The sequence below is a fragment of the Onychomys torridus genome, chromosome 5 (genome assembly GCF_903995425.1).
Source record: "Onychomys torridus chromosome 5, mOncTor1.1, whole genome shotgun sequence".
Lineage (NCBI taxonomy): Eukaryota > Metazoa > Chordata > Mammalia > Rodentia > Cricetidae > Onychomys > Onychomys torridus.
This window is the reverse complement of record NC_050447.1, coordinates 101,391,443-101,463,531: the sequence shown is the minus strand read 5'-3', so window position 1 is coordinate 101,463,531 and position 72,089 is coordinate 101,391,443. Positions and strand designations below refer to the sequence as shown.

Here is a 72,089-nt window from a genome sequence, read left to right as displayed (position 1 = left end):
GTCCATGTTTATGGAAGTACAATGAATGAGTTTATTCAACTAGAATGCAAGTTTAGAAAAGGAATGGTTTTCTGTTCCTGAGAGCTATGTGTTGGTCAGTCAGTATCAAAGAGGGGACAGTACACATGGCTTCTGCATAGAAATTGGTACCCAAAGAATGTGTCTCTTTTTTTGCAATAAATATGCATTTATGCTGTCTTTTAGTTTACTAGTTTTTTTCCTCATCCTGTCTCAAACCATCAGTGAGACTCCTGCAAAAATTTGTGATACATTTGTAAGTACCTCACTCCCTTCTGTCTTCTTTCTTCTAAGCCTTAGTCTTAATGACTTTGCTTCAATTTAGCATGGGGAAACTTCAAATCCAAGTTTCACATAATATAACTCCATGGGTAAAATAAACTGCCAGGAAATAAAATGTAGAATGAAAAATGGGATGGCTCCAGGAAAGCTCTGGTTTGCAAGACTATAAGGATTTCTAAGGGTTTTCTGTTTTTTGTTTTGTTTTGTTTTGTTTTTTTTTTTAAATAAATCGTTGTTCATTTTAGAATATTTTTGCACTTGGAACATAATACCTTAAGAGTTGTATCCAAGAGAGAACTCTGATCCCATGATCTTGCTCTACAAAGCTAGTCTCTGCTGCCATCTTTACTTAGCACACTGGAGACATCTAATAGAGAAGAAGTACAGGGAAGGAATAGAATGAATCTAAACTGTGTTAATTCAAGTGGAGAAAAAGCAAATAACAACAAAATATTAGCTTCTCATAAACTCTAAATCCTGAGGATCAGATTTGAAGTTTTCTGGAACACAAGTTTATTCACTGGGAAGGCTAGATTAGAAACAACTCTGTCTTCCTGAGGGCTGTTTAAGGTCAGTCAGGGTCTCGGAGCAGAGAAGACATGGCTTCAGGACAGAATTGGGTACTCAGAGAATGTCGATTTTTCTAATAAATATGCAATCATATTGTCTCTTTACTCACTATTTATTATTTTTTTGGCACTCCCCTTATTTGGACTCAGCTAAGTTCATCAGAGTCCGTGTAAGTGCCTCACTTATTTCCATCTTTTCTCTCACAAAAGACTTCATGCTAATAACATTACCTGGACTTACAAGAGAAAGTGTTAAAGACCAAGTATTAAGTAACACCTCCACAGGGGTATTACACAAGAAAGCCTCTGGCAGTAAACAGCAAAATGAGAATGGGAAAGCTGCTGTGAACCTGATTTGAAAGACAAAAGAAAAACAGAAATAGGGAAAAAAAAAAAAAAGATTTCCTTGGGGTTTTTGTTTTGTTTTGTTTTGTTTTGTTTTTGAGATAGGCTTTCCCTGTGTAGCTTTGTGCCTTTCCTGGAACACACTTGGTAGCCCAGGCTGGCCTCGAACTCACAGAGATCTGCCTGCCTCTGCCTCCCGAGTGCTGCCACCACCGCCAGGCATACACACACACACACACACACACACACACACACACACACACACACACAACTATATGTATATTTTTTACTTTTTAATTAAAAAATATTATTGTAAAATAAAAGTGTAATCATTGTGGATAGAAAAGAACTCTGATATCCAGATCTAGGTTTTAGGGAACAAGAAATATTTTCACTGCAGATACCTAAGAAGGTTGAACTGTATTTTAGTCAGTTAGGAGTAGGAAACAGAACCAATCCAAATGGAAACCATGTCAAGAGGGAGGAAAAACACTCCTTGATTTTCAGGAACCCCCAGTGTTAGGAATCCTGTTAGAGTTCTCCAGTGCTAGAGGGGGCTGGTTAACAGGAAACATAGGCTCTCTCCTCCAGATGACAACATGCTATCTGTTCAAGATGTGTAGACATAAAGGAGAAAATAATATAAGACTTCAATAGAACAATAGGCATTAAGAGAATGTCTCTGCAGTTGCAAAAGACGTGTTTTTATTGGGTTGTTACTCATCAGTTTCTCATTCCTCATTCTTTACTGACCAAATTCTTAACATTGCTGGTAATTCATTAAACTTTTGCACAGTAGCTGATGATCAGATTTAAATAACAAGTTACTAGTAGTATATTTAAAATATAATATTTAAGATTATACATTGATCCATATGTAAATTTTTTTATTTCATTATGATTTCCTAAAAGTGATCAGTGTTTTTATACTTACTTTTGTCAAACTTGACACAATTCCAGTCAGGATTTATGACTAATATTGAATTGTACTGGTGTATATACTCACTTGTAATAGAAAGAAAACATACCATTTTAAAAGGCCCAGTTAAAAGACACACATCAATTTGGAAATACAGGAAGCAAGAAATTAACAAATTTAGATACAATATACCATGACCCTAGGCCTAGATTCTAGAGAAGATAATCATTAAGACACTTTATATTTACCAGTTCTGTTATTTTATAAGTTTTCCCTTTGATAAAGAAATATTTAGGGAAAATTTAAAAAAAAAATAAGAGAAGAATAAGTAGAGGAAAGGGTTGAGAGGTTTGACACTCAGATGTAAAACAAAATGAGATTACAGACACAATTAAGAAGGAAAGGATCAAAATATTCACTTTGTTAAGTTTTTAATCTTAGATTTTATGCAGATTTAATTTTTAAAAAGCACACATCTATTGAGTGCATTAATATTTTTATTGTAGATTCATTGTCTAATTTTCCAGACACCAATTAATTGAATATTAATTTTTATACATACAGATGTTTGAGTTTCTTGGAGGTAAGGAGTTACTGGTTAAGACTCTCACCTGCTGCCACAGTTATTCCATCAAAACTCCAGAAAATTTTGGATGAAACCCAACAGATCTCTGTAAGTCTCTAGTTTGGTTTTTCAGTTAAATAGCTGAAAGAGCTGGCTTTACCTTGTGATGATGCAGATTTTTGTAAATACTGAAAGAGGAGTAGAAACCATACCTACATGAAAATGGAGTAGTAGGTTAACTTTGCTTTGTCATGCTGCAAGTACTGTAGTAGATGTGGTAACCACACCTGCAGGAAATAGAGTGAGAATGAACACAGAAAAGTCATGCTAGATACTTCATAATAAATAAGCAAATGTTAAGTGATTTTACAGCAGGTCCATACATGCTCCATCGGAGGGTTTTAGTTTAATGATATCTCACCTCTAGACTTTACTCAGTTAACAGTAGTGTTGCTTGTCTGTTACCAGTGAATGGCTCCCCATTAACAAATCTCACATTACTGACCACCATGCTCAGTCTTCTTGATTTTCAAGGCTTGCTTGATTCTACTTCTGCTTCTTATTTTCCTACTCATTCCTCCAACTCCTCTGATTTCTTCTTTGTCTTAGCTGTAAGCACCTGAACAAGGGAGTGCTATAAACACGACTTGATGCTCTTGAGAATGAGCCATGCCCTCAGTTGTAATGAGAAGGTCTACATATCACTGCAGCTCTAATTTACAACTGTTAGGTTCTTTCCTTATGATTCTTTCCCATAACTTATCCCCAAATGAACTGATTTAGGCATCATGTGAAAATAATGAGGCAAAGTGAAGGAAGAAAGTGTATCTAGGTGTGTACTCTAAGACCAGGAATTTCATAAAGTGTGTTATTGGCAGTGCTGCAATTAACACACACACAACCTGGATGATGTAAATAAACTGAGGCTTTGAAAATTTTATGGAACTTGGACCATCAGCCTTCTCTGTCAGAATGAGTGTTGAGTTCCATCCATCTCAAGTCTTCACTCTTATTCATATGCAGCAATGGTCCCAGGAGACTGCCTTGCCAAAACCTTTGCATCTGGTCCTTTCCTTCATGTATTTTTCCTCTTTCTACCGGATTTCTCTATACTCTTTTCATTGTCTCTTTAGCAGCTAAAGATATTAGTACACAAAGCTCTTTAAACCAGAAGTGACTTTCATGTAAGATCCTGGAACACACCAGAAAGTCAAAATCCTATTGATATTTCTATTCATGCTGTTATTAAGAACAATGACCTCTTGTTGTTCTTTACTCACGTGTTCCAAAAATGTACCACTCTGCTAGAGGCAAGGAGAGGGACTGCTCTAGGTTGAGGAAACCACACTTATTAATGCCAGGTTATCTTCATGGAATATTTTTTATTAATGTCTTAAAATAACCTATGATTTTGACCAATCTAGTTTATTTGCGTGATAAATCTATGTTAAATGTCTTGCCATTTATAGTGGGGTAATCTATTTTTCCTGAGTTAGAACACCTACTAAGCCCCAGCAAATCCCTGGGTTCCCCTGGACAAGCAAAATAATGACGCATGAAAAAGGTTATAGGAGGATCAGATGACAAAATTTTATATAGAAAACATAACACAATCAATATAATGGGTAATTGGAAATAATATATGTATATACATACAAAATTATTTTATGATAACAAATTATAGGTTAATAATTTTTTACTTTATTAATCTATATGATTTTTACTCCCCCAAACCATTCTACCTTTCCATTAAAATAACAAATGGATATTTAATTTGGATACCTCATAGGAAACCAAAACTAATTAATCCTTCTTTAATTCACTTATTAATGTAATTGCTGAAACATGCTGCTTAGCTTGAAGACTTTCCAAAACTGATACTCAGTAGAGTGCGGACTTGGAATGACACTCTTGACAACCTCCTGACCATTCTTGGAAGTATGCCAGGAATGTATGATGACATCCTTTCGATAGCCAAAGACATTAGGACAAAAAATGCAGAGCTTTTTGAGGACACCAAGAGAATACTCAGCAAGGTGAGTGGTGTTCTTACCTTCACTTCCTGCACTCATGAATGATATGACTTCTACAATGGATATTAAATTTTGAAAACCTCAATTTTTAAGAACAGAATTTGACACTCAATTTTGTAGATATTCTCAGAACTAATGGATAAGCATTACAGTATGACTTTGTCACAGTAGCATGAATAGTTCCTGTAGGTCTGGGCAGAGTGAAATATTCCTCACTACTTCATTAGAGTCTCCTATCATTATACCTTGCTAATGAGCATTAATTACTAAGGTCAAGTCCAAGTCTGTGCTCAAGTAGCAAATCCTGTTCCTTCTGCTTCAGATTCATAAAAACACAGATTTCATCTGAAGTCAATTAAATGTAAGAAAATGTGTGCATGCAACTTGCTTTTATTCCATTGGACAAAATTGATTATTTCCCTTTTGTGTCACTTATCAATCGCAAATAACTTTTTGCTTAGGTATAGGACTTTTTGTCTGCTTCCCCTTCTCAGTTTTGGGATTTTGTGTGGTTTGAACCTGTGCAGGTCTTGTCCATGCTATCAAAGTCTGTATGAGTTTATGTGTGCATCAGTTGTGTTGTGTCTGGAAAATGCTGTTTCCTTGCAGTCACCTACAAGCTCAGCCTCTTATAATTTTCTCTATCCTCTTCCATGTACATATTGGATCATTGAGGGGAGGGGTTTGATAAAGACATCCTACTTAAGGCAGGGTGGTTCAGAGTCTCCTAATCTCTGCACACTGAATAGTTATGTACCTCTTTTTAATAACTTTATACTGTAAGAAGAAACTTCTCTAATAAGGCTTGAGAGATCCTCATCCATGGGTATCACAATATTTGTTGCTATGTTCATTTAGCAAAATAATAGTGATAGATTTTACCCTAGGTCTGTGACCTATCTTGTCTTAGGTTCTAAGCCTCACTAACAGTGTCAGGTATGGGTTTCATTTTATCCAATTAAAGAGTGGATGGTTACTCCAATAACATTTTCACCCCTCTTGTATCAGTATATCTTGCAAGAAGCTATCCTAAACTAGATACTAGTCTGCATGAAGCTTAATATTCTTATCATTTCACTAAATGTAATTTAACATCTAGGAAGGAATGGAAAAGCAAACACAGCTGTGTTAATTATAACTGACTGGTTATCATTTTGGCCATCAGGTTTTTGGAACAACAGAAAATGTGGATTATACCTTCTGGTCTGGTCTTGAAGACTTCCAGTCATCTGATGAAGACTTTTGCTTTTTTACTCTTTTTAAATTATCCTGTTGCTTGCATGTTGATATGAATACAATTGACCTTTCTCTCATGCTCTTGGGGTGTGTGGTGCTTGTTGATAGTGACATCTGCTCATCCTCAAGAATTGGAGATTATTCATGATGCTGCATCCTTTTAAATAGTCTTAATTTTGTATACTTTGAAAGTATACTTGAGTGTAATGTGTGTTTTTTAAAAGATAAATAAATTGTATATACATCAAAGTTTAAAAAGAAAATTTGTTGGTATCTTTTATTCATTTAATACTAAGTATATTAAATGCTTTAAGAGGTTTGACTGGAAATTGGAATAATTCACAATTTACTTTAGAATCATAGTAAATTAATATTAATGTTGATATAGTTATTAGAATCAGAGAATAAATTCACAGTTATAAGTATTTCCACATTATTAAGTAATGGGGATAATGGGATACCTCAAGAAAGTCATTCAGTTTGCCAAAACCCATCCTTTTGCCCCATACCATAGCTACCCAACAGGTTCTGCAAGGCCAGGACCCTCTGGTTCAGCTTTGTTATGTCTTCTCTCTTATCCCTAAGTCAAAGAGGACCAAATAGTACTACACTCAGTTGTCCAGTCTAGTATTAGGAGCCATGTTTATACCTTCCCACGCTCCAGGATTGGGCTAGGATTTACATCCCATGTTCAAGAGTAGTCCCTTTAGCCCATCAGACTTTCTTCTGTCATCCCGTGCCATTATCTTTTCTCTAGGTCCAGCCAGGCTGGTACACCTTTTATCTTGCCTAGCCTGTTGAATGCCTACATTTGTCCCCATGCTTCCTGCACTCACCTAAACACAACAATTTAATAGACCAGAATAATTCCTAACTAAATTCTAAAACTTATCCATACAGTCACATGTAAGTACAGCGCCTACCCCCTTGTCAAAGAAAATGTTCAATCTCAAATTTCCTTCTAAATTTTGAATTCTGTATTCACAGACTAGCTGGAGCTCCCAGGCCTTATTAAAGAGTAGAGTACATAGCAATTAACAAAGAAATTCATAAATAATAGAAGTCCAGAGAAGAAGTATTATAGAGTTGCTTAGCCACTAATGGAATATCTGTATTACAATAACCCCAAGTTTCAAAGACCACTTTGGAAGAGGATGGCAGAAAAAAATGTTAAAAGGCAAAGACTGGGGAGTGCCAGAGAAAAGCAAAAAAAAATCTTTCTGACATGATCAGACCCAAGCTGTGCTTTCTTATATAAGAACTGCTTACTGCAAGACAGTAAGCAGTCAAACATGGAGTGAGGAAGTGACACTTGCCCCACCCCACAATTTAGGAGATACTGATGGTTAATGCCTTCAGAAAGGTGAGGGTATAGGGCCACTTGTAGTTGGTCAACACTCCAGTGGATGATACTGAAACTATGTTACCACAAATTTGAGTGGTGAGTTATATGAAAAGTTGGCAAAGAGAAAGGGGAGAGAGGACAGCAATTAAAAATATCCCATTATATAGTAGATTAACTATAATGAAATTTAAAGGCTAATATTATAGCAGATCCACGAATTTTTTATGCACAGAATCTGTTTTACTGATGTCTACTCCTGTGGATATACTCACTGTTGCCTGGGACACTTTGAACTGAGTTACATATTTATTTCACATGTGCATAGAAAATACAAAAACAATTTTATTCATTAAACATTACAAAAGCCTCCCAGGTTTGTAGCTTTGAATATTAATAATTCTCACAACATCTTTTTGACTTTCAGCATCCTCTAGGTTATCCTGTTTTCCAACCTGCAGGTCCATTCCTCAGTGAATTCTCTGCCTTTTTCTATGTAGTAACTAAGAGTCAACTATGCAAAAAGTGCTTGGAAAATTCTGCAGTTATCAGGATAGGATCATGCCCTCATTTGTGATGAAAAGGTCTACTACTATCATTAATAATAGATATGATAATATAAGGAAGGGTGCAAGAAGATGAAAGTAGCATATATAGACAGATACTTCATTGTTAGAAACTTTACAGGAAAGCCTATTGACATTAGTGCATTTAAACCATCTAAATTACTATGCAAGTTTCAATTTTTGCAGTGACTGAGTGAGATAAGAAAACTAAAGCTCGGCGATTATATAAAATTCTAATCTACATGTGTGGTAGTATGGGCTGTATCCAACTCAGACTCTTACTCTTACTCATATGCTATATCACTCCTGGAAAATTATTTTGCCATCATCTACTCAAACCTTAATAACTATGAAGTACCTGGTAGACATTTTCAAATTGGGGCCCACAGGCTGCATGTATGCTAGAATAGCTATGAATGTATGAATAGCTCATACATTTGACCTGGATGCCATGTCTCAGGGCCAAATAGTTGGAACCCAATGGGTCAATAGAATACTTTCAAATCTTTCTTTTTCCTCACAGCAGCATTTTCATCAGAGATGGGTTTTATATATGATCTTAGTAGTGAACACAATGTGAGAGGTCACACTCTATTGAGTTTGCCATCAATTATCTTTCTTTTGTTAAAATGTATTTTTATTTTAAGTGATGCTTATGAATGCTCTATCTGCATGCATGTATGTGTGTGTACCATGTATTGCCTGGTGACTGCAGAAGCTAGAAGCTGGTATCAGATTCCCAAGAACTTGAGATACAGATGGTTATAAACTACGATTTGCATTCTAGGAACCAAACTGAGGTCTCCTGGAAGAATATCTATCCAGTGTTCTTAACCATTCTGACATCTCTACAATTACCCTATCTATTCTATTATTAAAGGCAATGCTCTACCACTGTTTGACTCTTGCACATTCATATAAATAGACTGTTCATCTAGAGGCAAAAGGTTGGGTTTTATGTAGACTGAGGGAAGGATCTATACCAAGGCCAGGATGTGTTAATTGTATCTTCATTATAATTTTTTTTTTCTTTTTGAGCTGAGGATCGAACCCTGAGCCTTGCGCTTGCTAGGCAAATGCTCTACCACTGAGCTAAATCCCCAACCCCATTATAATGTTTTTAAATACTCTAAAAATCACAAGTAAGTACAACAATGAGAAATTGAGATTTTTTTTTTTTACACAGAAGAATGTTTGGGCCTTTTACCACTGAAATGTTGGCATAAATTTTATTGGAATTCATTATTATGACAATCTTCTGAGTCACAACATATCTTGCTTTCTCATGGAAGAACAGAAATTAATAGGAGAACAAGTGGTAGACTTCCAGAGGAAAACAAAATATTATAAACTTGATTTAACATTGGTTAAAGTAGCTAGTTAAATAATGCATATTTAGTTTTACTTGGAAAAACTATAGGCTATGTCTGATTATTACATTTCTGCAATATATACCCTTTATGATATCATTCCACATAAGACTAATAACAAATGAATGACATGAAAGACCATGAGCCTCAACACTACACAAAGAACTACAGGCAACTAAGGAATGCTGAGAGTGGGAGAAATAATCTTCTCCAGGAAATTGCACACCAATTAGTTATCCAATACCAAATTGTCAACCCTACATACAAGTAACATTATACAGTCTGAGCATGTTATATTTAGGAGTACAGACATATATGCACATGGTAACAATTAATTAAAAAGGAGGGATGAGTTTGAAAGAGAGAGAGGAAGGATATGTGGAAGAGATTGGAGGGAGAAAAGGCAAGGGAGAAACAATGCCATAGTGTAATAATCTCAAATATAAAGATAAAAAAGAAGAAGAAAGACCAGTCTTCATCTTTCTTTGCTTTTTTGTTCTGGTTACAGCAATGGAATACCCAGATGAATATTCCTCCAGTCTCAGAAATGGACCATAAACCAATTCATATTTCTGGGTATAAATTATAAGATACTATAAAAAACAGTCATTGACAGTTTAGGCTGTACAACAGCTGTTGAACTCTCAGAGGTACCAACAGTCCTATCCCTAAAATAGTTAACTGACAAATCTGTCTGGGCTGGGCAGTGGCCTATGGCATCAGAGAAACTACAGGCCTTAGAACAGCTAGTTCAGAAGCAGCCAAATGCTTGACATATTAAAGAATCTGCCATCCTTTGGAATTCTCCTGTATTTGTTATTTTAAAAAAAATTCTGGAAAATGGAGAATGTTGGATATGAGAGCCAGATGTAAAGTTATTCAGCTGGTGGGCTCTCTACAGCCTGGACTGCCTCTGCCTTCTCTGTTACCTAAAGAATGGCCTATTATAGTTACTGATTTAAAAGACTGTTTCTTCTCTATACCTCTACAATAAAAGGATGGGGGAAAATTTGCCTTCAGGGTACCTATTTAAAATAATTCTCAGCCTGTTAATAGATAATAATGGTAGATTCTCACATAGGTAATATTAAATAGCCCCATTCTGTGCCAATATTTTGTGCAAAAACAGTTGGAAATAATTTGTGTACCTTTTCCTTGCTGGGGATTACAAATTGCTGGGGATTACAAATTTCTGAAAAAATACAGAGGAGTTATTATTAATTACTTATGATGTAAAATAGGTCTACAAAGATTTAGAGCCCAAAAGGTACAAATCAGTAGAGATCAACTGTAGACTTATAATGACTTTCAAAGATTGCTAGGAAACTTCCAATTTATGGCCCGCAAATGGGGTAAGTCCTAACGAACTGAGTAATTTGTTCAGTACCCTAGATGGGGACAAGGAATTAAATAATCCAAGATAATTATCAGCTGAAGCTGAAGGAGAATTGGCTTTTATGGAAAAGAAATTACAGAATGCACATGTGGATCATGTGGATCCAGAGTTTAACTGAATTCTGGGTAGATTACCCTCTAGGCAATCCCCTACAGGGATTTTGATGCACAGGGAAGATATTATATTAGAATGGATATTTCTACCACACAAACAGAGTAAAATAATTAAAGACATACATGGAAAAGATTTCTGATTTGATTTTAAAAGAAAAATGGAGACTTTATCAACTGATAGAAATGGACCTAGCAGAAATTGTAGTACCTTTAACTAATGAAAAAAATTCTTCTCTATGGAAAGATAACAAATACTGGTAACGAGTTTGCAGTAACTTTTTGGGAGAGATAAAACAATTATCCCAAAAGCAAGAGAATTAAATTAATAAAAAGAATCAGTTGGGTCCTTCCACACATTATAAGGAGAACACCAATCTCTGGCGTCCCTACATTCTATACTGATGCAAATAAATCAGGAGAGGCAGGATATAAATCAGGCAACTTAAGTAAGTGGCTCATAGCCCTTATGATTCTGTACAAAAGTCAGAATTGTATGCCATCCTTATGGTACTAATGGACTTTACAGAACCTCTCAATATGGTTACTGACTCTCAATATACAGAAAGAGTTGTTTAACATATTGAAACTGCTGAAGTTATTCCCAATAAAACAGAATTAACTTCATTATCTATACAATTACAGGAATAATCAAGAATAGGAATCAGAAGAACCACCTAATGTGGGACAGAAGAAAACCAAAAATCTGGAGACTGTTGTCAAATTCCTGTCTCTCCTAACACTTATTCTTGACTCTTTGGAAACTTTCTTTAGAGTACTATCCTAAAATTTAAACTTTCCATTTTGATATCAATAATGTTTAAGCTTTCCCAAATGAACAATGAATTTTCCTAACAGTGATCTCTGAAGTCTCCAGAAATAAGATGGGGCCCCACAACAATGGTTCTACCTGGTTCATAATGATGCCATGGAGTCGATCGGCTTTGGACTACAAACTGCTTATGACTACCTCAGTACTAATCTAAGGTGGCTAACTGAGAGAGTCCCCCATACTACACCACTGTTACCTTACATCTCTATCCAAAACTTCAGATGAACTTTAGCCATTACTCTGAGACTGGCTACAAATGCTACAGCTAGTCTGATGGGACTTAACCATTGTTTTAGTTTTTTTACAGGATCCCACAGAGATACTTTCACCCCTAGACAGCAGGAAGCAATTCTAAGATAACAATGCCCCACTTTTCAACAGATTTTTTCCCCCCTGGCTTATGGATAATTGTCATCTGTAAGAGGTTGGTTATCAGTTGTAATGGGGTTGGGGGTGTAACAATTAAGTTTAGACTCAGTAATCTCTGTTTAGACTCAGGAATCTCTTTTGGGAAAAAAAGGAGGGGAATAGATAGAATAGGATAATAAAGTAGATTATTACATCTACTTATAAAATAATTTAGCAACTATCAGCTTTAGATAGTTTATATTGATATGGATTTTTGTATATTTATACAATTGTAAAACTAATTTTCTATTCTTGTTTAAGAGAATTTGTATATTGGTACAAATACAAAACTATATTTGTCATATTGTACATGTTCCTACTCCTGTTTAAAATATTTTTGTATATTGATACAAATATAAAATTATGTTTGTCATACTGTATGTATGTTCTATTTTTGTTTAGAATGCTTTGTACAAATACAAATGAAGGTATTGATGTCATATTGTACTATATATTTCTACCTCTGATTCATGTTTTTGCATGTTGTCCCAAATTCCAGGTCATTGTTCTTATACTGTATACCTGTCTACAGATTGTTTATTTTTAAAATGTGAAGCCTTAGCCTTTAAGCTATTTAGGTTGGCAAGAATTATAGGTTAATAGTCACCCATACTTTTCATACATATAGTCATGTTAGTTAGGTTTTCTAGATATTCTAGTTAGGTTTCATAGATATATGTCAGATGGATAGGTAATCTTCAAACACTTCATAGAACTAGAGAATATGGCATTTAAATATTTTATTAACTTATAATTCTGTTGATGTGAGACATGATTGCTCCTGGCAACACTGATCTATTCCTGACCCTCTCTGTACTCCCCTCCATCAGAGGATGATGGGCATCGAAGACACTCCATATGGAGTTTGTCTTCTTCTTGGCAAAAGTGGCCTGTTGGTCAAAGAACTGCCCTTGCTTTGACTGCTGATGGTAAGAATACTGTCCAAACTGGATGAACAGGACAAAGAAAAAAGTGACTGCTGAACCTTGCCAAAATAGGGTAGGAAAGTCTTTCAAAACTTCCTGTTTCTGAAAATGGTCTGATAGATATTGTATGCCTGTAGCCAATAATGGTTCCCATAACAGTGCAGAGAAACACTGGGTGACTATCCAGGCAGCCAGCACTTTCTGTCATACCTTGCATGTTTCAGAAGTTGCTTGTTTGCATGTCCTACTTACTCAGGTAATATTATTTTCCTTCCAAGTCTTTGATGGGATTGAAGACTAGATAGGTATAATTTTCTTGTATTTCAGCTAAGAGCATTTCAAGTGCAAGATTTAAATTCTTCAGGATAGGACAGCTATTGGAGTAATTTTTGCAACTTGCCAATTACCTTTGGCTTGGACATTTAGTATATGTTTCTTACTTCATGTTCTTGTTGGTTTTAGTTTCATTTTTATTTATATTATTACCTTCTTTTTCTTCTAGACAATACTTGATAATTGTTCATATTGTAGATAAGTTTGTATTAGGTTTAGAACCTTCTTGTTTAGACAAAAAGGGAAAGTGTTGTGTGAATTGTCTCTGCCAATAATCTTAGGATATCTGGCCCGATAGAGGCATCATTTTTCTCTGGGTACATAACTGCTTAAAACTGAGGAGGGGGTGTGTGCTTGGTCTCTCTGAAGGTTGTTAGAGATTGGACAGCTGTTTCCACATTCACCTCTGGGCAGAATGGAGGACATCAATGGCTGTTTACTTTGTTCAATATCTGTGAGTGCATTTCTCTCCATTTTATAGCTTAATAAATCCATTGATACCCTTTAACAGACTCTCATGGATTCATTTAACACTTTTTCATTACAGTTACAACATGGTCAAATGATTCATGCTCCTACCACAGACTCTACTTGAAATAATAAAAGGAAGAGCACAGTGGAAGGATGCTGTGGTGGCTAAGGTTTGTAATCTCATTGATGATGGAAAGAGAGAGGTGGATGTTTGATCTTGACTAACCAGCCTGGCATGCCTACTTACTAAGTTTGAAGCCACTGACAGATTTAATATTGAAACAAAACAAAATGAAACCATTCTCTTTACTACCCACCCACCAAAAAAACACATAAGAGAGAGGACACATATAGTGATGCCTGATGGCTTAGAAACCACAGATGCTGTTTTAAAAAATCTTAAAATGCCAATGAACTCTGTAGGAAAAATATAGTTCAAAGGCTAATGTTGCTGAGATTAAGAAATGGTAATTTATTGGGAACACAAGAGTCAGTATGTTCAAATTGTTAGAACTCTGAAAGGAAGGAAAACACAGCTTCTGTTTCTTTGGTGTTGTGAGTTTGCCTACTAGAGTCAACTTTTAAAACATCCAGTGCTGATGCCTAAGGTAAACAATGTGTGTATTACAGTCATTCTGAGGTAGACTGAATGACACTACAATATTAACATATGCTGATACCAATGTTCTAGAGGGGACACTGGCAAGGAAACAGAATCAGTGATAGCCATGGATTTATGAAATGGGGAACAAAGAAATCTGGCTGTTTCGTTTAACTTTAGATCATAAAAATTCCTTATCTGAAAATGAACAAGCACACATACATATACATACATGTGTATGTGTAGCATGAATCTTAAAGGTACTTGTTAATGAAACTCAAACCCGAGGCCAGTTATTGGGGTGAATGCTGGAAGATCAGAGAAGCAGAACAAGCCACAGTTTTCTCACCTCACCAGTTCCTCAGCTGGTCTTGTTTCCTCAGACTGCAAGCTTCTGAATCCTCATCCCAATGGCTCTCAGCTGAACTGTGCTCGAAAGCCTGAATGCTTAACCAGCCAAATGCTTTACTCACTACATGCTTTTTTCTCCTTAGTTCCTGGCCCTCATGCCTTATATACCTTCCTCTTTCTGCCCCCACTCCCTGGGGCTAAAGGTTATGTTTCTGGGATTAAAGGCTTGGGTCACCATGCTTAGCTGTTTCTAAAGTGGCCTTGAACTCAGAGATCCAGCTAGCTCTGCTTCCCAAGTGCTGGGATTAAAGGTGTGTACCACCACCGTCCAACTTCTGTTATGGTTTACTCTTCCCATTTTCTAGTCACCATTTCTGGCTCTGTTCTAGTGGCTGTCTGTTCTCTGACCCCAGATATGTTTATTTCAGGGAACACACAATATTTCAGGGAACACAATACCCACCATACACATAGAGATACAAATGATTATATTACATAAAATGAAATCTGGAAGCATTATATTTATGGAAATTGGAAGTCTACACTTTGAGTTGTCTAAAAATGACAATATACAATATATACTCTAATGATACTTTTAAAAAGAAAGAGAAAAAATACCTAAAAGTATCGTAAGTATAATCCAATCAGAGGTACATTCTTGAATTGAAATCCTCTGGACTACAGGCAATCATGGATGGATAAGTACAAAGAAGTGAAGATGAACAAAGTTTAATTTGTCCTAAATGTGGACAATGAACCCCTCCTCAAAGAGTAAACTGCGGATAATTCTATCCTGAACATATAAATATTGTACAAATATTGTTCAACAGGACATCTGCTACATATCCCATTGGACACTTTTACCTAAGGATAAGAAATTTTAGACAATCTTTGTTGTCTCAGAATACCAGATTCTACCAGAAAATACTTACTTCAGATAAAAAGCCCCCATACAGAGGGATAATAAAGAAGCCAGAAGCAGAGAGAACTGTCTGTGGCATAAGCTAACTGCACCTAGTGGTGGTGGTGGTGGTGAGGCCACAGCAAGCTCATGAAGAATAATTGCTAACTATAGATAGATTATGAAATGATACCTAAGTTTTCTTTTTAAAGGAATAAAAAGATATAAGAATGGGATCAGTTTGACTATTTGTCCCTGTGCTTTTCCAATCTTGGTCTCAACAATTCACACTCTTACAGTCCCTCCTTTTTCTTGACAATTGGACTCCTGGAGCTCCACCTGGGACCTGGCCAAGGATCTCTGCATCCACTTCCATCAGGTTGAATTGAATCCCCAGGGGAGTCTTGGCCTTGAAGGAGATGGGAATGGAGGGGAGAGGCTGGGGGGAACGTGGAGGTGGGAGTGGGAGGGGAGGACAGGGGAACTCATGGCTGATATGTAAAATTAAAACACAAATGTAACAAATAAAAAAGGGGAAATAAAAGAATGGGATCAGCTCTTCCTATTCTAAACACCTAAGAGAATTTTATTTAGCATGCACATAGATATAAAATCCATATGCCATTTGAGTCTTATAAAGTAGAAAGTCCAAGGGCTTCAGGGACTGTACTGACATTCTTCAAATCTACATGTAAAGCTGATCTCTAAATGTTTTATTCATTTGGTAATGAATCACAAGAAAACTGATGCATTAACAGAAGAAGCCAGTGGTTAAATAATTGGTAAAGCAGCTGTAGCACTCTTGGGCATATACCCAAGAAATGTTCAATCATACCATAAAGACACTTGCTCAGCTATGTTCATATCAGCATTGTTTGTAATAGCCAGAACCTGGAAACAACCTAGATGCCCTTCAACTGAAGAATGGATAAAGAAAATATGGTACATATACACAATGGAGTACTACTCAGCAGAGAAAACAATGACATCATGAGGTTTGCAGGCAAATGGATGGATCTAGAAAAAATCATTCTGACTGAAGTAACCCAGACCCAGAAGGACAAACACGGTATGTACTCACTCATAGGAGTATACTAGATGTAAAAAAAAAGATGACTAGACTGCTATACAACTCTAGGGAGGCTACCTAGAAAATGGGACCCTAGGGAAGACACAGGGATCACCCAATGACAGAGAAATGGATGAGATCTACATGAACAACCTGGATGACATTGGGAGTAATGAAGGCAAGGTGTGAGGGAAAGAAAGCTTAGGGAAGCAGGAGATCCCAGCTGGATCAAGAACAGAAAGGGAGAACAAGGAATAACAGACCATGATAAATGATGACCACATGAGAACAGGAATAGGCAGAGTGCTAGAGAGGTCCCCAGAAATCCACAATGATACATCTTCTGTTGACTGCTGGCAATGGTTGAGAGAAAACCTGATCTGACCTAATATGTTGATCAGATGGCCAAACACCCTAACTGTCGTGCTGGAACTCTCATCCAATAACTGATGGAAGTGGGTACAGAGATCCTTGGCCAGGCCCCAGGTGGTGCTCCAGGAGTCCAGTTGTCAAGAAAGAGGAGGGACTGTAAGAGTGTGAATTGTTGAGATAAGGATTGGAAAAACACAAGGACAAATAGCCAAACAAATGGAAGCACATGAACCAAAGGCTGTGGAGCTCCCAGCTGGATCAGGCCCTCTGGACAAGTGAGCCAATTGAATAGCTTAAACTGTTTGGGAGGCACCCAGGCAGTGGGACCAGGACCTGCCCTTAGTGCATGTTTGGAACCTTGGGCTTACACAGGGACACTTTGCTCAGCCTGGAAGGAGGGCACTGGAGCTGCCTGTACTGAATCCACCTGGTTTAAATGAATCCCCAGGGGAGTCTTGGCCCTGGAGGAGTTGGGAATGGAGGGGTGGGGCTAGGGGAAAGTTTGGGGTGGTGATAGGAGGGAGGAGGACAGGAGAACCCATGGCTGATGTGTAAAATTAAAACACAAATATAATAAATTAAATAAAGGAAAAAAGAATGTAATTTTTGATAACTTAGAGTTCTGTCACTGTCTATCTGTTGAATCAGCAAATTAGTAAAGATTTCAGCAATCATAATGCTCAAAAATTTACGATGATTGTTTTACAAAAGAAGAAGTACAGATAAAATGACCAGTAGCTTGTCTGTGCTCATGTGATCAAAGGTAAATTTTGTGCTTTACAAATATGAATTTCTGTAGATACTAAGTCTCAGCATTGTGGATGTGGTATCTGGCATCTTGAAGTTCAAGAAAGTTCCCAGGGGAGTAGGGCATGCTAATACAGATAAAAAAGTTTACAGTGATAGCATCTCACCCATCTCACCAGCTATTAATTCCACTTAGGTAATATCAGTAACCATAGTCTTCTTTTGCACCAGCATAGTTAGAAAATATTACAAAAGCACAGTCTACTCATAGTGTTATTATAAAACTAAACTTGATAGAAAAAACAATTTTGTAGCCTTTGCATGAAACAGTGATGCATGGCTTTATTATTGTGAACTATCAAAGCCAGCATATAGTACCATTCTCATGACCTTATTCTTCTCATTTTCTCTATGAGACATTGTGCAGTCACGTGTTTAATCCCATGAGGCATGAAGATCAAGTAACAGATAAAGTATGCTGTCCTTGTCAAAATGCAAATAATATATACTGAGTTAGAAGCAGTCTTGGAGAATCTGACCACTGACAAACTAGGATAAATTCCCAGGGGAATTAAACTTTCTGCTCTGAATGACTTAAAAAAAAAAAAAAAAAAAACACTCAAAGTTAATTTAAAGTGAAAATTTTTGAAAATTTCTAAGTCTTTTATGATAACAATCTAAAATGTAGGAAATTGCCAGTATCTAAAACTAATATATCTGTGTAACTATGTATATGCAATTGATTTATCACTGTGAAATACAGTTATTTATTACCACAGCAAGACAAGGACAAACAATACAGTGAAGACCACTGGGCAGAAATATTATTACTATTGATAAGCTCAGATGAATGGACCTCAGTGTAGCTCTGTTTCTCTACATCAGGCATATTGCAGATGCTGTTGGTGTCCTTCTCACAGCCTCCTGTGGGAAGATGTGGCCTCTACATCCACAAAGGACAGTGGATGTGGCTTTGGTGAAATCTGCACTGAAGACCTTTTAATGATACCAGTGCACTGTCTCAGTACATTATTGGCATTGCTACAGAAGCAGACAGATTATTTTTAAGTACCTCAGTGGCTTCAGGCATCTTTCAACCATGAGTGTTCATGTGCAGTATAGTTTAACAGAAATCATCCTAAACCAAATTTCAAGTAATACACCCTCACATATCAAAGACAGCATCTACCTCTGTAAAGCAGAGCCAGGAGGATGGGGCAATCACTATTTCTTAAAGATTTCACATCAAATGACTTAACTAAAAGAAAAATGCTTTTCTTAAAAGTTTTTTTTTTTTTTTTTCTCACAGAATTCAGAAAAGCATAACCACAGTAGAGCCCTGATCTCCTGATCTTGCTTACAGGATGCAGTGTCCACTGGCATCTTCACTAAAGCACTGCAGTTATTTCATGAAGAAGAGTACTGTGAAACAAACAGAACTAAATTAAACTGCAATGGATTCAATACAGAAAAAAAGAAGTCACAGATTTTCAGAAACACTTAAGTGTTTGTTTAAACGTTTCCAACACATGCTAATACCAATAGAGGACAGCTGGCCAAATAATTTTCCTCTTCCTCATAATGATAGGTAATGTAGTCAAAATCAATCAAGATCAAGAAGGGAGAAAAGAGATAAGGCTTGAGTGCCACAGTGGGCATCCCATAAGTTATGTCTTTACATTTGTATTAAATATGCATGTATGTTGATTTTTATTTGTGAGTTTTTCTTTGTTCCTCTTATCTTATTCCAGCTATCCAACGCTTTCTTGTCAGACACGTTTTTTTGTTTTTGTTTTTAATTTGTGAGTACCTCCCTTACTTTCAGCTTTTTGTAAAGGAGCCTTTGAGTTAATGATTGTGCTATAATGCAATTGAGATGAGAAAGCATCACAAGCCAAATTCCTAATAGGACAATTACCTCCCCAGGTAAAGGAAACACCAGCCAAGAATCATGCAATAGAGTAAGTCAGTTCAGAGGATATCAGCTTTGTAATGGCTGTAGGGACATCTTAGTCTTCTCCTAATTTATTTTACTAAAAATATTTATACAAATGTAAATATACTGTGACATGAAGTTCTGAAATGTGTCATGGAGAAAAATTCTGCTGTTCTGATTTTGCTGGTAGGGAATGAGCCCTTTTAGGATTCTTTACTGATCATCAGGCAGATGTCTAATAGATGAGATGTCCATTGCATTTAGTTGTAAGGAAGTCCAAGGATGGAATGGAGCTAACCTAAACTGAAACTGTGTCAAGTATTGGAGAGACAAAAATTGTAGCTTTCAGCTGCCCCCAAATGTTAGGAATTATTGTACAAGATTTCTTTTACTTGACCTTATTCAATAGGGGGATAGGTTTAGAAGTGGGAGTAGCTTCTCTCCGCTTGATAGCTGTATGTTATCATTTCTAGGTAAGTCAGGGTGAAAGAGGAGAAAATAAATAAGGCCTCAAATCAACTAAGGGCAATTGTAAAATATCTTTCTGGATTTTAAATACATTTACACTAAGGTTTTTGTTTTAGCTCACTTTTATATTCTCCATTTTAAATTGATAGTAGTTTAAATTTGTAATCTTTCTAGTGATCTATTAAAGTTCCACAGAATATTTGACTATTAATTTTGAATAATAGTTATTTTAAATAACATAAACAAATAAGATGTTTAAAGAATTAATTTTAGAAATAAATACATAAATTAATATTTTATATTTTTTAAAAAATCTTCACTGTTTATTTTTTAAAATGCCCAGATTTGTTAACTAATTTTGTCATAGGTAATTCAATTCCACTGAGGATGTATGACTATCTTTGAATAGTAAATATGTATATGTTCAGTGTTACTAGAAAGAAGAGTATAAATTTGCAGTGCCCAATTAAAGGAAACACATCAGTTTTGAGCTAGCAGAAACAAGAGAACCTAAGTATAGATATAAGTGTACTATGATTTTGCCTCAAGTCCTAAGAGAAGGTGATCTTTAAAAATCCTACTTTTTAAAAGATTTCATTTCAAAACAGTAAATTTTTGTATGGGTACAAAGACAAAATAATGCATAGTAAGATTCACAAATAAAAACTTAGATGATAAGTAAAATGAGATCACAGATTTTATGAGAAAGATTAGGTAACAACTCGAAAAACCAAAAAAAAAAACCAAAAAACAAAAACAAAACAAAAAACAAACAAATAAACAAAAAACAATTATGTTCCTCCTTAATTTTGACTTTCTATAACAATCACTTTAAAAACGCACATCTATTAAATGCATCCATATTCTGGTCATTGATTCTTTTGCAAAATTATTAATTCCAATTAATGATTTATATTTTAACCTCTACAGACATTACAATTTAACATACTGAAAGAATCCATTGTCCAGAGTTGCAAAAGCTACCACACAATTTCCCTCAACTTACCAAAAACAAAAGGGGAAGCCAAAAGGATCCCAGTGAGTCTTTTACCTTTGGTTTTATCTTAAACAACTAGAGCAGTAAGGCTTTGCCATTCTGGAGATTATTATAAGCACTATTAGAGGTGGGACTCATTTCATCAAGAAAGTCTAGGAAGAATGAGCAATGAAAAATGTCATCTTCTATTGTTGCTGAATAATAAAGAATAAATGCTGACATAGTTCCATAGCATAGCTATAAATTATCCATTTATATAACAATGCATTAGCAATGCTACTACCTGGTTTACTTACCATTTTGTTGGAAACTTTTACCTGAATTGAACACCTATGTTTAAATATGTATTTATGTATATGTATAACAGATCAACACACAATTGCATTTATTATGTATTACCAATAGACCCAGAAAATACTATATAATTTCCCTTAGGATGAAATCAACATCTTAACGTAAAGGGAAGATCAATTTATTATGGTAGGTATAATTTATAATTGTTATGATATTTCCTGTCTGATTTCCTGCCATAACTTATTTTGAAACAATCTAATTAATGATTGGTGCTGCAACCTTTGGGCATACTATATAAGCATGTCAGGCATTCTATAAAGATAGTATGCTGAGCAAGCCAGTAAGTAGTGCCCTTCTACACCTTCTGTTTCAAGTCCTCCCTCAAGATTTGTACTATGAGTTCTTGTGCCATCTTTCCTTCATAAAGGACTGTAAACTACAACCTTAAATAAATGCTTTCCTCTTGGAGTCACATTTATTCCTATTGTTCTGCCACAGCAAAATAAACCCTAACTAAAACAGATATCATGCTTCTGGGATACCTAACTGCTTGACAACCCGAAACCACCTTAAATTTTAGAACCACATAATAAGTTTTTATCCCATCTTCTCTTTTCCAATGTCCTTTCTCCTCTCACTTGTTTTCATGACATTTTCACTGCATTGAAAGTATTTCTTCATCCGTTGAATTACTAGAGCTCGAGAGAAAAACAAAACTAGACCATGTAGCATATCAGAAGTCAACAAAATTCCTACCACATAGTAGAAATTCCTGATGCTTCTCAGACAACTGTTGAAGTACAGCAATTGCTTTCTTCAGACTTTTTTCATCTGAATTACCCTCTTTCCCTCGCTGTGAGTATCACAGTCAAACACAACCAACCATCATACTCTGAACTAATCTATCAGCCTTTCTACTTCATCTTGAATGCATCCAGCATATTTACTTCTCACATGTATCTCAACCTTTTCTCTTTAAAAGGCAAGTGTATATGATGAAACCCATGTATATTTTATATCTAAATTGCTGTTTGTCAAAAGAATCTGACTCCATGCCTATTCATTTAGGCATCTTCCTGACAATATGTACATTTTCAGTACAGGAGATGACTACTCAGGGAGGAAATGTGACAGTGAATCACAGTTCAATTGCAAAGAATGTAAATTCTTTAGTTTTCATATGAAGCATGAAATTTAGACTTCCAGGTAATCCCTCATATGCGATGGAGAAAGGCCTCTGCCCAAAGTGACATATAACTGAAACTGAAGTTGTCAGAGAAGAGCTGTGACGGCCATAAGCATCACATAGAGTCAGCAAAGAACAGTGAGAACGATACTCCAGAATAACATAAAGGACACCCCCTCTCCAGTGACCGTGTCTGTCCTTTCTTTAATTCATTTCAATGTAAAGTAACTTGTGAAGAAATGGTCCTGGTGCTGCAGGAATAGTAGCCATGGTATCAAAAGAGAAAGAAAGGAAGAGTAGAGACCAATTGATCTAATAATATAAGAAATCAGACGCTACCCAGGCCAAACAATAGGCTCAAAATGTCTGATTGATAAGAGTTTTAACAGAACTTGTGGGGAGATGGTTACAGCATATTTGAAAATTACTGCAGTAATGTCAGGTAGTGGATACTGCCTGAAAGGAGAAATCAGTCAAAAACAGTAAGGAAATAACTGCGAGATTGATTTTTTTTCTTAAAAGTTGAAAACCGATCAAAATAGGAAGACAATGTATTTACAAATTTGTTAAGATCTTTCTATAAGACAGGCAAACCCTAACTTCCAATAAGGAAAACTGAGTTTTAATATAATGCATAAGGAAGCAAGCAACAGGCATTTTAATTTTTTTAATATGCTATAGCCAGGTGGTGGTAGCAGAAGCCTTTAATCCCAGCACTCGGGAGACAGAGGCAGGTGGATCTCTGTGAGTTGGAGGCCAGCCTGGTCTACAGAGCAAGTTACAGGACAGACTCTAAATGATAAGCAGAGAAAGCCTGTCTCAAAAAACAAAACAAACAAACACATGCAATATTATGTGAGAATTTTTCCTGCATATTAGGACACAAAAAGAGATCAGAATAAGGAATCAGATGACCTAGATCTGGACCTGGATTTCAATGTTTTGAGTCACCATGCAGGTACTAATATTGAAACTATATCCTTTGTAAGAGCAATAAGTGCTCTCAACCACTATGCCATCTCCTTAGCTCTGAAAATAATTCTTTAATGGCAAATAGATTTGTTTTTCATATAATATATCATTATTATAATATACAATATTACCATTCCCCCTTCCTTTCCTCCTCCCAGTTCCTCTCCACCTCCTCTCCCATCTAGATTCACCCCTTTTCTGTCTCTCATTTACAAAGCAGTCTTATAAGGTATGATAGTAAAATATAAGAAGATTAAACAATAATAAAAAACCCATCAGAATACAGCAAAACAAATAGATAGAAGAACAAACCCAATGAAAAGGCAGAAGAAATAGACAGACACAGGTACTCACTGGTCTGAAAACAGTCATTTTTAAGCTTTTTTTTGTTTGTTTGTTTTTGTTTTTGGAAAAGGTATTCCAAAAGTAATAACAGGGAATGAATGCTGGGTGGTTAAAAAAATTAAACCTTTTGAATGTAAGATGGTAATCTATACAAATTCTGAGTTTGTACTCATTGTGTGAGACAATGGGAAAGTTGCATATTGTACTCTAAAATAGGAAATAACTAGAGTTTGAAATGGAGACTTTTACCTAAAAGTGTTGTGGTCATGCTGAACTGACAGAGAAAGAAGGAGTCAAGGACCAAGTTCAAACACAATGCAGACACACTAAAGGTAACTCATCGAGGACTCTCCAAAGAGGAAGGAACCAAAGCAGCCATGGCTCAACAGAGGAAGGTAGTGCAAAGAAACAACAGTCTTCACAGAATTAGACTAGGTAAACAGGATAAGAGGAACATTCAAGGAATAAGACAAGGCAAGTTAACTTTATGACCAACTTCTCATGCAGTTGTATTTTCTGTATTCTACTGTATATAACTGACTTTCTAACAAAATTGTCCAAAAATATTATAACTTAAAACGTCACTGAATGGAGTAGAGTGAAATGGTGCTACTCAGTATACACTGTGCTGGACGGAGGAGCTTCCCTTTCTCAGCAATGTCAAGAATTAGTCACTCATCTTCCTCACTGAATTGGATTAAGACACAAGCACTGTCCCTTCCCTTTGCACTTGTGTCCAGCTTTCTGGGAATTTGTAACTCATTGGGTAACACTTTGACCCTGCAGTAGTTTCCAAAGGCTCCTGTTTTGAAGCTGTGGTCTTCAGCCTGTTGCACTACAGTGAAATGGTAAAAATTTAGGAAATAGAACTTGGTTAGAGGAAGTTGTATTGCTGGGTGTGAGTCTTGAAAGGGATATTTAGCCCACCCACACCCCTAGTCTCTTTCATCTCTGACCATGAATATGTGAATAGGCTACCTCTACCACATCTGCTCTTAACTATACTGTGCTGTCATAGGCCTCAGTGACGATTGATCAGTGCCATGGAAATTATGACCCCAAATAAACCTGTCTCCTTTTTAGATGCTATTCTCAGGTAATTAATTTTTCACAGCAATGGAAACCTGACTAAACCAATGTTCTCAGAAATCACCACTGATGTGATTGTCCCTTCATACATTATTATCATGAAAAGGTCAATAAACTACATGATATACACATGTATTTATAAAGCTGCATTCACCCTAAATGATTGCTGACTGCAGTCTGTAAACTCTTGAAAAGGGATGAATGCTCAGTAGCAGAATTATTCTTGCTGGCAATTTTCAAAAATGCTCAGTAAGCAGCATTTTCTGTGTGAAATCTGCCACATTAACTATTCATTGGACAGCAGAGGTATAAAAAGAGGGAAAAATTGGGAAACATATTTAACCACCTCCTCTCCCCCAATTTTTTTCTTTTTATTATTGAATTAATAATGAAATCATATCAGTTGTCCTTTCTCTTTTCTCCCTCTAAAATCATTCATAAATCACTCATTGTTCTCTTTCAAATTTATGGTTTAGTTTTTCATTTTATATATATATATATATATATATATATTACATAATATACAATATATAGACATTATAATAAATGTTATATATATATATATATATATATATATCACAACTATTTGGTCTGTATAATGTAGGATTTCAGGGCTGATGATTTGTTATTAGATAAGCAGTTACTGTATGCTTCCCTGAGGAAAACTATTTTTCCTTCTATCAGCATTTCTTAGTTGCCTATAGTTCTTTGTGAAGCCTTGAGGGCTCCTGGTGTTTTCACCATCTACTTTGGCATGTCTACCATTTTCCAGTTTGTATCCCCTTGATCTCCTTCAGTTTTCTTATTGCTCTAAGACTTCAAGTATGATATTGAAGAAGTATGGAGAGTTGACAACCTTGTCTTGTTCTTTATTTTAGTAGAATTGCTTTGAGTTTCTCCACTCCATTGCAATTGATGTTGTCCATGGACTTCCTCTAAACTGCCTTTACTATGTTGAGGTATGTTCCTTGTATCTCTATTTCTATCATCTACCTCTATCTATCATCTATCTGTCTATATATCATATCTATGTATCATCCATCATATTTACCATCTATCTATATCATCTTTTATGTATATGTCTCTTTGTCTATACAGCTTCTACATATCATCTATCATCTTTCTATCATCATCTATGTATGTACTATCTCTCTGTACATGTATGCATATGTGCAGATGCTTGTGACACTGTTAATTTTCAAATATATAATATCTAGAGAGGGAGAATGTATCAGAAAAAATTTCAAGTCTAGGGAGCAAAATAAGAATCCAAACCTCCAAGAGGTTTTTAGAAGACAAAAAAAAATGTGAATGAGAGAATAACTGTTCATAGGGCCTCATAGTCATGTGAATATGATGGAACATATTCATTATCTACCTTACTAGATAATGAATCTAGGGGATACATGCTTTGGCATGGCAAGAAGAATCCCCTTTTTATTTATAGCTTAGATTTAGCTTCAGTTCTTACATTGGTGAAAACTATATTAAAATTGTGAGAAGAAATAATAGTTTTATTGTCAAGGACCATGACCCAAGGGTTGACCTGTGTTATCTACTCTCCAGCTATAGAAAAGTATAAGATTATGATTATAGTAGAAGATTACAGAAGAAGAGTGCTGTGGGATGGTCTTTCTGTATACTGTCATATGTGTTGCTACTATTGATTAGTAAAGAAGCTATGTTTGACCTATGGCAATGCAGGATAAGAGCCAGGTGGAAAATCCAAGGGAGAGACAGGGAGAAGAAGAATAGAGTAAGGGCAGACAGATGCCATCCACCCAAAGAACAAGATGCCAGAAGACTGACAATGCCATGGCCACGTGGCAAAAATATGTAGATTAATAGAAATGGGTTACTTTAAGATGTAAGGACTAGCTACCCATAAGCCAGAACCATAGACCAAATAGCTTGTAATTAATATTAAGCATCTAATTGAATATTTTAAAACTGGCTGTGGGGCCTCTGGACTTGGGGTGGAAAAGAGAAAAGCATCTGTCTACAGAAGAGGCTCTTTAGGATCTAAGTGGCTTCTATATGATTGCAAGTATGGTTTGTAATGTGCTAATGGATTCAAGACAAGAAAAAGTATTTGGAAACAGGGTTCATTGGAAAACAATTGTGGCAAGATCTGTGTGTGACCTAGTAAGAATTTCTAATTGAAATACTGACAATATGGCAAATGTGGTGGTTATGATCCTCTAAAATGCTACAAACATTTGATAGCACACCTCTACTGGATAGAGAATGAGTTGGTTATTCCTACTGCAATCCCTGCTATATAGGAAATAGATCTCTTAGAGGGGGACTATACCTGTTAGAATCAATATGATAACTGATATTGAATTCCTGCAAATGACATTACAGAGACCTTAAGGGACCAATCTTAAGGAATGGATTTGTTGATTCCTTATCAATTTGCCAAGTAGACTAGAATTCATGGCTATACCAAAATCCTTCATGACTAAAGTCAACACTGGTAGAATGAGGAGATAGATCACTGAACATCAAAAGAATATGCCTTGTCCTAGGGGTAGGTGATTATGTCTACCTTAGAGAGTACTCTGTAAAATTCTTGGAGACAGGAACGCTGAAGGTATATGTGCAGCAGGGATACATGCTATACATCACATTTAGAATGTTTTGCTTGAGGCTATAAACTGTGTATTGACCTTGTGTAATTGACAAAGGGGAATCTGTGGAGAAAGAAATGATTCACCTAGACCAGGGCCCTTTTCTAAAACACTATTGACAGATGGACAACTAGGACATAGGACCAAATAAGAAACTGTCAAAAGGTGAAAGACATCTGGAGGGGCAGTAGGTTTGGCGGGTCTGGATGATTTCTCCAGTCCTGCCAGGGTCCACAGCCACTCAGACCCAAGTAAACACACAGAGACTTATATTACTTATAAACTGTATGGCTGTGTCAGGCTTCTTGCTATCTAGTTCTTATATCTTAAATTAACCCATTTATATTAATCTGTAAGTTGCCAGTGGCTTGTGGCTTACCAGGACTTTACATCTTGCTTCTCATGGCGCCAGCATGGCTGGGCAGCTGGCAGCATCTCCTAACTCAGCCTTCCACCTCCCAGAATTCTCCTCTCTGCTTATCCTGCCTATACTACACTTCCTGCCTGATTACTGGATAATCAGTGTTTTATTTATCAAGCAATCAGAGCAACAATCTCACAGCATACAGAAAGACATCCTCAGCAGGGCCTGCTCCTTCTTGACACTTAGGCACATGCTATGTCTTCCTAATCATGTGTCAGAGTCTCAGGTAGAGCTCCATAAACAGTTCATGGAGCTTCCTACATATTATAGGCTTGGAAAGGAATTAAGGTTGTAATCCATGATACTCTACAAGACCTTGAGCTTTGGAAGTAACAACTGATACATGTTTGAGACTTCTTCATGGTATGTGGTGATTAATGTCCATGTAGATGCAGAATCCAGAAATGAATCTATGGTTTCTTGAAGCAGGTAAGAATAGGTCTACAGAAATTTTGAATCATTATAAAGCTTCCATTACATAAATCCAACCTGTACATACCTTACGCATTTGGTAAAGCATCAGGAAGGATGCTAAAGACAGCTGTTAAATAATTTGTAAGAGAGTACATACATGAAGGAAAAATTACCTGTGAGAGACCTGTGTTTATTAAAAAAAAAATTCCAGATTTCAGAGTGAGTTGCTTCCCTAAGGCTTATGGGAAAGGTAGGTTTCTGAGTTCACTCACACTACTCCGACTGCTGCACCTAGAGTAAAGTTAGGTGGACACTGGAACTAACTGGTGGGACTCAATGCTGAAGACAGTTATAGGCTAGGGTTAAGGTGGAAGCAGCTTCTGTGTTAACTGACTTTCAGAGTTTTGAAGCCACTATGGAGTTGGCTTGTGGAGAATTGTCAATAATGATATTATGGTCTACGTATTAATTCAGTCAGTAAGCATAGCAAGGTATAGTCATCCAAGGAACAGTGGTACAATTATTTTTGGCACAATGAACAAACTTCTGATAAAGTTTAAGCCTAATTCTAAGGAAAGCATCCAAAATTTTTAGAATTTTATGCCAATACATAGTCTTTCTTTCAAAAAGACCACCATGCTAAAATTGAATATCTCTTCTTTCAAAAAGGCCACAGTGCTGAGATTCAAAACTGTACCTTTTTGAGAATATAAGAATTAAAGTATCATATTTGTAAAAGTACAGACAGAAGAAGGTATTGGTTTTTATTTACTGGATTTCATATATTAGTTTTTCTCTTGACAAGGTTTAAGAAATATTTTTGCTCTTAAGTTTCAGTATACAATGGGACCTTACTGTGTCATACAGTTTTTTTTTTTTCCAGTATAGTATAAAGCCAAACAATATTGCTAACAGAAAAGGAATTTTCTGAAGAATCTCCTTTGTAGGTAATATTGGCAAGAAAATTTCATAATAGTGGTGAAATTAATCTAATGAAAAAGTATCTGACTGAATTTATATTTTACCTTATGATAAAACACTTTAGATAATAAAGGATGTAATTCATCCACAAATATATATTTCATGTAAACAATTCTTTGAAACATATTATAAAAACATTAAATTTATAAAAATATAATTCAGAATTTCATAATTAAATATTAAGTTAATTTTTCTTTTCTTTCTTTTTTTTTTTTGAGCTGAGGATTGAACCCAGGGCCTTGCACTTGCTAGGCAAGCACTCTACCACTGAGCTAAATCCCCAACCCAAGTTAATTTTTCAACTAAAATGTTATTTGCTTATATTTTATACCCTGTGACCTTTGGAATACTTTGAGTATTTGAATATCAGCATTTTTCTAGGCACGACCCTTAGCCTTACTTTGGTACCATGCTGGAGTCTTCCAAAAACATTTAGAAAAAGTCTTATATTACGTAGTTTCCTCAGAAAAACATTTTTTTCTTTAAATTTCAGAATTGATTTAGCAATGGCATCATTAAATATAAAAGGTAATTTTTAATTTGGTATGTACATGTGCTTTTATTCCATTGAGTGGATAAAGTATTGACATGTTAGAAGTCAGCCTCTACTTACCTGTTAAAACATTAAAATGAGGATAAAACTAACATTGATTACTGTCAAAAATCTTAAAGGTGAGTTTTTCACAGAGCAGGGGAAGTAGATAAAATCAAGCTTCCTGTGTCTTCTATCATCTGTCTTTCCAGACAAATTTTGATCTTTATAAATAATGGCATGAATTCTGTTCACATTGGGCATTGGGACTATAAAGGTGATGTTCTATTTAGGTACACAGGGAATGCCCCAAGGAGTGTAAGATGTGCCAAAATCGGGTGTCTACTCCAGTGTGTGGGCATTTTGCATTCCCCACTGGGTAATAACAGGACTTAGAGGCAATCATTTACCCATGCACACTGTCTTCCATCAGTACAATTTGAGGACAGTTACAAAGGCACAATCTACTCTCAGGGTTATTGTTAAGCTCAATTTTAAAGAAATAGAATCTGAAGGTATTGATAAAATGACAAATACATGGGATTTTTATCTTTAGGTAGAAAATTCAGCCTATGGGATCATTTTGATGACAGATTCTCTTCATACTGAGTCTTAGTAATCCTCAGTCAGATATTACTCATATCAAGCATAAAGATAATGCAGAGAGATGAACTCTGTTCTTGTCATGTCTGTGTTCAAAATGCAACTATGTGATACTCAGCTAAATCATTATAAACTCTTGCAGCATCTGGGAATGGAAAATCATTATAAACTCTCCAGACAGGAAACCATCTGCAGAGAGTGCTCAGAATTAACCTAAGTTCCAGGTGTCTATAATGTTCACAAGCACTCAGGGAATAATAAAAAAAGGAGGGAATTTGCCTACTTCTGTCAACTACATAGCAAAGCAAATATAATTATTCACCTAAATGTTCACAGTGGAGGACCTTTCTTTACCACATTAGCTTAACTGGAGCAATTTATACAGCCAAGGACACATTGCTGTCCCCACTCCCACCCCAAGAGGATGAGTCTTGAAACCTCAGATAAATGAATCCTCCCTCAGAGGCCCCTGTTTCTATTTAGTAGGGATACCTGCTAATCATGTTGTCAAACCTGATCCTGTGGGAGAATGTGGCCTCTGTTCTGAGTGTTACACTGAAGATGGCCACTGCAAGGTGTCTCTCCACAGACTATTTGACAATAGGTGTACCATGTGCATACAGTATTCTCAAAGGCCAGAAGACATAGAATTCCCTGGAACTGGAGTTATGAAAAATTGCTAGCTCTCGTGTAGGTACAGAGAACCAAATTTGGGTCTTCTGGGAGAACATCAAGTCTGTTTAACCATTTCTCCCAACTCTTTACTATTTTGGGACAAAAGTGACTTATTGCCATGAATGCACACATCATTTCTTCCAACTTTTATAAGACATTATTCTATGTCTTAGTTTATTTGTAAAATAGTGCAAATATTAATACTTTTCAATTTCAGGCTATTTTCTTCTCTTTTTTTAGAAATTCATACATGTATACAATGGAGTACTACCATATATAGCTCTCATATCCTCCTCTAACTTTCCTCTTATCTCCCCTAACATGCCTACTTCCTAAGTTCATTTTTGTGTATTTTTTAATAACCCCCCAAGTCATGTAAATGCTGCCCATATGTATATGGATGTGTGGTGCCATCCTAGAGCATGGAAAACCCATCAGTGGGCAAAGCCTCAAACAAGCATGATTTTCCCCCTCATCCAGCTACTTTCAATTAGCAACAATTCCTTAGTACGTGGTGTAACTTAGAGGTCACCTACCCTATCCATGCTGAGATTTTGTCTGACATCCCCTCTGCTGGTCTTGCTAGGTCACCACAGCTGCTGTGAATTCATGGTTGTGACAAAATGGCCAGTTTGTAACATCTAGTGTAAATTATTTGTGAATTTCTGAGGAACTTAGCATGGATGATGCATATATTTCATGGCCATTGAGAAAAGAAGATATAATTCAATCATAACAAGCAAGACACATATCAGTTGGGACCAACACAAAGCAAGAAATGAATAAATTCAGAAATGTGTGTACTATATGGCATTAGGCTCAGTGAAAGCTGATGCTAAAATGAAGTGCTTTTCTTTCTTTTTAAATGTATTCATTTAAAAAACAGGTTTTTTTTCATTTTATACACCAATACCAGTTCATTCTCTCTCCCCTTCTCCCACCCCCATATCCCATCCCCCATTCCTCAAAGAGGATTAGGCCTCCCCTGGGGCATTTACAAAGTCTGGCATACTAAGTTGAAGCAGCACCAAGCCCTTCCCTGCTGAGCAAGGTATCCCACCCTAGGGAATGTGTTCCAAAAAGCCATTTCATGCACCCACAGATAAGTCTGGGTCCCATTGCCGGGGGCTCTCCAAACAGATATAGCCACATAACTGTCACCCACATTCAGAGGGCATATTTCGGTCTCATGCATGTTCCCCAGCTGACAGGCCAGAGTTCATGAGCTCCCATCGGCTTGGGTCAGCTGTCTTTGTGGTTGCTTTTTTTAAAAGAATTGGTAAATTTTAGGATGAGTGAAGACAACAAGAGCTGCATAAAGGGGGGTGTTTAGAAAGTTGGATGAAAAAACATGATTACAAATGGAACAAGAAAAAGGTTTCCTTAATTTCAGTTTGTATGCAGTACTCATTAAAAAATAGCATTCTGACAGAATATGCAAATATTCTAGTTACAGATTCATTTACCCAGTTCCTGAGCTCCAACTAACTGAAGTTTTTCATCATTTGCATGTGAAAGTCTGAAAAGGACTGTCATACTTCTTTGCTAGTTCAGGAAGAAATGAAGAGGAGAAGGTGTCCAAATGAATCTACAGCCCACTTTTCTATAAATAAACTGAAGCATGGCTTTGCTGCACTGTAGGTTATGCAGGTACCAAAACAGGTTTGGCAATTGCACATGCAGAAAAGCATGCAGAGGAAAGATCAAATATACTCACTTCAGCTACAAGTAAAATGAAATGGTATATATACCACTGAACAAAAAATACTGTGGCAGATCCTTTAGTTGTCCATTATGCAGGAAACTTTGAGATGAACTGAGCATTCAGGAGCAGGTAAACATACATGTATATTTGCAAGAAATACAAATATGATTTTATTATTTCAGTTTTTATTGTATGTGTATGAGTTTTTTGCCTGCACTGTGTGTCTGTGCATTGTATGTGTGCTGATGCCTTTGGAGGCCTGGAACTGGAGTGATAGATGGTTATGATATGCCAAGTATGTGGTGAGAACTGACACTACATCTGCTGAGAGAGCAGTAAATGCTCTTAATTGCTGTGGATATCACTCTGAGTAAATAATGTTCGGATTGGCCAGTGGCCAGGCAGGAAGTATAGGTGGGACAAGAGAGAAGAGAATTCTGGGAGGTGGAAGGCTGGGTGGAAAAAGACACTGGCAGCCGCCGACAGGACAAGATGTAAGGTACTGGTAAGCCACGAGCCATGTGGCAAAGTATAGATTAATAGAAATGGGTTAATTTAAGATAGAAGAAGTAGATAACAAGAAGCCTGCCACAGCCATACAGTTTCTAAACAATGTAAGTTTCTGTGTGTTTACTTGGTTTTTTTTTTTTTTTTGAGCATCTATGGGCCTGGCGGATGAGAGAGATTTGTCCTGACTGGGCCAGGCAGAAAAACTCTAACTACACTTAATGAAAGACCCATTGCTGCAGCACCTACTTCCATTTATTATATATTATAAACAGCTCCTATGTTGCCAGCATTTTATACTTTTGACCACTATACCAACCCTTCTTGACTTTTGAGGCTCTCCTGGTTTTACATCTGCTTCTTATCTATATTATCTCTCTGCCTTAACTGAAAATATTCAAACAAAATATTCCTATGAAATATTATATCATATTTCTTAGGATGAAACTGAGCCATTAGTTATAGAAAGTAAGTCTACATATCATGTCAGCTCTAACGTATAATTGCTATCATGTTTTATTTATAATTCCTGCCATAACATAACATGATTTCCGTTAAACAGTATGTGACAACAATACTGGAAATGAAGGACAAAGAGCTGGAGAAAGGGCATTTCTTCAGGGCTACTACATTGCTAAACACTTTACAAAGGCCTCTTCTGGCATTGCTCCATTGGATCCTCACAAAGGCTGGCTTAGCTAAGGAAACTGGGGTTTTGAAAGGTTATACAGTTTGTACACACCTTGCATGGTGGCCGTGAAAGGAGCTGACTCTCAGTCATGTGCCCCAAAGCTCTCAACAACCTATAAAGTAGTCACCATTTGCCATGCTCCTGGTCTCAATATCCTTTATACATTTTCCTTTGCAAGGCTTATTCAGATCCTCCCTACTTTTCATGTTCATTACTGCTAGATCATAGACACCAATTTTTAACTATATTAAATCAGAGATGGGTTTTACATATGATCCTGGTAGCGAACACACAAGGGAGAGTCAAAACTCCATAATAATTTCCATTGACATTGTTATTTAAGGCAACACTATGTCACTGCTCTTCACATGTACATGCCAAAAAAAAAAAAAAAAAAAAAAAAAAAAAAAAAGACTGTTTTGCAAGAGGCGAGGGGCAAGAAGTTATGTAGCATTCAGGAAATTACGTTGATGGATGTCTTTCTGTTTCCATTGCATCTTTAAAAAATATTCTGAAATAATATAAAAATCAAAAGAAATACATTAGTGTGTAACTTGGTTTATTTATATGTGTTTATCCTTGAGTGAAAATGATTTGGGTCACTTGCCACTGGTGATACATTATAGTACAGTTTATATGAGTCAGTCAGGTCCTGTGAGTACCTACTGAGAACCAGTAAAAATCTGATTCCTATGGAAAAGCAAACAGTCACACAGAAAAGAACTCACCTGGAAGTCAGATGACAGAATTTGGATGGAAAACAAAACTCGATTAATTTGACCCCTTATTAGAAAAACCAGTTATTTGTGTAACTTGTAACTCTTTATTTCAGCAAAATATAGGTTAATGACTTAGATTTTACATCTTTAGAATGTGTATCATCCACACAAAATGTACTAGGAATAGATAGTAAAAATACTGGATGTTTTAGTTCAGCCTCTTTGTGAAAAGATTATATGTAACTTACATTGTATTCCTGTTTTGATTTTAGGTTAAATTGTGTTTGTCTAGTCTGGTGTCCCTCAAAATCTGATGCTTAATATTGTGGGTGCCTGGATCAACCCTCTGCATCATTTGGTGAGTGAAATGAGTGGTATGTAAGGAGTCCCTGCTGCTGTCCTCTCTGGAACCAGAGATTAATGAAAACTACCAAGACCTGGATGGCATTTACAGAGTACATGGAAAGTGAACATTTTCCTTGCACTTCTCATTCAAGAAATGGTGAATTCTGCAACGAGAAGTACAGTTTTAGATAACTCTCATTACAAGACTGAAATTTAGGTATGACTGACATTTAGGTATCCCTTATTGTAGATATCCTCTCCATTGAGTGGTGTCTCTTAGCTCAGATCTTCCTAAGGGTTTTCTACTCAGTATTTCACTTAAGAAGGATCTGAATTAGGAGCTGTTCCTCATAGTAAGTTTCTGGTTACCTACACTGACAGAATGAAAGACAACCAACCACCTCAATAATTCTGCCAATCTTCCCTGCACTTTCTATACCTGAAAGCACCAAGGGCAATCTTTGTGTGTCTAATGTTCTAACACAAAAACTATGTGAAGACACTTAGATGAAAGGATAAAAATATAATAGCACAATACAAGAATATACAAATTACCAAAGGCACTTGAAGGACAATGCTGAGGACATGGAACTTTTCCTTTAATGAGATATATAACACTGGCTCCTCCATTGTCCTGTAGTCAGAACTTTGTTTATCACATAGAAAATTTCCAGTTCTTTCTCTGTATTCTCCTGTATGAATATAGCCCAACAATGATTATTAGGTTACTTAGATGATTTACAGATTTAGAAATCACTGACCAAAATAAATGAATTTTGATGATCTGGCTAAGATGTACACTCCTAATTTTCCCCCAAATATAGATGAATGTTTAAAAATAACAAGGAGAAAGAAATATTAATGAGGTAAAGAAAAAAGAAGTTCCTCATTTAGATTGTTAAGTTCCCCTGGAACTTCTAGATAGAATATTCACCCTTGAAATTGTCTGAAGAAAACTCCCACTTTTGGGATCTTTATAAACTGATTCAACAGTTTTATCTTGATACACACAAGGTTAATGATAATCTCAATTATCTGAGGTGTTAAATTATCCAAAAGAATTATTCTTAAGCCTATATCCATTCAATTCACACTGAGATGGCTTGATTCTGAAATGATTTTTGAGAGTCCATTGTGATAATTTATTTGTGCTCTAACAAATAAAGCTTGACTGGGGAAAGCCAGCCACTGTGTTAAACATAGAGGTCAGGCAGTGGTAGCTCATGCCTTTAATCTAGCATTCAGGAGGCAGAGATTCATCCAGTCTTCTGTGAGTTTAAGGCCACATTGAGATCAGAGCCAGGAATGGTGGCATATGCCTTTAATCACAGCACTAGATAACCATAGAGGCTTGAAAGTCTATACAGACAGATAGGAAGTGATAGAGCTGGGTGGAAAGAGGAAGTGATATAGCTGGGTAGAGAGAGGAAGTAATATGGCAGGACACAAAAAGGTATATAGTATACAGGAAGTAGCTCTCTTTTGGAATGAGGATTTCCCAGTAGTAAGAACATGAAGCTTGGCTTGTTGTTCCTTTAATCTCTCAGTTTTCACCCCAATATCTGGCTCCATTTTTTATTAATAAGGCCATTTAGCAATTTGTATTAAACTCCATCCTTTCAAATATTCATAAATTTTTACATTTTGAGTCTATTCTTTGATGCAATGGGTCTCTTATTAAGGAATATAAGTATATGTATGTAACAATAATTAATTTAAAAAAGAAGCCATTAATTACAAAGGAATCAAGAGGGATATATGGAAGGGTTGGGAAAGAGAAAGGGGAAATAATGTAAGCATAATATAATCTCAAACATTTAAAGAAATAGTTTTTTTTTTTCTGGATCTGTGGATTGTAGCATAGTCATCCTTTATTTTTAAGCTAATATCCACTTATGAGTAAAATCATATCATGTTTGTGAATCTTAGTTTGGCTTACCTCACTTTTTTTCCTAGTTCTATTCATTTGCCTTCAAATTTCCTGAAGTCCTTGTTTTTCAGCTGAGTAATACTCTAATGTGTAAGTATACCACATTTTCTTTATGTGTTCCTAGTTGAGGCATATCTAGGTTTTTTCCAGGTTCTGGCTATTACACTTAAATCAGCTATAAACATAGTTGAACACGTACGTGGTCTTGTGGTATGATTGAGCATCCTTTTGCTAGATGTCCAAGAGTGGTATACGTGGGTCTTGTGGTAGGTTGATTCCCAGTTTTCTGAGAAATTGCCACACTGATTTCGAAAGTGGTTGTACAAGTTTGCACTCCCACCATCAATGGAAGAGTGTTCCCCTTCCTTCACATCCTCTCCAGCGTGTGCTTAGGAAACAAGGAGGGTTTATGGAGGGCACTCCTAATCTACCTAGGAAGGGGAAATTGAAGAGATTTCCAGAGTGGACTGAGGGTGGTTGGGGATGGGAAGAGGAACAATCAGGTTGGGGTTAGGGATGGAGTGGGAGAGTACTGAAAATGACCACTGAAAATGGGGAGTATTTCAGGTTGTTCTTTGGAGATTTCAATACCTTTAGCCCTACTTCATTGTTCACCGGTACTAGCCTCAACTTTCCACCAGGCCTTCCACTGTAATTGAGGACCAGGGTCCAATACTACTGGAACCAAGTATCTCCAGTCTTGTGGGACAGTTCTGTTACTAATTGACCACAAATTTAACATCTGCTTCACAAAAGGTTAATGCATACCATATGAGAATATCACTTCCGTAAATTTCCTATCAGTAGCCAGATGTATGGTAAAGATAAGCCACCAGCAAGGGATCTTCCACCAATCAGATGTCTTCACAATACACAATGACAACAAATGAAGCCTTGTTCAAGAATTTCCAGCATTTAGTACTGTTTGCATTTAACACACTGACAATAGTCTGTATTGCAAGGCTGGCAAATGGGACTCCAATGTTGAGAATCTCCTAAGAGCTACCTATGTTAGCTTTGGGATTTTTGAGTTGCTTTATGGTTTTATTTCCTACTTTATCCAAATATATCTAATACCTTCTTTCAAATGCTTAGCTGCTTTGGTTTTTTCCTATGTGACTTTCCGCATCTGTAGGACACTACAAGGCATTGTTAAACAATACATACTTTACAGATGTCATCAAAATCTTGGACGTCACAGTTTTCATGGCTGTAAACAAATATAAATGTACAATTTAATTATAAATCAGCATCTAACTAGGAATCTACAAACTAGAGTAAAACAAAAAATTTTAACAAGTTTTAAAATCATGAGAAGTTCTGAAGGCTACTTTCACTTGTTTCCTCCAAAGAACAATGTTTTATAAAACAAGATGTTCTCCATATGTGGCCTTATTAAGCCCTAGACAATATGTCTTTGTTATGGATAATATTCACTATCACTTGGAAAGGATTTGAAGTAACTCAGGAGACTCTGGTCCAACTAGGGCAGACTATATCTCAAACTTGCCACAGACCATGACAGTAATGTACTTGTGGTACTTGTTTTGTAGGCAAGAAAAATGCAGTGTTCCAGAGGTTCATCAAGGGAGGGCAATTTGTAGCATGTTTTGACTGCCTGAAAGACAGACACAAGAGGAGATTGTGTGAAGTGAGGTGGGTAAAGCCTAAACTGCAAACAATGCCAATGCTTTTGATCTGTAAATATATGGGAGTGATCACCGAGGAATGCTGCTGCCAGTGTGAAGGAAAGCAGCCTGAGAGGCTGTGTGCTGGGGGCAGGGGATATTGAGAGTCTGGGTTACCTAAACGCTTTAGAGCCAAGATGACCCTATCATATATCCCAGATTCTTTATATGGAGTAAGAGGATTTGCTGCTTAGCCTTCTGGATTTCCAGTATTCCTTTGGTATAATCACCATTAATATATCCCATTATTCCTTTTTAGAATAGCAGTGATTTCTTCATTATTTTGCATATTGGTACTATATATCTTGTATGGTTTTATAGAATTTTATAATTTAGAGATTGCCTTGAGTTTCAGAAGAGACACTAGACTTAGCAATAGTGTAGACACTGAAAGACTCATTAATGAAATCAATGAGTCCAGATGGATAAGTCATATTGCCATAGTGGAGGCAAGTCAACAATTGGGAGGTATGGCTGCAAGGACAAAAAGCTGAAAATAGGGAAAAATGGAATTGGGCAATTCTATTTAAATCATAATGCTCATCTGCAATGATCTACTTTCTCCAGCAAGTATGCACAAACTAAAACCTCTTCAAACACCACCTCCAACTGGCAACAAAGTTTTTGAATTCTGAAGTGTATGAAGGACTTCACTTATTCAAACCACACATCATGGTAGGGTTTAGATTTATGAGGGTTAATATATATTGGCCATTTGATATCATCTAAAATCAACTAGGAGAAAAAACCTAAAGATTCTAAACTCCTACTCTGACAGCTTATAAAAATTTCCAAAAATTAGCAAGATATAAATAAATGTAAAAAATGGTAGCTTTTCTATGGTGAGTTCCATAGGAAAATAATGGGAAGAAATCAATAACCACCATTTCTGATTTAAGACTCAAACCACAAGAAGGAACTCATACTGGCACCATTATTGGTCCTGCAACCTCTGGCCAAACAAGTCATAGGTAATAGAGGTGAACCATCTACTAAATGGGCATAGTATTAAACTGGTTTCTAATGAGTTATATGTACTACCCATAGATCAGTGCATCTTTCATGCCTCACAAGAGAAGCATCCTTTTGGAGTAGATGGCAATTACTACTGAGACCTTCAACAGGTCAAATTGCAAGAAATAAAAGATAGTGTGGTGCTCAGCACTAAGTGAGACACCTATTGTTCACCCCTTCCTCCCAAAACTCAGGCATCATTGTGGAAAAGGGAGATAGAAAGATTGTAAGAGCCTATAGTAGCAGATGAATACATTGATGCCTTGTTTTCTCATACACTAAGACAATTAAGGATATGAACTTCACAGATTGTGACAGAGGTAGATCACAGTAGAGTGGATGACCACAGATCCAAGAATATATAGCCAGAAGTAATTACACTCAGCTTTTTTTGAAAAGGAAATGAAGACACATAGTTTGATGGACAGGGAATGAAGGCTGGATCTAGGAGGAGCTAGGGAAGGGGGAATGAATATGATGAGAACATAATGAATGAAATTCTCTAGGAATTAATAAAATATAATTTAAAAATTAAATAAGCAAATCCTAAAAAAAATCAATTATGTCTTCTAAGAAATATAAACAACTAGGAGTAAATCTAAGCATATTGATAAAATATGTATCACCAAATTAGCAAGCTATAAAATCAATACAAAAAACAGGAAGCTTCCCTAGATTGTGATAATGATCTTCCCTATAAAGCAATAGCAAAAACATGCCCATTGATAGCACCTCTAAAGATAAAAAGTAACTAGGAGTAAGATGAAATGAGATAGTAATACACATCTTACCAACAAATACGCTAAAACTATGAAGAATAAATTGAAAAAGACAATGGAATCCCTGTGATCATTGCATATAGATTTAATATTTTTAGATGTCCATATTTCCATAAATGTCTAACGATTCAATGCAGTCCTCCTGAAATACAAATGGCATGCCTCAGAACTAGAAAAGCAAACCAAAAATAAACATAGAAGCACACAAATCCTAAATAGCTAAAAGAATCCTGACCAAAGAGAGCAATGCTGGATGCATCAGTATAAACATACTAAAAGTAAAATAAGCCCTAGTAACAAGTAAGCACACAAACAAACAAAACACTCATGGCATTAGTATAAAAATAGAATGTATACCGTGGAAAAATATAGAAGTTGCTGAAAGAAATGTATGCACACAGAACCACCTGTTTTTCAACACATGACAAATATCCCTTGGATAAAATTTCCTTACTAATAAACAGTTAAGGTAAACTGTGGATGTAGATATAAAAAAACATTATTAATATTTCATAGAATATACCTTTAAGGAAATTATTAGAGATCAAGAAGCTGCCTCATTAGGCAAAGTGCTCATCACAAAATCAAGAAGTCTGGGTCATATTCGTGTATCCAAGTGAAATGTCAGGCATGGAGTCCTAGGGCACTAAACCCAGCAGAGAAGAGGTGAAGTCAGGAGGATCTTTGGGCCTCTGTGTCAGATATACTAGCATAATTGGTGAGCTCTGGGAAGATGAAAGACCTTGCCTGTCATAATGAGGTGAAAAGCTATTGAATAACACACTCAAAACCACTTGCCTCCAAATGAACAATCAAATTGATGTGTTACAACCACCCACATGGTTATATGCATTCATATACATAAAGTAGTACATATGTACACACATTCATCAAACATACAATGACAAACACAATTTTTGTAGATGAAGAAGAGCATGATAGCATTATTTAATGTGAAAAGCACAAATGCAGAATGAAACATAACCATCACTTTTGTTTTTAAAGACACAGTCTCCTTTGCCTGACTATCTGGGAGTTCACTCATTAAGCAGATAAAGATGAGTAGATTTCTTCACTATTCTGCCTCATTTTCTTGGATTCCTGGCTTGTGACAGCAGGAATGGTCCAAATGGCACTGGGAATTAAACCTAGGTCTTTAGGGATGCATCGGAGGTACATGTCCAGTTATTTTCAATGTATACATGAAATTCAAAAGATACAAAATATAAGAAGCTATAATTGAAAGTACTAATAAATGGATCTTGTGATTGTAGTTTGATCATGAAGTCTTCTCTTTGAGAAAAAATATGACTGGGTTAAGGTGAGTGGCCAATGCCATAACCAAAGGTACCTGAACAGTAAATAGAAAATGGGGTTAAAAAAACCTACCCCAATAATAAACAATATCATCAATATGATGTGTCTAATTATAAAATAATGAAATCATATAACCACTGTATTTTCAAAGTCTTGTAAGGAAAGCATAACTCTATAAACTAAAAACAACTTCTAAACCATTCTTAACGAGGAACAAAATGTCAAAAGAATAAAAATGCAGAAAACCTAGTAAAATGTAAAATGCATCATTTCAAAACAAGAACTATGGATCCACAGATATACTGAAAGGATAGTCTGTAGCACCCAGGCAGTGGGACCTGGACCTGTCCTTAGCGCATGAGCTGGCTGTTTGGAACCTTGGGCTTACACAGAGACATTGCGCAGCCTGGAAGGAGGGGACTGGACCTGCCTGTACTGAATCCACCAGGTTGAATTGAATCCCCAGGGGAGTCTTGGCCCTGGAGGAGATGGGATTGGAGGGGAGGGGCTGGGGGGAAGGCGTGGGAGAGGGGGGCGGGAGGGGGAGGACAGGGGGAACCCATGGCTGATGTGTAAAATTAAAACACAAATATAATAAATAAAAAAGGAGAAAAAAAAGAAAATTAGAAATCCTCTTATAAATAAGAAAAAAAAGGTAGAAAAAAAAACAAGGAAATACAGAGTTCAGTAGCAGTCATCAGTGAAAGTAAGAGGAAAAAATGGGGAAATCAGGGAATTTTAGAGCTGATTCTTTGAAAAAAATCAAAGTGTGTAATTTTCTATTAGAGCAAAAAGATCAAGGACTGCACTTGGTTACCCACTGGAAGTTGATAGTAAGAGTCTATTACTGAGGACATCCACCAGAAATTGATAGTAAGAAAGACTCTATTACTGAGGACATCACATACTGAAGTCATAGAACACAGCAAAATCAACCTGGTAGAAAACTGCTGGCTAGCATTCATAGTGCTTGAAGGTGCTTAGCAAGTTACCAGAGTAGGGAAGTAATCATCAAATATCACCAGCTGTGAATTCTGGGAGCTACAGCAATGACGAATCTCCCAATGGGAGAGATCCCATTGGTACAATACTGGCATGACAATATTGGGAATAAAAACTGCTTTCTAATTGGTTTAAGTCCTTTTCCAGAAGAGAAAAGCTGTGCCTGCCTCTAATATCACTGAGGCACCGTGGACAAGCTCATAATGGAAAAAGCAGTTTTTATTTTTGTATGCACAACAGGCACCCTCCTTTCCTCACCCCCTCCACTCACCCCATTTTGTTTGTTTTTTTTTTCCAGTGCATAACACCACTATTTCATGGGCTGCAGAGAGAGCCAAAACTCACAACTGGCTTTTTGTTTTATGAATTGAGCACTTGAGTCTCTTTCTTAGTGCTCTCAGCACCTTCTGAAGCCGGTTGTTCCGTGCGCACCTTATCAGTGGCAAAGCACCTTGGAAATTTTAGGGCCACAAAGTGTAGGTTAAAATTTTTTATTTTCCAAATCCTGGAGAATCTTGGTTAAGCAACCCCAGTTAAATACAATGTATTTTGTTTTTGTTTGTTTGTTTTTTGGAAAAGCTGCAGGATGACCAAAAGCCAGGTAACATTCAAAACCACCAAGACATTTTTCCTCTGGCTCCCTGTCTTTCTCAGGGTAGATGTTAGAGTTAGGTTACAGGAAGCAGCAGTTCCTTGGTGCTCCAGCCTAGCCAGCCCAGCCTGCAAGTCTGGGATAATATGACACAAGAATCTGTTTTTACCATGGCCTCCTCCCACAAGTGTTCAGAGGACATGATCCAAAGATAGGTCACCTGGGAAGGGCCAAGATTCCTAGCCTCTGCTCTCACATAGTTCGACTACTTAGGCAGGACCAGGTCACTAAACTTCATTGTCAGTGGTGCATCACATGCCTGTTCACTAGAGACCCAGGAGTTTCCTTTAGGCAGTAATGTTGCTTGCTTTCATTCTGTGGTTTCTAAATTCTCCCTTAATCTTATTTCCACAGTTTCTTAAACTCTCCTTCAAAGCATCAGCATAGAACTGTCTATCTTTAGATTTTACTTTTCTCCCAAAATCTCTTTCAAATATTATCGTGTAACTACTTATCTTTTAGATCTCCTGAACCAAATTCTACACCTCATGGATAATAGAACAAACTGCCTTTCCATTTTGTTTTGTTTTAACGTTTATTATTCAAAGGCATGCCTCACCCTAGAGCATTCACTTTTCTTACTCAATTCAGTTTCAATGTGAGGAGTATCGATGTGAGTTCCTCTTGGCTGGAGCTAAGTGTATATTTCCTTGACCCTGTGAAAGGTGCCATTTGCTGAGACTTAGTCCCAGAATCCTAGGTAGGAGTGAGAAGGGGATGAAAAAGGACAGATGCACAGACCCAGGTTTAGTAACGCTGGGATTCCATGCGTTTCTTTGACTGATACTGCAGCAACCTGGCCCCTCAGCTTGTTTATTAGGTACAGCACAGGGGGAGAGGTTAGCTAGTCTTGGGAGGAGGACTCTGCAGGCCAACGATCTTAGACTATAAGCATCCTGAAGGAGGAAGCCCAATTGCTTGTCTTTGCACTAACAACTCAGTCCTTCATAAATAATCATGCTCCTCTTACCTAGGAAATCTGTGCCATTCCACTTGAGCCTGGTCCATATGGATAAAGGCTTTACCAATTTCCTATGAGCCAGTTGGCCTTGTAACAGTAGGTGACCCATGCCAATGTCAAAGTCAGGGTCACTCAGGGCTTCACTTACCCAGGGCTTCATTTAACCCCTCTATTTGTAATCTGACTTAAGGATCCCATGGCTATTCCCATTCCCTCAAAGCATACTTATCTAGACATCTGCATTTTACTAGGGTCCCAACTGTATGGAAAAAAAAAAGACATCTTTAACCTAGGAAGACTGATGTGAATTCATGCCCAAAGGAAATCAACTTGTTTCAATAAGACTTTCCTAGCTTTTCTCTGGATTTCCATATATTTCCCTATATCTTCTAATATATTCCTTGAATTATGGATGGAGTGATAATTTTTTCTTTCTCCTTCTTTCTTTCTTCCCTTTTTTTGTCCTCACCCCTCTGCCTCTTCTTCCTTTTCCTTCTTCTATTTTAACATTGGAATACTAGGTAAATTCAAATAGTCACTCATTCTGAGTAGTTTAACATGTATAAGTCTTTGCCATGTTCCCAGAACACTATACCATTTCTTGCTACAAATTAGACATATATGAGCAGGAATAAAGTATAAAAACATATGTTTAGAAGATGTTTTGCAGGCAAATCAAAACATCATTTAACCAAATAATATCAAAGACCTTCCCACCACAAGACAGGAGACACTGAATCTATAAATTTGTGCCACTACTAGACTAGTAATTATTTTTATTATGGCTTGGTAACTGTATTGAATCTATCTTAATAGGTCCTTAAATAGTACTTCATTATAATCTGACCTAGGCCCATCTGGCACAAGAAAGAAGCCAGCATGGGATCTGGGACCTAGTATCAGTCAGATTTTTCCATGCCATACAACCAGACTACACAGCATCCTGTTCAGAGGACATTTAAATATACTCTTTGTGCTAGCTAGTTCTATGTCAACTTGACACAAGTTGTAGTTGTCGTCTGAGAGGAGGGAACCTCAACTGGGAAAAAGCCTCCATCATACTAGGCTGTATTCAAGCCGGTAGAGCATTTCCTTAATTAGTGATTGATGTGGGAGTGCCCAGCCTATTGATGGTACAACCCAGGAATGGTGGTCCTAGATTTTATGAGAAAGCAGGCAGGCTAAGCTAGTCGTGAGGATCAAGCCAGCAAGCAGCATATCTCCATGGCCTCTGGATAAACAACTGACTCCAGGCTCCTGCCCTGTTTGAGTTCCTGTCCTGGCTTTCTTCCGCAATGAACAACAACGTTGAAGTGTAAGCCTTTCCTCCCCCAGATACTTTTAGTCATGGTGCTTCATCACAACAATAGTAACACAAACTAAAAGAGAAATTGTGGGGTAATGCTGTGACCGGCCCAACCATGTTGGTTTGGGGAAGATTCTGGAAAGATTTTGGAACTTTGGATGAGAAAAGCCATTGAGTGTTCAAAGATTGGTGAGCTGTTCTGTGTGAGTTTGGAAGATAGGAGTGTTGATAGAAATGCAGAGGATGGAATCCTGGCTTGTGAAGTTCCAGAGGGAAATTTAGTAGTCACTCAAAGACTCTATCAGAGCCAGTGCATATTTATTTTCTTTTTCCTCTCTTCTTTCTTTCTTTCTTTCTTTCTTTCTTTCTTTCTTTCTTTCTTTCTTTCTTTCTTTCTTCCTTTCTTTCTTCCTTGCTGTCTGTCTTTCTCTCTCTCTCCCTCCCTCCCTACCTTCCTTCCTTCCTTTCTCCCTCCCTCTCTCCCTCTCTTCTTTCTTTCTTTCTTTCTTTCTTTCTTTCTTTCTTTCTTTTTTTCTTAATAAAGGAAGGTATATAAATGGTTTCAAAGGGTTAGTCCATAAACATAAGTTTATATAAATCAGTTTCAAAGGGTTAATACATAAACATCACAGCAGGGAGAGCAGTAGAAGGCTTGTTGTCATGGTGCTGGAATGGTAGCTGATTACTTTACATCCTGGAAGAGAGGAGAGAGAGAAAGAGAGAGAGAGAGAGAGAGAGAGAGAGAGAGAGAGAGAGAGAATCCTGTGGGTTTTGAAAACTCAAAGCCCATTCCCATTGACATACTTCCTCCAACAATGCCACACCCACCAATTCTTCTCAAACATTTCCATTAATTGGGGCCCACACACTCAGATATATGAGCCTATGTGGTTCTGTTTACTCAAGGTTGAAGAATCAGCTGTAATTAACAAGATACCAGAACCACTAAAATGAAATCTTTACTTGGCTGAGAAAATGGATGCAGGCCAGCTGGGACTGAAGAATCAGCTATGATAAGAGATAAGCATAATTGAGGTGAAATATTCTGGGAAGTGTTTATTTAGGGTCAGCAAACAGAATCTATGTTCCAGAGGGGACCAAGGTTACACCTTGTCCTGGCAGCTGAAATTGGTAGTGTAGGAGTCACCCAGGTATTACTGGTTGTAAAGGCATGAAAGGTCATGGAAAGCAGCTGAGACTTGGCAGCTGGAGTCTCTTAAGAGAGCACAGGAGAGGCTATTGGTAAAAGTACAGCCCAGTTATAGCAAGAACCCTCAGAATTTTGAGGACACCAGTATGAAGGGGTGGCCACAAAGACCAGTTGCAGCTGTGGTGTGAAGCTGTTATGAGGTTAGGAGGCTATCTGGCCTGTAGATAATGGAGCTGGAATCATGATCCAGGTCCTTTGGTGGAACCCAAAAGATCATGAGTGGATCCCAGACAATAGACACTCAGTTATTTGCACAGATGAAGCTTGGTTTTGTGTTATTCAGATTATGACTGTAGCCTGGTTCTTCCCTCTTGAAGTAAGAAAGTATATAACTTATTTTTGATTTTACAGGAATGCACAGTTGAGATATGTACTAGTCAGGGCTCTCTAGAGTAACAGAACTTATAGAACTTACATAGAAAAGGGATTAAGTAGAACCATTTACAGGCTGTGGTTAGGATAATCTAATAATGACTGTCCACAAATGTAGCTAGAGGTTTTCTGGTCCTGCCCACAGTCAGGACAAATCTCTCTCACCCGAGTCCTGCAGCCACTCAGACCCAACCAAGTAAACACACAGAGACTTATATTACTTATATACTGTATGGCCATGGCATGCTTCTTGCTAACTATTCTTATATCTTAAATTAACTCATTTCTATTAATATATTAGTTGCCACATGGCTCGTGGCTTACCGGTATCTTAACATGTTGCTTCTCATCACAGTGGCTGGTAGCGTCTCTCTGCCTCAGCCTTTCTGTTCCCAGAATTCTCTTCTCTACTTGTCCCACCTATACTTCCTGCCTGGCTACTAGCCAATCAGCATTTTATTTATACAGAGTGATATCCACAGTACTTCCTCTTTTCTTTTTTTTCAAAAGGGAAAGTTTTTTTGTTTTGTTTTTTGTTTTTTGTTTTTTGTTTTTCGAGACAAGGTTTCTCTGTGTAGTTTTGCACCTTTCCTGAAACTCACTTTGCAGACCAGGCTGGCCTCGAACTCACAGAGATCTGCCTGGCTCTGCCTCCTGAGTGCTGGGATTAAAGGCATGCGCCACCACCACCTGGCTCAAAAGGGAAAGTTTTAACTTTAACATAGTAAAATTACATATAACAAAACAATTATCAAACAAGAATTACAGTTGCAATATTAAAGAAGATATCCTATCTATCCTATATTTGTGAGTCTAAGGTTTCATATCTAACTTATCTTTGATCATTGTAGCTAAGGTCAGTCAGGCCTAGGGCCTGGACGGAGCTGGCCTGAGCTGGGGAGCTGGGCCAGCAGAGGCCGGAAACTGGGCAGGGATGCCAAGCTGAGCCCAGCGGAGCCAAGCAGTTTTTAATGAATTGTTGCCACATTGGGCCCTAAATGTAGATGTAGCAGTCTTATTAAATAAGGAACACAGAGCCAAATGCAGAGTTAAAAGCCCAAGAGGTCAGAGCAGTAAGTAAGAGCTGATACTAAAAACCCTTTCTTACCCCTTGCTGCCACTGCCATCCTTCCCCTTTGAAAAAGACCTACTTCCAGTGTATCTGTCTTTTTATTGAATTTCTGGTCAGTCTTTCATTGGTTGTAAACCCAACCACATGACCTCCTCATCACTGCCTGTCTATACAGACCTCTAGGTCTCTATGGTTGGTATTGAGATTAAAGGCGTATGTCTCCATGCTTGCTGTATCCTTGAACACACAGAGATCTGCCTACCATGTGATTGAGATTAAAGGTATGCACCACCACTGCCTGGCTTCTGCTATGGCTTGCTATTAGCTCTGACCCCCAGGCAACTTTATTTATTAACATACAAATAAAATCACATTTCAGCACAAATAAAATATCACCATACACAAGTGGAGAGTTCAGCAATCTAGAAGTTGTTCAATTCATGATGTTAGAATATCTCAGCTTGTCTTCACTATAAGCTGGAATGTTGACAAAGTGCAATCCAATGCCAGTGAAGGAATGGAATTGCTATCAAGGCAAGAGCAAGCAGGCAAAGACAAAAGCTTCCTCCTTCCATGTCCTTGTATAGGTTTCCAACAGAAAGTGTGGCCCAGATTACAAGTAGGTTTTCCTTCATCAAATGATCTGGATTAAAGCTGTGTCATCCTACCTCAAGGATCAGGTTTAGAAGTGGATCTTCCTACTTTAAATTAAGCAAAAATCTCTCACAGATACACCTTCTATTTTGGGGTTCTAGTTAATTCCAGATGTAGTCAGGTTGACAACCACAAATAGAAATCACAAGAGACTTTAAAGTTTTAAAGAAGTTTTGGATTTTTTAAAAGACACTTTTGAATTCTAAAGAGATTGAATTTTAAAGTGTTTATTTATTTATTTATTTATTTATTTATTTATTTATTTATTTATTTATTTTTGGTTTTTCAAGTCAGCATTTCTCTATGTAGATTTGAGCCTTTCCTGGAACTCACTTGGTAGCCCAGGCTGGCCTGGAACTCACAGAGATCCACCTGGCTCTGCCTCCCGAGTGCTGGGATTAAAGGCGTGTGCCACTGCCACCACCACCACCACCACCACCACCACCACCACTGCCTGGTGTGTTTAATTTTTTAAAGACTGTGGGACTCTTTTAAGTTTGTAAAATGTTTTATATTGTAATGCTGATATTAATGTATGGTCTTGGGGGATGTACAAGAAAGGTAATGTTATGGCTTAACAGTAATGAATTTGTGTGCCAAGTTGACAAGGAGTCAATTCTACTTCATATTATAGTCATCTGAGAGGAATCAAAGTCAACTGAGAAAATGCCTCCAGAGAACTGTGCTGTAAGCAAGCTTCTAGAGCATTTTCTTAATTGGTAATTGATGCAGGAGGGGACAGCCCATTGTGAGTTATATCACTGTAGGCTGATGGTTCTACATTCTATAAAGAAGCAAGCTGAGAAAGCCATTAGGAACAAACAAGTTAGCAGCACTCTTCCTTGACCTCTATATCAGCTCCTGTCTTCAGATTCACCCCTCTTTGAGTTCCTGTCTTGGCATCAATCAATGGATTATACCATGGGATATGTAAAATAAACCTTTTCCACACAACCAGACATTGCATAATATTTCATCACAGCAACAGTAAACCTATTTATTCAACAATTTGATTTACATCATCGACCACTAGGGTTTAATGAATCAATAGTTCATAAGAAGCAACCTAATCAGAACTTGGGATTTTTCAGTTGCCTCATGGTTTTATTCTCTACTTACTCAAACCATGCCTGGTACCCTCTTTCAAATCTGTAACTGCTGTAGTTTCTCCAGTCTGATTTTCCAACTCTATTTGATATTTCATGTTACTGTTATATAATATAAAGCTTTACAGACCATCATCAAAATCTTTGAGGTCATGCTTTCATGGCTACAAACAAATATAAAAGTACAATTTAGGTTGAAAATCAGCATCTATTAGGAATCTAGAAACTAGACAAAAATTAAAGAGTTAAGTCATGAAAAGTTCTGAATGCTAGTTTCACTTGTTTCTTCCCAATAACAATGTGGTATAAAACAAGGTATACTCCAGGCATGAATTTAGTTATGTGTGTTTTACAACTCTGATAGAAAGGTACTATGGCAATTGGAAACCAGGGAATACCTACAGCTCTGAAAGAAAAGTATCCTGGCAGTTGGAAGCCAAAGAATACCTACAGCTATGAAGGGAAAGGTATCCTAGTAGAAGTGTTACAGTTTTGTTCCAGTGAGGGACAGTTTTCCCCAGAAAAGTGTTACAGCCCTTGTTCCAGGAAAGGTTTCCCTAATGAAAGTATAAGAACTCTGCTCCTCCAGGAAGAGTTTGCCCAGTGAGATTGTTACAGCTCAGCTCCAGAGATATGTTCTAACTCCCTTCGGCTCCCCTAGAGGGTAACAACTCTGTTTCAGCAAGGGAAGGTTTCCTCAGGCAAAGTGTTATAGTTCCACTTTGCTCTAGCCCTGATTTGCTCCACTCCACTCTGGTGAAGGTTGTTACACTCTGTTTTACTGAGGGAAAGTTTCTCTCAGGAAATGTAGCAGTTCCACTCCACTCCAGTGAGAGCCGTTACAGCTCTGCTCTGCTACAGCAAAAGTTGTTACAGCTCTGCTCTGTTCCTCTAAGGCAAAAGAAGTAATTACAACAAACCTCACTAGAGATATTTATTGGGAGGGAGGAATCCAGGAAAATGGTAGCTTCTTTGAGGGTGGAAAAAGGCAGTCTGGAACCAAACAGGTACAGGCCTTATATAACGATTCTTATGGGTGGAACTTTCCAGGGTGAAGATTTTCAGGGTGAAGATTGGCAGGATCTCAAGTCCTGAGCTTGGGACAAGCTTAGAGATTGGTTGATTTTCATGCTCAGGAATTGGCTGAATTTCAAGTCCTGAGTTGGTTAGGGGCAAGGTGTGCTTCCTTGGCTCTGATCTCAGGGCCAGGGTGTTTTTTTTTCACTGGCCCATTTTACCTAATTCATTAGCTCTAGATAGTATGCCTTTGTTATGGATATTATTCACTATCACCAGGCTGCTATGAAGTAGCCTAGAAAAACGAGGTCCAATAGGGACCAGTTATATCTCAGTCTCACCAAAGAACATGAAAGAAACATACATGTGGCATTAGTTTTGTAGGCAAGACAAACACAAGATAGTAAGGCTCCTTGAAGATGGTCTTCAGATTCCAAGAAGTCATAAAGGGAGGGCAACTTGTAGCATGTTTGACTCCCTGAAAGAAGGACATGGCATGACATTCTGTGAAGTGATGCAGGTGAAACCAACATTGCAATAGGGACCTCAAGCTTTTTGAGATATTAAGAGCAGAGAAATACTACACTGAGAAATGCTACAGTCATGAAGTCATGGAACAAGCAGCCTAATGGAAAAGCCTGATACTGTATCCAGTGGATATTGAGAGACTGGGCTCTCCAAGCCCCTTAGAGCCAGAATAATTCCATCATGAGCCACAGATACTACATTTGGAGTGGGAGGATTTGCTGCTTAGTTGTCTAAGGATTCAAAGTGTTTTTGGTGTAATAACCCTTGGTATGTCCCCATTCTTTCCTGTTACAATTGCACTATTTCTTTTGTTATATTATATATTGGAACTACATATCTTAGTTGAATTTTATGGAATTTTACAGTTAGGAGATTGTCCTTTGTCTCAAAAGAGACAGTGGACTTTGTGAATAATATTGATACTATGAAAGAATTTGGGGATACAGTAATGGCCTAAGTGGATTATGTGTTATGACAAGTTTAGCTTATGAGGAAGGGGGTAAAAATTCTTGTTTTAAAATGGCATGTGTTTATGTCATTCTATTAGTCACTGTTCAGTTGTCGTGGTAAAATATCATCACCAAAGTCAACATAAGGAAGGGGGGATATATTTCAGCTTATGGTTTCATATGGATAAGACTCCATGTTTTTAGAATGGAGGCATGTCAACAAGTAGGGAGTATGGCAGTAGGTACAGAAATCTGTGAGTTTAAAACAACAACAGAAAACATGATATAGGGAAAAATGGAAACAGGCAAAGCTTCTTTAGGTCTCAGTATCCACCCCAAGGATCCACTCTTTAGCAAAGCTGCACCACAAGCTAGCAATCATTCAGATAATGAAAAATTATGAGGGAAATTACTCACTCAAACCAACACATCATGTGAGAAGGATTAGATTTATGATGGTTAATAAAGGTTGGCAAATTGATATCTAGAATTATCTAGGAGGAATAGCTTTGTGTGTGTCTGTGTGGGGGATTCTGTAACTGGCTATAGGAGAGAAGACTCACATCACACATGGGAATCAGCCATTTCATGGGCTGTGTCTCAGACCAAATATACAGGACAAAGGAAGTAGATAAAAAGCATTATGTATCTCTGCTTCCTGATTGTGGAAAATCCCTGAGACCAGCTTTGTCAGTTTCCTTACCATGATAAAATGTGTCAATTTGCAGTATATCTCACAATAAACTAACAAACATATTATCAGATTTATCAAAGATATGAAAGTGAATGTGGAAAAATGTTATTACCAATGAGTCAATAGTCTTCACCTTGAGGAGCATCCTTTACTACTATTCAGCTGTCTTTGTTTTGATAGCTGCTGTTGCTTGTCCTAAGTGAAGGTAAATGGCCCATTATTATCCTTAGAACTTTGTCATTTCACCTGGTTCCTGCATCTGGTTGTTCCAGGCTTGCCCTGTGGCTACATCCTGTTTACTACCCTTATCTGTATGTAGAAATTCCCAGATCTGGGTGAACATATTTATATCCAAAGTTTCTCATTTTGCATAAACTCTTAAGTTGTTATTAGTTTTATGTTTAAAGGTGGTATTCTCCTGCTCTGTTATATAGTATGTGTCTCACAAGGACCCTCACTCAAACTTAGTATCTTCCAATATAAAAGGTAAACTGTATTATGCTTGGATAGACATAAGTATTGGAGGAATGGAATTCAGGCATGGAATTCAGATATAATTCTGTTTACATGTAACAATTGTAGTAGAGATACATCGTTTCCCATGCAGTTAAAAACTGAGATATTATTCCTTCAAATGTATTCCCTCCCCTCCTTTTTAGCTCTAATCTCTCTCAGGCTACTGAAATTAATACTCAGGAATCAATGGAGAATAGGGAAAACAAAATTTCTATGAGCCAGAGAAACAGAAAGGCTACTGTCAGATTTCATCTCCTAGAAGTATCAGAGAAGCTGTACTCACAAAGTCTCCTCAGCACTGTTGCCTAAACAAGACCTGAACAAAAATGCATTCTTTTTTATTATAGTTTTATTTAACTATTTAAAAATATCCTTAAGTGCTTTAATGTTAATATCAAATCACAATTATATTCAGAAAGTAGATATGGGCCTTTAATAATCAGATCCATGCTTTGAAATTTTTCATTATGTCATGCTAACATTTGCAAACTCAGAAATACTAAAAACAAATCTACAATTAATGTAACAGATGAGAATTTGAAATTGAACAGCATACATAAGTGGAAAAATCTATATCCCAACTCATGAGATCATTGACGATATCTCAAGTGCCAATGTGGCTACTTTTCTACTAAGATCAGACTGATGGGTGATAATGAGTAACGAGGGAGGATGCCTGTAGAACAGCAAGAAAAAAACCCATGGAAGATTAAAGACCTCTAGACTAGAAGACTTACTTTGTCTTTGATGGAACACTCCATAAGAATAGGCATGCTTGTATGCATAACTATGATAATAAAAGAAAAAGATGATATCAAGTTAAACCTGGGGGCATTGGAATAATTCAAAGGACTATATCTGGATGGGGCTAGAGGGGAGAAAGGGAGAAGGGAAAGTGATACTGTTTCTTTTCTCTTAAGACAGAATGGCAGATGGGTTGGTGGGGGGAGACTGGAGGGGTGGGAGGAGGGAAAAGGGGGATCTATGATTGATATGTCTAATGAATGGACAAAAAATTCTTAATAAAAATGTATAATGGATAAAAAATTTCTTCTACCATTCATATTCTGGATTTCAGGCCTGTGCCAGAAGCAATGGTTTAAACAGTAGTTGGAATTAAACTTAGGTCTTTAGAGAAGCTATTCTTGAACCACAGATGGTATGTGCCCAACTATCTTCAATGTACACATTAAATTCATGAGAGGTAATAAAAGATACAGGGTATAATAATTTAAGTACTGAAAGTATTAACTAATGGATCCTGTGACTAGTTTCACCACACCATCTTCACTTGGAGAAAATAATAGAACAATATTAAGTGTTGGTACTTGTGCAATGCGTGGACACTCTGAACTGAATGTGATTGGAACAGAAAATTGAGAAGTGAGTAGAAGGACATGTTCTGTTCCAGAACATGTGGAAAACCTTAACAATAAACAATATGATCATCATAAGTGTCTATGTATGACATATAGAAATCACATAAAGACGGTGTTCTCATTGTTGTGAAAGGGAGGCAAAATTCTATAAACAAAATACAACAAAAATATACCTAAGCATAAATGATGAAACAGTCCTCTTATAAAAACATCTTTGACAATGAGCAAAATATAAAAAGGAGGAAGGTGGATAATGCCAGTAAAATGTAAAATGTGTTATTTCAAAATTAGCAGTATACATCCCCAGATGTAATGAAATAACAGCATATAGCATAAATAAGGGGAAAAGTTTAAAATCCCTTTATAAGGAAATAAGAAAAAAGAGAAACAAGAAAATAACAAACTCAATAGTAGCAATCAATAGAAATAAGAATAGAAAATCAAAAAATGGTGAAATTTAGGGCTGGTACTTTGCAAAAAAATTATTAAAGTTTGGAAAATTCTATTACAATAACATAATCAACCACTGGTCTTGGCTAACCACTAGAACTTAATAGTAAGACTATTCCTGAGGACAATACATATGTGAATCATAGAACATGGCTATAGTGATATTTTATTTGTACTGAAATGTGATTTTATTTGTATATTAATAAAGTTGCCTTGGGGTCAGAGCAAGCCATAGCAGAAGCTGGGCGGTGGTGGTGCACACCTTTAATCCCAGCACTTGGGAGGCAGATCTAGGCAGGATCTCTGTGTGTTCAAGGATACAGTCAGCATGGCGACACACACCTTTAATCTCAATACCAACCATAGAAGACCTGGAGGTCTATACAGACAGGCAGTGACGAAGAGGTCATGTGGCTAGGTTTCCAACCAATGAGAAGGCAGAACAGAAATTCTATATAAAAGACAGGACACAGGAAATAGGCCTTTTGCAGAGAGGAAAGACAGAGCAGCCGTGAAGGGTAAGGTTTTCAGCTCTCAGCTATTGCTCTGACCTCTTGGCTTTTAACTTTGCAATTGGCTCTGTGTTTCTTATTTAACAAGAGTTACATCTACACATGGCAAAAACAAGCTGATAGAAAACTGGAAGCTGCACCCCTACTGGCTAGCTTCTCTGGTGTTGGAAGGTGGTTGGCAAGCTATCAGAGCAAGAAAGTAATCATTTATACATAGCTGTGAACTTGGGAGCTATAGCAATGACCAAAATGCCCGTTGATGCAATAGCAGCAAACATACCATTGGTGTACTTATTTCCTGAATGGTTTAAGTCCCATTCTGCTAGATGAAACCCATATCTGGTACTGTTATCAGAGCAGGAGCTTATAACTACACAGGACAAGTCCCTAGTGGTAAACCTACTACTTTCATGTTGATAAATTGGAAGAGTGTTAAACTTACTCTTGATGACTTATTTTATAACCTTAGTTTAATGTATCTCTCAATCACCATCTAAGAAGCTTCTTTTTGCAGTAGATGATAATTAACACAGTATCCTACAACTGGTCAAGGAGTAGAGAAAGAGAGACATACAATGATCAGTCTGAAAGGGATGTATAATAAATATACCACCTAAGACTCAGGGATCATTGAGCAAAGGATGGGGTACAAAACAAGTGTAGGAACCAGAGCTGATGGATGACTGTAAGGAATATGTTCTGTAGACAGATGGGAAGTTGAGCTTCAAAGTGAACTCGCATTAATTATTTCAGAATGCAGAAGGCCTGTGCAAGACCAAGTTAGACTAGGCCCTAGTATGGGGAGAGGAGTTAGGCATAAAATTTCATCCCTAGCTGCAGACTAATCAACAATTGGTCGGTTTTCTCTTACTTCTGGTAAGGATATTGTGCTCCAATGGCAAACTACATATCCATGAATATCATGAATACTTTAGGTAGGAGAAATTACTCTTGAAGTGTTTTGTTTTTCTGTTTTAAAAATATCTTTTCTTTTTTTAAGGACATGTATTAGGTGGATAGGGAAGGTGGTGTCTACTGTGGTGAATATGATTAAAACGGATTGTTCAAAACTTGAAACTACCAATGAACTAATGCAAAATGTTTTAAGAATACACAAATCACCAACTGTTATGATACGAATATTCTTTCTCCTGTCAGGACCGTACCCCTCTAGAAACAGGAAGGCATTTCCTAGAACTGAGTAATTGTGACTCTTATTGAATCGGGCTTATAAAATACCAAAGCATTCTAGCTGGAATGGGAAAATGGTAAAACAAGTCACAGCAATAAAAATGTTATAAGACATCTCGGGGGAGGGCTTGAATACTGAAGCATAATTGACATTAAAGCTTGAAAGGGAGTCAGATGTGATGCTTATGGACTTCAAGAAGTAATGTCTATTGGATAGTTCTCTGAGAAGACAGGATGACACTTTTGACAGGTTGCTGTAGATGAAGAACATCTAGGTGGGTAGAAAGCACTTCAGGCAGGTCTTTGAGCAATGGTCAGTGATGCTTGAAGGTAAGGGTCATGCAGATTAACTCAGACCCACTGTTATGTTATACATTTGTTAACCACCAATATTGTGCATTGTTAAATCTTACAGGTAAGTGAATATGAATTCAAAGGATTTCTTCAATGCAGCAAGGAGGGCAAAAGCAGACCATGAATAAGGAGACAAAAAAATGCACAAGAAAAGGACTAAGCTTGTCATATAGCAGTGGACAGTTACCTCTACCACAGAAATTTATTCAGTGGCCTTTCCTTATGAAAAGGGACTGTACTCAGGGTGGGTGTCCTTCTGTGGAGCACGAAGTGACTAGAGTGTAGAGTATCACCTCAGTGTGGCAAATGTAAGTTGAACTAATGTGTTTGCAGGATGGGGAAGCCTTTGGGTATGCATCTTGTTCATCCTGCCCTGGGTGAAATCAGGAAACAAACATGGCTGATAAAAGTTCAGTAACTGCAGGCAGCGTGCAGCCAGATCCAGGAAATAATCTGAGGTGAAAGAGTGGTTTAGATGAGATTTGGCTTGTTTCTCACTAACCCTTGGCCAGTTGAAGCAGCTGTCATCCAGCCATCAAGGTGGCCTAGTAGACATGCTGGCAGGTAAGGAAGGCTAATGTGTCACAGGGAATTACAGCTATATTAGTTGCTGTTGTCACTGACATTAGAAAATATCTGACAAAAGTAGTTTGCAGAAACAAGAGTTGGCATTGCAATGCATTGGATCGAGACACAGTTCCCCATGATTGGACAGACTGAGCAGCTGCTTTCATTTCCTCAGTCAGAAAGTGGTGGGAGATGAATGCAGTGCTAACCTGGCTGTTGCCATTTTGTTCAGATCTGGATCCCAATATAAGGAATGCTGCCACTTAAATTTAGAGTTCATTTTCCCACCTCAGTTATCCCTGTCTATGTCTTTCAAACTAGCTATCTCCTAGGATTATATTATCTGATTACAGGCACTGTTAGATCAACAATCAATCAACTTTTGTCAATTTGACACTCATTCATAGAACTTTTTAGGCATCGTATATTACCACTCACTCTCAAAAGCTCAAGACTATCGTATGAGATAAAATCTATTCAGTACTTCTCTAAGAGTCCCAATACTCTCTAGCAGTCCTGTCCGTTCAAAATCTAAAATCACTTCTGATACTTGGTCAACAGTGAGGGCCTGTGAAATAATAAAAACCAAACCAAACCAAACAAAAATCCCAAAATGAAACAAGATGCAGGCTTCCCATGTACATTCCTCCTCCAAAGGGGAGTATTGGGGCCTATATCAAGGAATGGTAGGACCCAAACAGGACTGAAAGCCAGTGGCATTTAACAAAGGCAACTGAGCTCAGAAATGTTTAGGTAGCTAGCCTTGCCCTACCATCCCTGATGTTTGTTATGCACATGAATTCTGTCACAGTTGGATCTGCTCCATGCTTGATTTTTTTTTTTTTTTTTTTAAGCAGACAATCCAGGAGCCTCACATCTCTGATATGCTTGGTATTGTCCTACTTCTTAGGGCTTGCCTTCACAATGGCCTTTCAGAGGCACCTCAAAGGGACTATGACCCTGCCACATATTGCTCTCCCTCAGTTACATTCTAGAATTTTGAAGCAAGCATCAACAAGCCCTATAGTCTTGTATTTCCATGCCTGCAAACCCAATGCCACCTGTACTATGCTTCCAAGTTCTGTGGTAAGCTTTTAATATAGACTATGGATAACAGTGTCATGGGATATTCTACATGAGGTTAAGTTAATGCATATTTTTTATAAACTTATTTATTTATTTATTTATTTATTTATTTATTTATTTATTTAAACCCTTGGCCACATTTTACTCTCCCTCCTCTCCTCCCAAGCCTCCCACCTTTTCTATTCCCACCCCCTAATCTACTCCTCCTCTGTTTCCGTTTAGGAAAGGGCAGGGCTCCCATGAATATTAACAAAATATGGTATATCAAGTTTCAGTAAGACTGAGCACCTCCTCGTGTAGTAAGACCCATCATGAGGAGTATGTATTATCAACCAGTATGAGATGACCCAGTATGAGGAGTAGGTTCCCGAAAGCCAGTAAAAGTTGGAGACAGCCTCTGTTACATCTGTTAGGAGTCTCACAAGAGGACCAAACTATACAACTGCAATATACATGCATAGTGCCTAGGTCAGTCCCATGCAGGCTCCTTGGTTGTCATTTCAATCTCTGTGAGCCCCTATGAGCCCAGGTTAGTTAATTTAATAATGCATGTTAACTATAAATAGTGCATTACTGAGAACTAAATATGTTAGTACCTTCCCTTATTTTATTGTAACCCAAATCATTCCTTACACACAAAAGGGAAACAATGAGCCCTGTTCATATTTGTTACAGCCATTCAATTTTTCTTTAACCAATTCCTTAGATCAGTGGTTCTCAACCTTCCTAATGCTGCAACCCTTTAATATAGTTCCTCATGTTGTGGTGACCCCCAGCCATGAAACTGTTTTTGTTGCTACTTCATAACTGTAACTTTGCTACTGTTATGAATCACATATCTGACAGGCAGAATATGGAACCCCAGTGAAAGGGTCATTAAACCCCTAAAGGTATCATAATCTACAGGTTGAAAACCACTGCCTTCATGCTTAATTCATGCTGAAAGAATAATATTCATACTAGTTGAGAATGCTCAAGAAGGAAAAATTCATGGTAGAAATAGATATCACTGGTGCCTACTAGGATGTTGAAAAATCTTGAGACCAGAATGGCTAACTTCCATTGAGTTATTGAATGGTGTAGACTCCTTGGACTCAAAACCATAGTGGCCTTGTCAATGACTTTGGCGTATGCCAGAACTAAATGGTAAGAACTTATTGCTAATATTACATATTCATTCTGTATGTTATGAATAAATTAGGCTGAAAATGAGTGGACATTTCCATAGGACTAAGCAATCTTCATCATGCCACATGAACCATACTAGTTACTAGAAAAAGTGTCAATGTGAGATCTGCACAATAAAATAATGGAACACCCAGCTAAGTACCACTGGGCCAATAGTGGTAGAACTGTTATAATGTCATCAAAACACTTTCTCATTGGATTTAAGACCATCTCAGCATCATAGAACCCGTGCTTTGTATTACCCAGCTTAAAAATCTGTGTCTAAGAAGGTAATAGTCCAATAGGATGACCTCTGCAGTTGTTTGGTTCAATAGATGTGATGTTTCTACCAGTTGCCTTCTAAACTGTGTTTACCTTACTCCCTTTACTGTCTACCAAGTGAAACTATGTACAGTATTCCATGAATATTAATAAAGTCTTGCAAATCATAAAATGTTCAGAATAAATACTATTGCTATGTCTGGTTAGTTTAGGGAATATTGCAGATGAAGTAATAGGTTAGAGAATATTGCAGATGAAGTAATAGGAATATACAAGAACCTGAAGAAAATAATGTAAGTCTGGGGGATAGATTTCCATTTGATTATTAAAAACCCCATCATTATTTATGAACCAGAAATGGCTGAATTTATGTACAACATATCTTGGACACTAGTAACAACCCTGGAAATAAGATAAACACTGGAGATACACTTATGTCTATGGTCACGAATACTAGGTTGCTCTCTCTGACCCTAACAGAGAAAGGTCATGGGATCCTGATTTGGATTTCAGGTGTTACTTCCTTCTGCCCTCTAGCACTATCTGCTCTGCTATATAAGAGGTGGAAAGCTAACAGAACGAAGGACTACAGTGGTGCAGATTTCCTGAGTCAGCAGATAAGCTGTGGTGTGACTTCTCAGAGATGTCATTCTCTTTGATTTTTTCTTGTAAGTAACTCCTCATTTGAGTTCCCCTACAGATGCTTAGATATTATGTTATTGGGCAGTTTGTTTATTGCTATAATTGTTGCCCTATATGGGATAATTAGTTATTTGTTCATACCAAACAAGGAGAAGCAAAGCCACATAGACTTCAGATATGCTTTGTGGTCACTGCTCTAAAAAGAAAATACATTCTGGGATTAGTGGGTTTCAGAGGGGAGTCATCTTAGCATAGAGACATGTAGCTATGTCTAGAGACATTTTTTTCTTGTCTTAACTGATATGACATACAAAGTGGCGGTGGTGGTGGCATTACCTGTGTCTAAGGGTTAGAGAGCAGGGATTTGTCTGAATATTTCATGAAAAAGGTATATCCAAAACAGGAAATGATTCATCTCAAAAAGTGAAAATTGCAGATAAGGATACATTAAGACAAAATGAGAGCAGTAGATTCTATGGGTCAAATTAATAGTATCTTAGGAAAGAAGAAAGGGACATATTCTAATTCTGGAGTCTGGACTGTGAGTTCTTTGCCTTGAATGAGTGTAACTAAATTGTTACTTCAGGAGAGAGATGTAGGCAAGCATACCACATATGGGTACTAAAGTACCTTGACAATTAGATTCAAGTAAAATAGTGATGTAAATAAAACCTCACAGTAATGCTAACTTGCTTCTATTTTTAATATTTCAAGAAAAATGAATTAGTAATGACTATGAACTTGATTTTATGAAGTAGAAAAACAAACATGAGTCTTCTTTTCTTCTTAGATTGTGAAAATTCTTCAGTTGATGAATGGGTGGAATGTACATATACATATTTTAATATATATGCATATCACTCTTAAAGTAAATTTAGGAAGGCATGTATATTTTTGAAAACATGTAGTAATATGAATTGTTTGACAATATCTTTACTTTGTATATAGAATTGATTGTTATCCATATTTTGTACAACTTTTCAATATATTTAGACATTCTAAAGGATTTGGGTGTAGACGTTTTCTGTGAAATCCCCCTACCATATTTTTAAGGTTGTGTTGGGAATTACCACTAATATTAACACAGTTTCTATTAAAATATATAGTCATAAGAGTCACATCTTATAACATAATTTGTTTCAGACTTGTATCCATCAAAATAGATAGCCTTTTAATTTGATAATTGCATGATGTATCACCCTGTTGTAAGCTATTGATGTGTTACAGTTCTGTGGTTCTTTATGTAAAGAACACATGTAAGGGAAACTGACAAAACCAACACATGGCAAAATCATTTAAAGGTATCTGTTTTACAGAGCAGAGAAAATAGATAAAATCAAATTCCCTGGAGCCAGTAACATATCACCAAGAACGATGTGTAGGTCTTTACATGTAATGATGACAACCCTTGACAACACAAAGCCTTAGAGAAGATGCAAAGTCCTCAGTGTGTGTGTGTGTGAGTGTGTGTGTGTGTGTGTGTTGCCTTCTAAATTTTCTAATAATAGAATTACTAAAGAATCACATGAGCTACAAATACAGTCTATTTATTATTTATGTTTTCATTATAACTATGTTGCCAAGCCTGTTTACAGGCTTATGTAAACATCAAACTGAGAGGAAAATGTCTGAAATATTTTGCAAAGAAATAAATACATGACATTTTGGAGTTGAGTTTGCAATTTCAGGCAGTGGCATCATATTTATGACAACATTCTCATCATCAATGTTATTAAAAAGGAAAATAATGTATTTTTCAGGAATAATGAAAATAAAGCAAACCTGTGTATGTTGCCTTTGTCAGATTAAGGTCAAATATGCTAGCATTAGGCACTGAACTACAAAAAAAAAAAAAAAAAAAAACAAAAAAACCATGTTTATTTGTCTTATTACTCAAAATGAAAAGAAATCTGCAAGACTTTAAATGATCAGAAAAAATATGACTTTATTTATGTTAAGCTCCAAATGTTAGGATAAACAAAAACATGTCTGTAAATAACACTAAAAAATCATTATCTTAGTCATATTTCAAAATTGAAATCTGTGCAAATGTATTTACTTAACTAAATTTGCACAGTGGAAGATGCTTATTACTTGGCACATCTAAAACTACCAAACTGTGTAAAAGATGCCACTGAGGTAAGGCTTCCATTGACAGGGTGATTGTTGACAACCTCAGAGAAAGAGATCTCAGAGTGGCTTCTCTTCTCCTTTAGCAAGGATACTGCTCCTGTTCCTAGTGTCCAACCTGCTCTTGTGGGAGAAGGCAGCCTCTGCACCCACCTGTGTCAAGAAGGATCAAGATATTCAGAAGTCCTTAGAAAGACTCTTAAAATTGGCCACCTTTATGTCTTATATGATCAGTATCCAAGCTGGAGAAATATTCACTGAATTTGTAAGTACCTCTCTGACTTAAGGCTTCTTTTGAAAATAGGCCTTCATGCTACCAGTTGGGATGTAGTATAGACTAAAGTGGGAAGCATAATGACCCAAATTTCAAACAATATACCATCACAGGGAGAAAAAATCAGCAGCTACTAAACTCTTTTTTTTGTGTGTGGGGGTTCAAGACAGGGTTTCTCTATGTAGCTTTGTGCCTTTCCTGGAACTTGCTTTGTAGACCAGGATGGCCTCAAACTCACAGAGATCTGCCTGCATCTGCCTCCCAAGTGCTGGGATTATAAGGATCTGTCCCCGGTCTATGGGCAGGCTTCTGGAATCTGGTGCCTCTGGTGTGACCCCTTGCACAGCCTTGGTGCAGTGGGAAGGGGCTTGGACCTGCCTAGGCTCAGTGTGATGGGCTCTGATGACTCCCCATGGGAGACCTCACTTTGGGGGATGTGGGGATGTGGGGTGGCTTGGGATAGAGGGCTGGGAGGTGGAAGGAGGAAGGAGGGGGGTCTTAATAAAGAAAAATGAAAAAAGAAGTGTGTGCCACCACCACCCAGCAACTAACTACTAAACATTTTAACAGGAGAAAAGGACATTCTCAAGAAATTTCAGATATTTCTTCACATGAATTAATATTTTTCTCTATTTTTGAATTTTAATTTACACCTGTGACATAAAGCCATGAAATGTATGGCTAAGAAAAATGTGTGATTTTTTTTTATTCCTTTATTTAGTGCAGTAATTCTCAATCTTCCTAATGCTTCAACTCTTTAATACAGTTCCTCCTGTGGTGCTGACCCCAAACCATAATATTATTGCATTGCTACTTCACAACTGTAATTTTGCTACTATTAGGAATTGCAATTTTAATATCTGATATGTAGAATATCTGACATGTGACCCATGATGGGGTTGAGACTCACAGACTGAGAACTCCGGATTTAGTGGTTTGGCTTCTGCTGGTATTCTTGACTTTGGGTTATATAGATAGCCAATAAAGGAGGAGTGCTTTCCAGGGAGCTGCCAACAGTAGAGCAACAGACACAGGTTATCAGTAGGAGAAGTTTTCAGTGTGTTATTTTATGATTCGAGACAGGGTTTCTCTGTATAGTTTTGGTGTCTGTCTTGGATCTCAGGCTGGCCTCGAACTCACAGAGATCCACCTGGCTCTGCCTCCCGAATGCTGGGATTAAAGGCATGTACCACCACCGCCTGGCACATTGAATCATTTTTAAACAATTTAAATTCGTGTGTTTGTAACAAGGAGTTCTGGTGTTGAGGTAGGATTATGCCCTTCCTTCCTGATTCAGACATGTTAAAAGCTGCATATTATGCTACCCATTTTAAAACAATCAATGAGCACTTCCATAATACATCAATGGACATGTGAGAATGTGACTCAAGTTTGCATGGCACACACACACACACACACACACACACACACACACACACACACTCCTAACATTCATTTTATACACCATTGTTTTTTCCGTTCCCGTTTCATGGGATAACTTGAATATTTGAAATCATCCTAAGTATCCTTTCAAACTATTAAAAACTTCAGCAAGAATAGTTTTACATAATGATTTTAAGCAATAAATGTGTTGTAGCAAATTAATGAACAAATATTGATAAGTAGAAATGCCAGTTTTCTATCTTAATTAGCTCTTAGCTTCTTATTTCCAATAATACTATTCCAAGGGCTTTTTGACTTGGTGCAATCAGCAAAACAGCACTCTGAATTCACAATATTGGTAAATGACAGTTGTAAAGATGTAGAAGTATTAGCAAGAAAAGTTATAATATTAAGATGTCTAACATAATAAGCTAGAAAATATACACACTTAGTTACTATGGCATTTGCCACAAAAGCCAGACAGAGATGATGCAATACTTAGTATTTTGTAGTTTTGCTGTTTTGGGCATTAGCTTGCAGAAATTTTAGAAAGTCTGAGAATAACAAAGAAAGGAGGAAGTTGGGATATTTGAGGGTTAATTGGGTGGAAAAAATAAGACTATAGATCCAGTTTTAAAATATAAGTAAAAGAGTCCTTATCCTAATAATTTCAAATTTTTTCAATAAAAATTTGATTTTCTTTTAGAATTTCATACATGAATGCTGCATCTATGAGAGTATCACCCTTCCCTTTCCTCACTTAATTTTCCAGTATCCTCCTATCACAAACTCATAGTCTCATATTATTGCTGTCAAATATTTATGTATGTATATGTTTATATGTATGTATGTATGTGTTTGTATGCATATGTATGTCCACATTTTCCTTTGAATATGTGTGTTTATCTATGGCTGACTAACTAGAGTTAGACAACGTGTGTGTTCATTCATCCCAGGAAGCAATTGATTTGCCCTCTCTCAGCAGCCATGAAACCTTTGTAGCTCTTCATCTAAGGATAGGACTATGTGAAATTTCTCCTGTTTACATTAACATGTCAACCAGTATTATTACTATGCTGGTCTTGTTTAGTCAGCCATATTTTTGAAAATTCATAGGTTCACTTTACCTATCAGGTCTAAGGGAAGCTATCTTTCATCATGTTTCCTGGAACTTTTACAAGCTTTCTTCCCATTCCCCCTTTGAGAGTTTCTCTGAGTTTAGATTTAAGAATTGCATTAAAGATATATTAGTTGGGGTTGGGAACCTCAAAGCCACTTATTCTCTGCATTTTGACCAGTTGTGTTTCTCTATAATGGTCTCCATCTGTTTCAAGAAAAACTTTCTTTGGTGAGGGGTGAGATTATTCTCATCTGTGAGTAGAATTATATTTATTTAGAATACAGCTACAGAATGTATTTTTTAAAGAACTGGCCGTAGTAGGTTCTATGACATCTCCATCCACAAATAGTTGGCTAGGTTTACATTACTAAGTATCAATTCTTTTTTGTTGAGTTTAAATTAAATATCTATCAAATACATCAGAATTTGGGTCAATGGCTCATTCATATAATTCTCTAACTTATTTAATATTTCATCATTTTCAGGATAAACAATATGCCCACGGCAAGAGGTATAATGATAGGGTCCCTGACATCTGCCCTACTGATCATTTTGATACTCCAGTAAACAAGGAGCAAGTTCTAAAAAGCAATGTAAGTTTTTAACTCTTTTGTATTTCTTTCCCAGAACAATTGAAGCAATATAGCATTTCTACACATAGTGGAGGTGATCAAAGGCACTACAATGGTTATCATCTGAGCAATAAAGAGATCATATAACATGGTTAATAAATTATAAGTGAAATATGATAAGTGGTGTTTTAGATGATCCACAATTTTACGTGGAGAAGATCCTTTTACCACTGTGAACCCTTGGACTTGTACTTATTAGTCTGTAGGAAAGTTTGAATTGACATTAACATTCATGGTTGAATATTCATTGATATAATGAAGGCAAAATACAATTCAACAGTTATATTTCTCACAGTTACTGATGGACCCCAAATTGGCAACACAGCAGATACTGACTGGTTAATTTCTCACTGTTAAATAGTTCCTGGTTCTGCTCTCTTTTCTTTTGCTATGTGTTAATTCCTAACTGCTTGTTCTACTTTTACTTTGTAACTGAAAACCACCTGAGAAAAGAGTCCAATGAACACTTTACTTTATTACTCAGGGTAAAATTGTCCTTTCTGTATGATGGCAAGTCAATATATTACATCAACTCCAATTTACAATTGTCATCATCTCTCATATATGATTTCTTGCCATAACTTATCTCAGGGTGAGTCAGACATTACTATATATCCCTACACATCCATGCAGTACAATTCATCCTACTTTACTTAATGTACATCTACAATTCTCATTTAAACAATTATGATATAAATGAAGAAAAATAAAGAAAACATTAACAGTGGGAGTTTGAACAACAAAACTCATTTATTGAGAGGGATTATTTTGTAGAAATTTCATAGAGGACTCTACTGACAGTTCTGAGTGTAATGTTGAACAAAATTCCATAACAAATGTCAATGGCTACATTTTTCACGTTTACAAATATATAATCTATAAAATAATATGAGTAGCTACAGAAATTTTATAGTCTTTTTTTTTTTTAGCAAAACTCCCTTTATCTAATCCTATTACATTTCATTTATTTTAACATTATTGTTAAATTATGGTTACTTAGCCAGAAGTACTACTGCAAATGGTATACAATCTACTGTATTCCTGGGCCGACCCTCTGCATCATCTTGTGAATGAAATATCTGTCATGCAAGGAGATCCTCATTCTATTCTCTGCAAAACCGAACAGATCAAGGCAAAACTTGAAGACCTCACGGAGGGAATTAAAATAATGCTCAATGAGGTAAGCAGTCTGCTGACACTTCTTGTTTTCTTCATGCTTACATGAGATGTTCTTTGGAATGGCTAATATATTTTAAATGTTTTACATTGCAAAAATTAATTAAAAAGCAATGTAGTTCATACAGACTTACAGAAAACCACAAACAGTCAAAATGAAGAGTTGTGAAGTCCAATTCCAATGGATACATCTGCAAAATATTTACACATCTAAGATTCAGGGAACCTTGCAGAAGATGAGAAGAACAGATTTAAGAACCATAAGATCAGGGAGTTTGTATAAGGATATGTTTCCTAGGAATGTCAGAAGCTTCATCCATAGAGTCTTACCAACTTGACTTCCTAAACATAAGATGAACAAGGTCAATCCCCATAGTCATACCAAAGTGGTCAGGGCTTCAGGGGAAGGTCTGTGAGGCCTCAATCCTGCACAAAGAACTATAGGCAAGTAAGGAATGTTGAAAGTAGGAGAAATAGGCTTTGCTAAGGAAAAGTCCATCAATTGCTTTTCCAATACCAAACAGTCAGCACTGAAAACATGCATATGAGTAACATTACAGACTGATCATGTTATATACAGGACTATATAGGTAAATACATGTAAGTGTGTGCATGTAACAATAATTAAGAAAGAGTCCATGAATTTAAAAAATAACAAGAAATAGCATATGAGAGGATTTGGAAGGAGGAAAGAAAGGGAGAAATGGTGTAAATATATTATCTCAAAAAAAAAAAAAGAAAGAAGCAAAATCTTGAAAACAGAAAATGTAGGCATTCATATCTGTTATAGCCTTGCAGTTAAATGGGGTACTAGCAAGACCACACCTCTAAAATATACTTTACTCAGAATCTCTTACCCAGGGATATCAAAAGAAACCAGATTTTTCTCATTTTGTAGCACCTTTCCTGGGTGAAAAGACAGATACCTAACTACCTTAGCATATCTATCATAGTCATCCCTTGAATATTGCCTTTTGGACCATCCAAAGCAATTCTTATTTGTTCTGGGCTCTATTGGGCACACATTATTTGAAGAACTAATTAGATTGAAAATCAGAAGGGAAATTGGTTTAATGTCAAATTCCATGAAGTAGAAAAAAATAAGACTGAGTCTACACTGAGGAAACACAAAGTTTGTTCAATAATTAAAATTAAACTTGTTCTTCCATTCTACCTTTGGCACCTATGTCAAAAATTAAGGAGCCACTTGCTGGTTATCCATCTATCAGCTCCTGGAAGAAACATTTAGTTAGGAATTCCACATGTGCCAGAAAATGTATTCATTAGAGGTTCAGTGAATTATCTCCGTAAAAATCTGTGTTTATTTTATAATTTTGACAATGTAAGTACTTTCACAAATCTATATTTATAACAAATATGCATGTAAAATATTAAAGTATAATTAATACGTGGATGACTATCCCTTTGATGATTATGTTCAGATTGGAGAAAATGCTAATGAGAGCTACATTGTCTGGTCTGGGCTGACATCCTTACAGTCAAGCAATGAAGATGTTCGCTGTTTTACCTTCTATAACCTGTTCCGCTGCCTGCTCAAAGATTGCCACAGAATAAATACTTTTCTCGAGGTCCTCAAGTACCGAATCACCCATGAAAATGACTGCTAACAGCAAATTTATACCATCTGCTTCTGAGATGCCCCTTGATAAGACAATAATGCAAAGCTCTCTTTGAATTTTCCCCTCTCTTCTTTAAAAATAAAAACTATTTGGAAGTTCTAAAGTCTTTGTCAATTGGTACAAATTTCTTTTGCTGATTTCATGCAAAATCAAAACATTTCAGAAACAACAGAAGTTAAGCACCTAACTAATACATTATCCAACTACTTCAGACTCCAAGAATATTATTGTTATATGTAAAATTGTTAGAATCAAAAAATAATGTTACCGTTACACAGACCCTAAAATCTATCAAAAAGCATGAATTTGGCAGTTTGAGCTTGAATGCCAAGCCATCTTTATCGGACTTTTAGAAGTATAATAACTGACAATACAGGTCGTATGTATTTGCATTGTCTAAGTACTGTGAAATTATTCAGTAATCAGAAGTGTTTTGGAACACAAGCAAGAAATGGCTCTCAAATTATCTCCAACTGTCTTCAATCATGTTCCTCTGAATTTTTGTCTCCTGAGCATCATCTTAGACAAATTCCAGATGTTTGATTCACTCTTGGTAGAGCAGGATTTTTCCAGGCTTATATCAACTTTTGTTCACATTGACATTTTTTAGTACTTCTCCATCACTCTCAAGTGGTTGAAGTAAAATAGCAGGGAAGACAGAGATGAACAGATCCTACAATGTTTCTCCCCCATTCTGGATTTTGCATTCCTTTGTATTTTTTGACTTAGAAATTAGAAGACAGAAAAAATTATGCCATTAGTGACTTATGACAAAATAGCAAAGACTTATTTCTAATATGGCTCAAAATATATTATTTGGAAGTAGTAAATGCCTCTCCTGGGGTACACTGCTGGTTTCCTAAAACCACATACTTGAACAACTCCGTATAATCAGTGTCTTTATCTGCAGAAGAGTTGTGTCAAATGTGATGGTCCCTCTAGTCTCTGTTCTTTCTTCCTTCACTATGTGAGAAAACTGCCTTCATTTGTACTTCATGGTTTGGGGTATTTTTGTTCATTTTTGCAGCCAATTTATTCATTGGGTTGATCATGAGATACGATTTTGAGGGTATTTTAGAATACATTTAGATAAATGAGAAACACAGAATGTGTATCAATTAATCTACAATCTATAATGCATGTATATCCCAAATAATCAACAAAAGAAGCTACATTTTTTGTGACTATGTAACACTATAAGAAATCAATAAGTAACATGCTATTTTAAGCACATATTTGACATCACTTATTATTTTAGGCTGCATACATCACTACATGATGACAATGGAGAAACACATAGTGAGGATAATCATTACATTCTAGAGCATGATGCACATTAATTTTGAAAGTTTGTATTTCTTCCATGAGACAGTGGGAAAGTAGCCCAATCTATTCCAAGAATAATATATGTCTAGACTCATGAATAAAAAAAAATCATGATCTGGTTGTTAGGTTGTGGGATTGGGGACTATTAGAAAAAAAAACCAGGAACATATGCAACTATCATAATATCACTCTAACATAAAATAAATGTAGATAGTTTAAAGGGCAAAGAAGCAAAGAAATGAAGGATATGGGAAACTCTGGGGCATTGGTGGGTCACTAGTTTCTGAAGGAATAAATCCAATAGACTTCAGAACATAAGACTAGAACAAAGGACAGATAAATCAAAGGGAAGACAGGAAGACTTTGTCTAAAGACATCCCAGGCCTAGTAGATCTGCTGTTAATGGTTGCTCAATCAAGCAGTTTACACACACACACACACACACACACACACACACACACACACACACACACACACACACACACACACACACACACAGAGCAGAGAGAGAGAGAGAGAGAGAGAGAGAGAGAGAGAGAGAGAGAGAGAGAGAGAGAGAGAAAGAGAGAGTGCTAGTACATTACTGGATTCTAGTATACTGCTGAAGTCTACCAAATATTGAAGCAGAGCTAACACTAATGATCCTTTAACTCTTCCATAAAATTACAAAGTTGAGGATCACTATAATACTCATTCTACCAAGTCAACATGACCCCGATATCAAAACAAACAAAAAAAACCCCATATAACCTAAAAAAAAAAAATCCTTCTGAACTGAATGAAAGAACACAGTAAAATGATCATTGACTATGATCAAGTGATTGTCATTGTAAATGCGCAATGACTGTTTAACAGAAGGGAATAAATAATATAATGCAGTTAGTAAATAGATAACAAGTCATAAATCACATGAACATCTCAAAGGAAAGTTATAGGCTTCAGGAAATATTCAACAGCTCTTCCTAATAAAATTCCAGAAACCCAGGCAAACATACTTAAAAATAATAATAGCAATACATGACAAATCAACAGCAAACATTAAAGTAAATGGGGAGAAAGTGATAACATTTTTTTCTAAGACCAGGAAAATGATAATGCTCATTTCCTCACTCTTATTTAAGAAGAGCTCAAAGTTTCTGGTGAACGAAATTTGAGAAAAGTTGAAATTTTGATATTTATATTAAATGTGTGTGTGTGTGTGTGTTAGTATGAATATATCATCAAGAAGTTGAT

The 72,089-nt window shown here is 36.8% G+C and overlaps 2 protein-coding genes across 2 annotated transcripts in view; both read left to right on the top strand.

Moving 5' to 3' along the window:
* LOC118584647 (prolactin-7A2-like) overlaps positions 1 to 6,115 on the top strand; it is an 11,448-nt gene extending 5,333 nt beyond the window's left edge. Inside the window, 4 exon segments of the mRNA XM_036188909.1 lie at positions 2,698 to 2,781; positions 2,783 to 2,806; positions 4,555 to 4,734; positions 5,897 to 6,115. Of these exon segments, the coding sequence (XP_036044802.1) occupies positions 2,698 to 2,781; positions 2,783 to 2,806; positions 4,555 to 4,734; positions 5,897 to 6,115 (507 nt within the window).
* A 44,599-nt stretch (positions 6,116 to 50,714) lies between these two features.
* On the top strand, positions 50,715 to 69,518 carry LOC118584646 (prolactin-2B1-like). The gene is made up of 5 exons (XM_036188907.1): positions 50,715 to 50,808; positions 63,392 to 63,570; positions 66,568 to 66,675; positions 67,715 to 67,894; positions 69,333 to 69,518. The coding sequence occupies exons 1-5, from the start codon at positions 50,715 to 50,717 to the stop codon at positions 69,516 to 69,518; spliced, it is 747 nt and encodes a 248-aa protein (XP_036044800.1).
* Positions 69,519 to 72,089: the final 2,571 nt, after the last annotated feature.

Bases quoted from the DNA above. Each gene is read 5' to 3' on its own strand.
- LOC118584646 (XM_036188907.1), top strand. From the start codon at position 50,715: ATGGCAATTGGAAACCAGGGAATACCTACAGCTCTGAAAGAAAAGTAT. The intron at 63,571-66,567 runs GTAAGTACCTCT...CATCATTTTCAG, and splicing joins GAGAAATATTCACTGAATTT to GATAAACAATATGCCCACGG. The intron at 66,676-67,714 runs GTAAGTTTTTAA...ATGGTTACTTAG, and splicing joins AGCAAGTTCTAAAAAGCAAT to CCAGAAGTACTACTGCAAAT.